The sequence below is a fragment of the Patagioenas fasciata genome, unplaced genomic scaffold (assembly GCF_037038585.1).
Source record: "Patagioenas fasciata isolate bPatFas1 unplaced genomic scaffold, bPatFas1.hap1 Unplaced_7, whole genome shotgun sequence".
NCBI classification, from domain to species: domain Eukaryota; kingdom Metazoa; phylum Chordata; class Aves; order Columbiformes; family Columbidae; genus Patagioenas; species Patagioenas fasciata.
This window is the reverse complement of record NW_027288789.1, coordinates 810,508-881,131: the sequence shown is the minus strand read 5'-3', so window position 1 is coordinate 881,131 and position 70,624 is coordinate 810,508.

Below are 70,624 nucleotides of genomic sequence, written 5' to 3'. Positions count from 1 at the left end.
TTGTAGCCTGCACTTGCCGCATGGCCTTTTGGTATAGAGTATATAAGGCTTGGAAAAACGTGGTCTCGGGGACATTGATATTCAGTGTTGTTTAAGAGTTCATTAAAGAGTACGGATGGTAAATTCACATTGAATTAGACTCCTTACTCTCGCCCGGCCCGCCCGTTCGATCAAAGAGCTTATGCCGGCGTCTGGATTCGTCGAATTTGCTACCGCCACATCTCTTCTTTCCTCTCTCCTTTTCTCAAACTCTCCTGCTTCCTGGCTTTCCTCTTTCAATTCCTCCATTTCATTCCTGCAGCCCCTCACTAGTTTTTCCTCTTGCCTCCCTTGGGCCTGCTCCCTTGGCTTTCTCTCTCTCTTCCATATCCTTCTTCCCGACTTGTCTCTTGGAGACTTTTGGCCACTTTGGACCCAAGTCTGGGCATGTTTTGGAAACTTTTCAGAGGCCTCGCTGGTGACACGGGGGACAGCAGGCAGTGACAGGCCCGGGGCTGACAGGCTCCCCCTCCCCTAGCGGGCGCTCCGCTGCCACACCCAGCTGACATAGAACCTTTGTCACAATGCCCGCTACCGTGGGGCGGATGCGGGCACTCTGCAGGTGACAGGGACCCAGCAGGACTTGCTGTCATCTCAGGAATTGCTCAGTTCCCCAAAGAAGTTGAATTCTGCAAATTGCTGCTTTGCTTTTGAAATGATGTCATCAGGTGGGTGTTTTGGTGTAATACACTGAAAACCAAAGCAGAAATGCTGAAATATTCCCATGATATGCATGGTCTCTGCACCAAACCACCATGACTCAGCCTAAGTACATCTGCCGCTTGTTCTTTTGTACTGCCAGCTGATTGTGAAAGTACAGTACAAAAACCATCTTTATGGTAAGATCTTTGTGGTTTAGACTTAGTCTAAGTGTCTCAAGCAGCCGGGGCTTTTGTTTGGGCCTAATCCATAAGGTCTGATGGCTTTCCTCCTCATCTCAAGATGAATGTGGTAGAAAATATAAATCAGGGAAACCTCGTTTGGCCTAGCCTTGCCTTGCCTTTCCTTGCCTTATTTCCTTCTCATCCTGTTCTCTGTCCCAGCCTCTCTCACTAAGCCCTCGTCTGGCTGCATGTCTCTTCTTTCCTCTCTCCTTTTCTCAAACTCTCCTGCTTCCTGGCTTTCCTCTTTCAATTCCTCCATTTCAGTCCTGCAGCCCCGCACTACTTTTTTCTCTTGCCTCCCTTTGCCCTGCTCCGTTGGCTTTCTCCCTCTCTTCCATATCCTTCTTCCCGACTTGTCTCTTGGAGACTTTTGGCCACTTTGGAGCCAAGTCTGGGCATGTTTTGGAAACTTTTCAGAGGTCTCGCTGGTGACACGGGGGACAGCAGGCAGTGACAGGCCCGGGGCTGACAGGCTCCCCCTCCCCTAGCGGGCGCTCGGCTGCCACACCCAGCTGACATAGAATCTTTGTCACAATGCCCGCTACCGTGGTGAGGATGCGGGCACTCTGTAGGTGACAGGGACCCAGCAGGACTTGCTGTCAGCTCAGCAATTGCTCACTTCCCCAAAGAAGTTGAATTTTGCAAATTGCTGCTTTGCTCTTGAAATGATGTCATCAGGTGGGTGTTTTGGTGTAATACACTGAAAACCAGAGCAGAAATGCTGAAATATTCCCATGATATGCATGGTCTCTGCACCAAACCACCATGACTCAGCCTAAGTACATCTACCGCTTGTTCTTTTGTACTGCCAGCTGATTGTGAAAGTACAGTATAAAAACCATCTTTATGGTAAGATCTTTGTGGTTTAGACTTAGTCTAAGTGTCTCAAGTAGCCGGGGCTCTTGTTTGGGCCTAATCCATAAGGTCTGATGGCTTTCCTCCTCATCTCAAGATGAATGTGCTAGAAAATATAAATCAGGGAAACCTCGTTTGGCCTAGCCTTGCCTTGCCTTGCCTTGCCTTATTTCCTTCTCATCCTGTTCTCTGTCCCAGCCTCTCTCACTAAGCCCTCGTCTGGCTGCATGTCTCTTCTTTCCTCTCTCCTTTTCTCAAACTCTCCTGCTTCCTGGCTTTCCTCTTTCAATTCCTCCATTTCAGTCCTGCAGCCCCTCACTAGTTTTTCCTCTTGCCTCCCTTTGGCCTGCTCCCTTGGCTTTCTCCCTCTCTTCCATATCCTTCTTCCCGACTTGTCTCTTGGAGACTTTTGGCCACTTTGGAGCCAAGTCTGGGCATGTTTTGGAAACTTTTCAGAGGTCTCGCTGGTGACACGGGGGACAGCAGGCAGTGACAGGCCCGGGGCTGACAGGCTCCCCCTCCCCTAGCGGGCGCTCGGCTGCAACACCCAGCTGACATAGAATCTTTGTCACAATGCCCGCTGCTGTGGTGAGGATGCGGGCACTCTGTAGGTGACAGGGACCCAGCAGGACTTGCTGTCAGCTAAGCGATTGCTCAGTTCCCCAAAGAAGTTGAATTTTGCAAATTGCTGCTTTGCTCTTGAAATGATGTCATCAGGTGGGTGTTTTGGTGTAATACACTGAAAACCAGAGCAGAAATGCTGAAATATTCCCATGATATGCATGGTCTCTGCACCAAACCACCATGACTCAGCCTAAGTACATCTACCGCTTGTTCTTTTGTACTGCCAGCTGATTGTGAAAGTACAGTATAAAAACCATCTTTATGGTAAGATCTTTGTGGTTTAGACTTAGTCTAAGTGTCTCAAGTAGCCGGGGCTCTTGTTTGGGCCTAATCCATAAGGTCTGATGGCTTTCCTCCTCATCTCAAGATGAATGTGCTAGAAAATATAAATCAGGGAAACCTCGTTTGGCCTAGCCTTGCCTTGCCTTGCCTTGCCTTATTTCTTTCTCATCCTGTTCTCTGTCCCAGCCTCTCTCACTAAGCCCTCGTCTGGCTGCATGTCTCTTCTTTCCTCTCTCCTTTTCTCAAACTCTCCTGCTTCCTGGCTTTCCTCTTTCAATTCCTCCATTTCAGTCCTGCAGCCCCTCACTAGTTTTTCCTCTTGCCTCCCTTTGGCCTGCTCCCTTGGCTTTCTCCCTCTCTTCCATATCCTTTATCCCGACTTGTCTCTTGGAGACTTTTGGCCACTTTGGACCCAAGTCTGGGCATGTTTTGGAAACTTTTCAGAGGCCTCGCTGGTGACACGGGGGACAGCAGGCAGTGACAGGCCCGGGGCTGACAGGCCCCCCCTCCCCTAGCGGGCGCTCCGCTGCCACACCCAGCTGACATAGAACTTTTGTCACAATGCCCGCTACCGTGGGGAGGATGCGGGCACTCTGCAGGTGACAGGGACCCAGCAGGACTTGCTGTCAGCTCAGGAATTGCTCAGTTCCCCAAAGAAGTTGAATTCTGCAAATTGCTGCTTTGCTTTTGAAATGATGTCATCAGGTGGGTGTTTTGGTGTAATACACTGAAAACCAAAGCAGAAATGCTGAAATATTCCCATGATATGCATGGTCTCTGCACCAAACCACCATGACTCAGCCTAAGTACATCTGCCGCTTGTTCTTTTGTACTGCCAGCTGATTGTGAAAGTACAGTACAAAAACCATCTTTATGGTAAGATCTTTGTGGTTTAGACTTAGTCCAAGTGTCTCAAGCAGCCGGGGCTTTTGTTTGGGCCTAATCCATAAGGTCTGATGGCTTTCCTCCTCATCTCAAGATGAATGTGGTAGAAAATATAAATCAGGGAAACCTCGTTTGGCCTAGACTTGCCTTGCCTTTCCTTGCCTTATTTCCTTCTCATCCTGTTCTCTGTCCCAGCCTCTCTCACTAAGCCCTCGTCTGGCTGCATGTCTCTTCTTTCCTCTCTCCTTTTCTCAAACTCTCCTGCTTCCTGGCTTTCCTCTTTCAATTCATCCATTTCAGTCCTGCAGCCCCGCACTACTTTTTTCTCTTGCCTCCCTTTGGCCTGCTCCGTTGGCTTTCTCCCTCTCTTCCATATCCTTCTTCCCGACTTGTCTCTTGGAGACTTTTGGCCACTTTGGAGCCAAGTCTGGGCATGTTTTGGAAACTTTTCAGAGGTCTCGCTGGTGACACGGGGGACAGCAGGCAGTGACAGGCCCGGGGCTGACAGGCTCCCCCTCCCCTAGCGGGCGCTCGGCTGCCACACCCAGCTGACATAGAATCTTTGTCACAATGCCCGCTGCTGTGGTGAGGATGCGGGCACTCTGTAGGTGACAGGGACCCAGCAGGACTTGCTGTCAGCTCAGCAATTGCTCAGTTCCCCAAAGAAGTTGAATTTTGCAAATTGCTGCTTTGCTCTTGAAATGATGTCATCAGGTGGGTGTTTTGGTGTAATACACTGAAAACCAGAGCAGAAATGCTGAAATATTCCCATGATATGCATGGTCTCTGCACCAAACCACCATGACTCAGCCTAAGTACATCTACCGCTTGTTCTTTTGTACTGCCAGCTGATTGTGAAAGTACAGTATAAAAACCATCTTTATGGTAAGATCTTTGTGGTTTAGACTTAGTCTAAGTGTCTCAAGTAGCCGGGGCTCTTGTTTGGGCCTAATCCATAAGGTCTGATGGCTTTCCTCCTCATCTCAAGATGAATGTGCTAGAAAATATAAATCAGGGAAACCTCGTTTGGCCTAGCCTTGCCTTGCCTTGCCTTGCCTTATTTCCTTCTCATCCTGTTCTCTGTCCCAGCCTCTCTCACTAAGCCCTCGTCTGGCTGCATGTCTCTTCTTTCCTCTCTCCTTTTCTCAAACTCTCCTGCTTCCTGGCTTTCCTCTTTCAATTCCTCCATTTCAGTCCTGCAGCCCCTCACTAGTTTTTCCTCTTGCCTCCCTTGGGCCTGCTCCCTTGGCTTTCTCCCTCTCTTCCATATCCTTCTTCCCGACTTGTCTCTTGGAGACTTTTGGCCACTTTGGACCCAAGTCTGGGCATGTTTTGGAAACTTTTCAGAGGCCTCGCTGGTGACACGGGGGACAGCAGGCAGTGACAGGCCCGGGGCTGACAGGCTCCCCCTCCCCTAGCGGGCGCTCGGCTGCCACACCCAGCTGACATAGAACCTTTCTCACAATGCCCGCTACTGTGGTGAGGATGCGGGCACTCTGCAGGTGACAGGGACCCAGCAGGACTTGCTGTCAGCTCAGCAATTGCTCACTTCCCCAAAGAAGTTGAATTTTGCAAATTGCTGCTTTGCTCTTGAAATGATGTCATCAGGTGGGTGTTTTGGTGTAATACACTGAAAACCAAAGCAGAAATGCTGAAATATTCCCATGATATGCATGGTCTCTGCACCAAACCACCATGACTCAGCCTAAGTACATCTGCCGCTTGTTCTTTTGTACTGCCAGCTGATTGTGAAAGTACAGTACAAAAACCATCTTTATGGTAAGATCTTTGTGGTTTAGACTTAGTCTAAGTGTCTCAAGCAGCCGGGGCTTTTGTTTGGGCCTAATCCATAACGTCTGATGGCTTTCCTCCTCATCTCAAGATGAATGTGGTAGAAAATATAAATCAGGGAAACCTCGTTTGGCCTAGCCTTGCCTTGCCTTTCCTTGCCTTATTTCCTTCTCATCCTGTTCTCTGTCCCAGCCTCTCTCACTAAGCCCTCGTCTGGCTGCATGTCTCTTCTTTCCTCTCTCCTTTTCTCAAACTCTCCTGCTTCCTGGCTTTCCTCTTTCAATTCATCCATTTCAGTCCTGCAGCCCCGCACTACTTTTTTCTCTTGCCTCCCTATGGCCTGCTCCGTTGGCTTTCTCCCTCTCTTCCATATCCTTCTTCCCGACTTGTCTCTTGGAGACTTTTGGCCACTTTGGACCCAAGTCTGGGCATGTTTTGGAAACTTTTCAGAGGCCTCGCTGGTGACACGGGGGACAGCAGGCAGTGACAGGCCCGGGGCTGACAGGCTCCCCCTCCCCTAGCGGGCGCTCGGCTGCCACACCCAGCTGACATAGAATCTTTGTCACAATGCCCGCTGCTGTGGTGAGGATGCGGGCACTCTGTAGGTGACAGGGACCCAGCAGGACTTGCTGTCAGCTCAGCAATTGCTCAGTTCCCCAAAGAAGTTGAAATTTGCAAATTGCTGCTTTGCTCTTGAAATGATGTCATCAGGTGGGTGTTTTGGTGTAATACACTGAAAACCAGAGCAGAAATGCTGAAATATTCCCATGATATGCATGGTCTCTGCACTAAACCACCATGACTCAGCCTAAGTACATCTACCGCTTGTTCTTTTGTACTGCCAGCTGATTGTGAAAGTACAGTATAAAAACCATCTTTATGGTAAGATCTTTGTGGTTTAGACTTAGTCTAAGTGTCTCAAGTAGCCGGGGCTCTTGTTTGGGCCTAATCCATAAGGTCTGATGGCTTTCCTCCTCATCTCAAGATGAATGTGCTAGAAAATATAAATCAGGGAAACCTCGTTTGGCCTAGCCTTGCCTTGCCTTGCCTTGCCTTATTTCCTTCTCATCCTGTTCTCTGTCCCAGCCTCTCTCACTAAGCCCTCGTCTGGCTGCATGTCTCTTCTTTCCTCTCTCCTTTTCTCAAACTCTCCTGCTTCCTGGCTTTCCTCTTTCAATTCCTCCATTTCAGTCCTGCAGCCCCTCACTAGTTTTTCCTCTTGCCTCCCTTTGGCCTGCTCCCTTGGCTTTCTCCCTCTCTTCCATACCCTTCTTCCCGACTTGTCTCTTGGAGACTTTTGGCCACTTTGGACCCAAGTCTGGGCATGTTTTGGAAACTTTTCAGAGGCCTCGCTGGTGACACGGGGGACAGCAGGCAGTGACAGGCCCGGGGCTGACAGGCTCCCCCTCCCCTAGCGGGCGCTCGGCTGCCACACCCAGCTGACATAGAACCTTTGTCACAATGCCCACTACTGTGGTGAGGATGCGGGCACTCTGCAGGTGACAGGGACCCAGCAGGACTTGCTGTCAGCTCAGCAATTGCTCAGTTCCCCAAAGAAGTTGAATTTTGCAAATTGCTGCTTTGCTCTTGAAATGATGTCATCAGGTGGGTGTTTTAGTGTAATACACTGAAAACCAGAGCAGAAATGCTGAAATATTCCCACGATATGCATGGTCTCTGCACCAAACCACCATGACTCAGCCTAAGTACATCTGCCGCTTGTTCTTTTGTACTGCCAGCTGATTGTGAAAGTACAGTATAAAAACCATCTTTATGGTAAGATCTTTGTGGTTTAGACTTAGTCTAAGCGTCTCAAGTAGCCGGGGCTTTGGTTTGGGCCTAATCCATATGGTCTGATGACTTTCCTCTCATCTCAAGATGAATGTGGTAGAAAATACAAATCAAAGAAACGTCCTCTGGCCTAGCCTTGCCTTGCCTTGCCTTATTTCCTTCTCATCCTGTTCTCTGTCCCAGCCTCTCTCACTAAGCCCTCGTCTGGCTGCATGTCTCTTCTTTCCTCTCTCCTTTTCTCAAACTCTCCTGCTTCCTGGCTTTCCTCTTTCAATTCCTCCATTTCATTCCTGCAGCCCGGCACTAGTTTTTCCTCTTGTCTCCCTTTGGCCTGCTCCCTTGGCTTTCTCCCTCTCTTCCATATCCTTCTTCCCGACTTGTTTCTTGGAGACTTTTGGCCACTTTGGACCCAAGTCTGGGCAAGTTTTGGAAACTTTTGAGAGGCCTCGCTGGTGACAGGGGGGACAGCAGGCAGTGACAGGCCCGGGGCTGACAGGCTCCCCCTCCCGTAGCGGGCGCTCCGCTGCCACACCCAGCTGACATAGAACCTTTGTCACAATGCCCGCTACCGTGGTGAGGATGCGGGCACTCTGCAGGTGACAGGGACCCAGCAGGACTTGCTGTCAGCTCAGCAATTGCTCAGTTCCCCAAAGAAGCTGAATTCTGCAAATTGCTGCTTTTGCTCTTGAAATGATGTCATCAGGTGGGTGTTTTGGTGTAATACACTGAAAACCAGAGCAGAAATGCTGAAATATTCCCATGATAAGCATGGTCTCTGCACCAAACCACCATGACTCAGCCTAAGTACATCTGCCGCTTGTTCTTTTGTACTGCCAGCTGATTGTGGAAGTACAGTATAAAAACCATCTTTATGGAGAGATCTTTCTGGTTTAGGCTTAGTCTAAGTGTCTCAAGTAGCCGGGGCTTTTGTTTGGGCCTAATCCATAACGTCTGATGGCTTTCCTCTCATCTCAAGATGAATGTGGTAGAAAATATAAATCAAAGAAACGTCCTTTGGCCTAGCCTTGCCTTGCCTTGCCTTATTTCCTTCTCATCCTGTTCTCTGTCCCAGCCTCTCTCACTAAGCCCTCGTCTGGCTGCATGTCTCTTCTTTCCTCTCTCCTTTTCTCAAACTCTCCTGCTTCCTGGCTTTCCTCTTTCAATTCCTCCATTTCAGTCCTGCAGCCCCACACTACTTTTTTCTCTTGCCTCCCTTTGGCCTGCTCCCTTGGCTTTCTCCCTCTCTTCCATATCCTTCTTCCCGACTTGTCTCTTGGAGACTTTTGGCCACTTTGGACCCAAGTCTGGGCATGTTTTGGAAACTTTTCAGAGGCCTCGCTGGTGACACGGGGGACAGCAGGCAGTGACAGGCCCGGGGCTGACAGGCTCCCCCTCCCGTAGCGGGCGCTCCGCTGCCACACCCAGCTGACATAGAACCTTTGTCACAATGCCCGCTACTGTGGTGAGGATGCGGGCACTCTGCAGGTGACAGGGACCCAGCAGGACTTGCTGTCAGCTCAGCAATTGCTCAGTTCCCCAAAGAAGCTGAATTCTGCAAATTGCTGCTTTTGCTCTTGAAATGATGTCATCAGGTGGGTGTTTTGGTGTAATACACTGAAAACCAGAGCAGAAATGCTGAAATATTCCCATGATATGCATGGTCTCTGCACCAAACCACCATGACTCAGCCTAAGTACATCTACCGCTTGTTCTTCTGTACTGCCAGCTGATTGTGAAAGTACAGTATAAAAACCATCTTTATGGTAAGATCTTTGTGGTTTAGACTTAGTCTAAGTGTCTCAAGTAGCCGGGGCTTTTGTTTGGGCCTAATCCATAAGGTCTGATGGCTTTCCTCCTCATCTCAAGATGAATGTGGTAGAAAATATAAATCAAAGAAACGTCCTTTGGCCTAGCCTTGCCTTGCCTTGCCTTATTTCCTTCTCATCCTGTTCTCTGTCCCAGCCTCTCTCACTAAGCCCTCGTCTGGCTGCATGTCTCTTCTTTCCTCTCTCCTTTTCTCAAACTCTCCTGCTTCCTGGCTTTCGTCTTTCAATTCCTCCATTTCAGTCCTGCAGCCCGGCACTACTTTTTTCTCTTGCCTCCCTTTGGCCTGCTCCCTTGGCTTTCTTCCTCTCTTCCATATCCTTCTTCCCGACTTGTCTCTTGGAGACTTTTGGCCACTTTGGACCCAAGTCTGGGCATGTTTTGGAAACTTTTCAGAGGCCTCGCTGGTGACACGGGGGACAGCAGGCAGTGACAGGCCCGGGGCTGACAGGCTCCCCCTCCCCTAGCGGGTGCTCGGCTGCCACACCCAGCAGACGTAGAACCTTTGTCACAATGCCCGCTACTGTGGTGAGGATGCGGGCACTCTGTAGGTGACAGGGACCCAGCAGGACTTGCTGTCAGCTCAGCAATTGCTCAGTTCCCCAAAGAAGTTGAATTTTGCAAATTGCTGCTTTGCTCTTGAAATGATGTCATCAGGTGGGTGTTTTGGTGTAATAAACTGAAAACCAGAGCAGAAATGCTGAAATATTCCCATGATATGCATGGTCTCTGCACCAAACCACCATGACTCAGCCTAAGTACATCTACCGCTTGTTCTTTTGTACTGCCAGCTGATTGTGAAATTACAGTATAAAAACCATCTTTATGGTAAGATCTTTGTGGTTTAGACTTAGTCTAAGTGTCTCAAGTAGCCGGGGCTTTTGTTTGGGCCTAATCCATAAGGTCTGATGGCTTTCCTCCTCATCTCAAGATGAATGTGGTAGAAAATACAAATCAAAGAAACGTCCTTTGGCCTAGCCTTGCCTTGCCTTGCCTTATTTCCTTCTCATCCTGTTCTCTGTCCCAGCCTCTCTCACTAAGCCCTCGTCTGGCTGCATGTCTCTTCTTTCCTCTCTCCTTTTCTCAAACTCTCCTGCTTCCTGGCTTTCGTCTTTCAATTCCTCCATTTCAGTCCTGCAGCCCGGCACTACTTTTTTCTCTTGCCTCCCTTTGGCCTGCTCCCTTGGCTTTCTTCCTCTCTTCCATATCCTTCTTCCCGACTTGTCTCTTGGAGACTTTTGGCCACTTTGGACCCAAGTCTAGGCATGTTTTGGAAACTTTTCAGAGGCCTCGCTGCTGACAGGGGGGACAGCAGGCAGTGACAGGCCCGGGGCTGACAGGCTCCCCCTCCCGTAGCGGGCGCTCCGCTGCCACACCCAGCTGACATAGAACCTTTGTCACAATGCCCGCTACCGTGGTGAGGATGCGGGCACTCTGCAGGTGACAGGGACCCAGCAGGACTTGCTGTCAGCTCAGCAATTGCTCAGTTCCCCAAAGAAGCTGAATTCTGCAAATTGCTGCTTTTGCTCTTGAAATGATGTCATCAGGTGGGTGTTTTGGTGTAATACACTGAAAACCAGAGCAGAAATGCTGAAATATTCCCATGATAAGCATGGTCTCTGCACCAAACCACCATGACTCAGCCTAAGTACATCTGCCGCTTGTTCTTTTGTACTGCCAGCTGATTGTGAAAGTACAGTACAAAAACCATCTTTATGGTAAGATCTTTGTGGTTTAGACTTAGTCTAAGTGTCTCAAGCAGCCGGGGCTTTTGTTTGGCCCTAATCCATAACGTCTGATGGCTTTCCTCCTCATCTCAAGATGAATGTGGTAGAAAATATAAATCAGGGAAACCTCGTTTGGCCTAGCCTTGCCTTGCCTTTCCTTGCCTTATTTCCTTCTCATCCTGTTCTCTGTCCCAGCCTCTCTCACTAAGCCCTCGTCTGGCTGCATGTCTCTTCTTTCCTCTCTCCTTTTCTCAAACTCTCCTGCTTCCTGGCTTTCCTCTTTCAATTCATCCATTTCAGTCCTGCAGCCCCGCACTACTTTTTTCTCTTGCCTCCCTATGGCCTGCTCCGTTGGCTTTCTCCCTCTCTTCCATATCCTTCTTCCCGACTTGTCTCTTGGAGACTTTTGGCCACTTTGGACCCAAGTCTGGGCATGTTTTGGAAACTTTTCAGAGGCCTCGCTGGTGACACGGGGGACAGCAGGCAGTGACAGGCCCGGGGCTGACAGGCTCCCCCTCCCCTAGCGGGCGCTCGGCTGCCACACCCAGCTGACATAGAATCTTTGTCACAATGCCCGCTGCTGTGGTGAGGATGCGGGCACTCTGTAGGTGACAGGGACCCAGCAGGACTTGCTGTCAGCTCAGCAATTGCTCAGTTCCCCAAAGAAGTTGAAATTTGCAAATTGCTGCTTTGCTCTTGAAATGATGTCATCAGGTGGGTGTTTTGGTGTAATACACTGAAAACCAGAGCAGAAATGCTGAAATATTCCCATGATATGCATGGTCTCTGCACTAAACCACCATGACTCAGCCTAAGTACATCTACCGCTTGTTCTTTTGTACTGCCAGCTGATTGTGAAAGTACAGTATAAAAACCATCTTTATGGTAAGATCTTTGTGGTTTAGACTTAGTCTAAGTGTCTCAAGTAGCCGGGGCTCTTGTTTGGGCCTAATCCATAAGGTCTGATGGCTTTCCTCCTCATCTCAAGATGAATGTGCTAGAAAATATAAATCAGGGAAACCTCGTTTGGCCTAGCCTTGCCTTGCCTTGCCTTGCCTTATTTCCTTCTCATCCTGTTCTCTGTCCCAGCCTCTCTCACTAAGCCCTCGTCTGGCTGCATGTCTCTTCTTTCCTCTCTCCTTTTCTCAAACTCTCCTGCTTCCTGGCTTTCCTCTTTCAATTCCTCCATTTCAGTCCTGCAGCCCCTCACTAGTTTTTCCTCTTGCCTCCCTTTGGCCTGCTCCCTTGGCTTTCTCCCTCTCTTCCATACCCTTCTTCCCGACTTGTCTCTTGGAGACTTTTGGCCACTTTGGACCCAAGTCTGGGCATGTTTTGGAAACTTTTCAGAGGCCTCGCTGGTGACACGGGGGACAGCAGGCAGTGACAGGCCCGGGGCTGACAGGCTCCCCCTCCCCTAGCGGGCGCTCGGCTGCCACACCCAGCTGACATAGAACCTTTGTCACAATGCCCACTACTGTGGTGAGGATGCGGGCACTCTGCAGGTGACAGGGACCCAGCAGGACTTGCTGTCAGCTCAGCAATTGCTCAGTTCCCCAAAGAAGTTGAATTTTGCAAATTGCTGCTTTGCTCTTGAAATGATGTCATCAGGTGGGTGTTTTAGTGTAATACACTGAAAACCAGAGCAGAAATGCTGAAATATTCCCACGATATGCATGGTCTCTGCACCAAACCACCATGACTCAGCCTAAGTACATCTGCCGCTTGTTCTTTTGTACTGCCAGCTGATTGTGAAAGTACAGTATAAAAACCATCTTTATGGTAAGATCTTTGTGGTTTAGACTTAGTCTAAGCGTCTCAAGTAGCCGGGGCTTTGGTTTGGGCCTAATCCATATGGTCTGATGACTTTCCTCTCATCTCAAGATGAATGTGGTAGAAAATACAAATCAAAGAAACGTCCTCTGGCCTAGCCTTGCCTTGCCTTGCCTTATTTCCTTCTCATCCTGTTCTCTGTCCCAGCCTCTCTCACTAAGCCCTCGTCTGGCTGCATGTCTCTTCTTTCCTCTCTCCTTTTCTCAAACTCTCCTGCTTCCTGGCTTTCCTCTTTCAATTCCTCCATTTCATTCCTGCAGCCCGGCACTAGTTTTTCCTCTTGTCTCCCTTTGGCCTGCTCCCTTGGCTTTCTCCCTCTCTTCCATATCCTTCTTCCCGACTTGTTTCTTGGAGACTTTTGGCCACTTTGGACCCAAGTCTGGGCAAGTTTTGGAAACTTTTGAGAGGCCTCGCTGGTGACAGGGGGGACAGCAGGCAGTGACAGGCCCGGGGCTGACAGGCTCCCCCTCCCGTAGCGGGCGCTCCGCTGCCACACCCAGCTGACATAGAACCTTTGTCACAATGCCCGCTACCGTGGTGAGGATGCGGGCACTCTGCAGGTGACAGGGACCCAGCAGGACTTGCTGTCAGCTCAGCAATTGCTCAGTTCCCCAAAGAAGCTGAATTCTGCAAATTGCTGCTTTTGCTCTTGAAATGATGTCATCAGGTGGGTGTTTTGGTGTAATACACTGAAAACCAGAGCAGAAATGCTGAAATATTCCCATGATAAGCATGGTCTCTGCACCAAACCACCATGACTCAGCCTAAGTACATCTGCCGCTTGTTCTTTTGTACTGCCAGCTGATTGTGGAAGTACAGTATAAAAACCATCTTTATGGAGAGATCTTTCTGGTTTAGGCTTAGTCTAAGTGTCTCAAGTAGCCGGGGCTTTTGTTTGGGCCTAATCCATAACGTCTGATGGCTTTCCTCTCATCTCAAGATGAATGTGGTAGAAAATATAAATCAAAGAAACGTCCTTTGGCCTAGCCTTGCCTTGCCTTGCCTTATTTCCTTCTCATCCTGTTCTCTGTCCCAGCCTCTCTCACTAAGCCCTCGTCTGGCTGCATGTCTCTTCTTTCCTCTCTCCTTTTCTCAAACTCTCCTGCTTCCTGGCTTTCCTCTTTCAATTCCTCCATTTCAGTCCTGCAGCCCCACACTACTTTTTTCTCTTGCCTCCCTTTGGCCTGCTCCCTTGGCTTTCTCCCTCTCTTCCATATCCTTCTTCCCGACTTGTCTCTTGGAGACTTTTGGCCACTTTGGACCCAAGTCTGGGCATGTTTTGGAAACTTTTCAGAGGCCTCGCTGGTGACACGGGGGACAGCAGGCAGTGACAGGCCCGGGGCTGACAGGCTCCCCCTCCCGTAGCGGGCGCTCCGCTGCCACACCCAGCTGACATAGAACCTTTGTCACAATGCCCGCTACTGTGGTGAGGATGCGGGCACTCTGCAGGTGACAGGGACCCAGCAGGACTTGCTGTCAGCTCAGCAATTGCTCAGTTCCCCAAAGAAGCTGAATTCTGCAAATTGCTGCTTTTGCTCTTGAAATGATGTCATCAGGTGGGTGTTTTGGTGTAATACACTGAAAACCAGAGCAGAAATGCTGAAATATTCCCATGATATGCATGGTCTCTGCACCAAACCACCATGACTCAGCCTAAGTACATCTACCGCTTGTTCTTCTGTACTGCCAGCTGATTGTGAAAGTACAGTATAAAAACCATCTTTATGGTAAGATCTTTGTGGTTTAGACTTAGTCTAAGTGTCTCAAGTAGCCGGGGCTTTTGTTTGGGCCTAATCCATAAGGTCTGATGGCTTTCCTCCTCATCTCAAGATGAATGTGGTAGAAAATATAAATCAAAGAAACGTCCTTTGGCCTAGCCTTGCCTTGCCTTGCCTTATTTCCTTCTCATCCTGTTCTCTGTCCCAGCCTCTCTCACTAAGCCCTCGTCTGGCTGCATGTCTCTTCTTTCCTCTCTCCTTTTCTCAAACTCTCCTGCTTCCTGGCTTTCGTCTTTCAATTCCTCCATTTCAGTCCTGCAGCCCGGCACTACTTTTTTCTCTTGCCTCCCTTTGGCCTGCTCCCTTGGCTTTCTTCCTCTCTTCCATATCCTTCTTCCCGACTTGTCTCTTGGAGACTTTTGGCCACTTTGGACCCAAGTCTGGGCATGTTTTGGAAACTTTTCAGAGGCCTCGCTGGTGACACGGGGGACAGCAGGCAGTGACAGGCCCGGGGCTGACAGGCTCCCCCTCCCCTAGCGGGTGCTCGGCTGCCACACCCAGCAGACGTAGAACCTTTGTCACAATGCCCGCTACTGTGGTGAGGATGCGGGCACTCTGTAGGTGACAGGGACCCAGCAGGACTTGCTGTCAGCTCAGCAATTGCTCAGTTCCCCAAAGAAGTTGAATTTTGCAAATTGCTGCTTTGCTCTTGAAATGATGTCATCAGGTGGGTGTTTTGGTGTAATAAACTGAAAACCAGAGCAGAAATGCTGAAATATTCCCATGATATGCATGGTCTCTGCACCAAACCACCATGACTCAGCCTAAGTACATCTACCGCTTGTTCTTTTGTACTGCCAGCTGATTGTGAAATTACAGTATAAAAACCATCTTTATGGTAAGATCTTTGTGGTTTAGACTTAGTCTAAGTGTCTCAAGTAGCCGGGGCTTTTGTTTGGGCCTAATCCATAAGGTCTGATGGCTTTCCTCCTCATCTCAAGATGAATGTGGTAGAAAATACAAATCAAAGAAACGTCCTTTGGCCTAGCCTTGCCTTGCCTTGCCTTATTTCCTTCTCATCCTGTTCTCTGTCCCAGCCTCTCTCACTAAGCCCTCGTCTGGCTGCATGTCTCTTCTTTCCTCTCTCCTTTTCTCAAACTCTCCTGCTTCCTGGCTTTCGTCTTTCAATTCCTCCATTTCAGTCCTGCAGCCCGGCACTACTTTTTTCTCTTGCCTCCCTTTGGCCTGCTCCCTTGGCTTTCTTCCTCTCTTCCATATCCTTCTTCCCGACTTGTCTCTTGGAGACTTTTGGCCACTTTGGACCCAAGTCTAGGCATGTTTTGGAAACTTTTCAGAGGCCTCGCTGCTGACAGGGGGGACAGCAGGCAGTGACAGGCCCGGGGCTGACAGGCTCCCCCTCCCGTAGCGGGCGCTCCGCTGCCACACCCAGCTGACATAGAACCTTTGTCACAATGCCCGCTACCGTGGTGAGGATGCGGGCACTCTGCAGGTGACAGGGACCCAGCAGGACTTGCTGTCAGCTCAGCAATTGCTCAGTTCCCCAAAGAAGCTGAATTCTGCAAATTGCTGCTTTTGCTCTTGAAATGATGTCATCAGGTGGGTGTTTTGGTGTAATACACTGAAAACCAGAGCAGAAATGCTGAAATATTCCCATGATAAGCATGGTCTCTGCACCAAACCACCATGACTCAGCCTAAGTACATCTGCCGCTTGTTCTTTTGTACTGCCAGCTGATTGTGGAAGTACAGTATAAAAACCATCTTTCTGGAGAGATATTTGTGGTTTAGGCTTAGTCTAAGTGTCTCAAGTAGCCGGGGCTTTTGTTTGGGCCTAATCCATAACGTCTGATGGCTTTCCTCTCATCTCAAGATGAATGTGGTAGAAAATATAAATCAAAGAAACGTCCTTTGGCCTAGCCTTGCCTTGCCTTGCCTTATTTCCTTCTCATCCTGTTCTCTGTCCCAGCCTCTCTCACTAAGCCCTCGTCTGGCTGCATGTCTCTTCTTTCCTCTCTCCTTTTCTCAAACTCTCCTGCTTCCTGGCTTTCGTCTTTCAATTCCTCCATTTCAGTCCTGCAGCCCGGCACTACTTTTTTCTCTTGCCTCCCTTTGGCCTGCTCCCTTGGCTTTCTCCCTCTCTTCCATATCCTTCTTCCCGACTTGTCTCTTGGAGACTTTTGGCCACTTTGGACCCAAGTCTGGGCATGTTTTGGAAACTTTTCAGAGGCCTCGCTGGTGACAGGGGGGACAGCAGGCAGTGACAGGCCCGGGGCTGACAGGCTCCCCCTCCCCTATCGGGCGCTCGGCTGCCACACCCAGCTGACATAGAACCTTTGTCACAATGCCCGCTACCGTGGTGAGGATGCGGGCACTCTGCAGGTGACAGGGACCCAGCAGGACTTGCTGTCAGCTCAGCAATTGCTCAGTTCCCCAAAGAAGCTGAATTTTGCAAATTGCTGCTTTGCTCTTGAAATGATGTCATCAGGTGGGTGTTTTGGTGTAATACACTGAAAACCAGAGCAGAAATGCTGAAATATTCCCATGATATAGATGGTCTCTGCACCAAACCACCATGACTCAGCCTAAGTACATCTACCGCTTGTTCTTTTGTACTGGCAGCTGATTGTGAAAGTACAGTATAAAAACCATCTTTATGGTAAGATCTTTGTGGTGTAGACTTAGTCTAAGTGTCTCAAGTAGCCGGGGCTTTTGTTTGGGCCTAATCCATAAGGTCTGATGGCTTTCCTCCTCATCTCAAGATGAATGTGGTAGAAAACATAAATCAGGGAAACCTCGTTTGGCCTAGCCTTGCCTTGCCTTGCCTTGCCTTGCCTTATTTCTTTCGCATCCTGTTCTCTGTCCCAGCCTCTCTCACTAACCCCTCGTCTGGCTGCATGTCTCTTCTTTCCTCTCTCCTTTTCTCAAACTCTCCTGCTTCCTGGCTTTCCTCTTTCAATTCCTCCATTTCAGTCCTGCAGCCCCGCACTACTTTTTTCTCTTGCCTCCCTTTGGCCTGCTCCCTTGGCTTTCTCCCTCTCTTCCATATCCTTCTTCCCGACTTGTCTCTTGGAGACTTTTGGCCACTTTGGACCCAAGTCTGGGCATGTTTTGGAAACTTTTCAGAGGCCTCGCTGGTGACAGGGGGGACAGCAGGCAGTGACAGGCCCGGGGCTGACAGGCTCCCCCTCCCCTATCGGGCGCTCGGCTGCCACACCCAGCTGACATAGAACCTTTGTCACAATACCCGCTACTGTGGTGAGGATGCGGGCACTCTGCAGGTGACAGGGACCCAGCAGGACTTGCTGTCAGCTCAGCAATTGCTCAGTTCCCCAAAGAAGTTGAATTTTGCAAATTGCTGCTTTGCTCTTGAAATGATGTCATCAGGTGGGTGTTTTGGTGTAATACACTGAAAACCAGAGCAGAAATGCTGAAATATTCCCATGATATGCATGGTCTCTGCACCAAACCACCATGACTCAGCCTAAGTACATCTGCCGCTTGTTCTTTTGTACTGCCAGCTGATTGTGGAAGTACAGTATAAAAACCATCTTTATGGTAAGATCTTTGTGGTTTAGACTTAGTCTAAGTGTCTCAAGTAGCCGGGGCTTTTGTTTGGGCCTAATCCATAAGGTCTGATGGCTTTCCTCCTCATCTCAAGATGAATGTGGTAGAAAATATAAATCAGGGAAACCTCGTTTGGCCTAGCCTTGCCTTGCCTTGCCTTATTTCCTTCTCATCCTGTTCTCTGTCCCAGCCTCTCTCACTAAGCCCTCGTCTGGCTGCATGTCTCTTCTTTCCTCTCTCCTTTTCTCAAACTCTCCTGCTTCCTGGCTTTCGTCTTTCAATTCCTCCATTTCATTCCTGCAGCCCCTCACTAGTTTTTCCTCTTGCCTCCCTTGGGCCTGCTCCCTTGGCTTTCTCCCTATCTTCGATATCCTTCTTCCCGACTTGTCTCTTGGAGACTTTTGGCCACTTTGGAGCCAAGTCTGGGCATGTTTTGGAAACTTTTCAGAGGCCTCGCTGGTGACAGGGGGGACAGCAGGCAGTGACAGGCCCGGGGCCACCAGGCTCCCCCTCCCCTAGCGGGCGCTCGGCTGCCACACCCAGCTGACATAGAACCTTTGTCACAATGCCCGCTACTGTGGTGAGGATGCGGGCACTCTGCAGGTGACAGGGACCCAGCAGGACTTGCTGTCAGCTCAGCAATTGCTCAGATCCCCAAAGAAGTTGAATTTTGCAAATTGCTGCTTTGCTCTTGAAATGATGTCATCAGGTGGGTGTTTTGGTGTAATACACTGAAAACCAGAGCAGAAATGCTGAAATATTCCCATGATATGCATGGTCTCTGCACCAAACCACCATGACTCAGCCTAAGTACATCTGCCGCTTTTTCTTTTGTACTGCCAGCTGATTGTGAAAGTACAGTATAAAAACCATCTTTATGGTAAGATCTTTGTGGTTTAGACTTACTCTAAGTGTCTCAAGTAGCCGGGGCTTTTGTTTGGGCCTAATCCATAAGGTCTGATGGCTTTCCTCCTCATCTCAAGATGAATGTGGTAGAAAATATAAATGAGGGAAAACTCGTTTGGCCTAGCCTTGCCTTGCCTTTCCTTGCCTTGCCTTATTTCCTTCTCATCTTGTTCTCTGTCCCAGCCTCTCTCACTAACCCCTCGTCTGGCTGCATGTCTCTTCTTTCCTCTCTCCTTTTCTCAAACTCTCCTGCTTCCTGGCTTTCCTCTTTCAATTCCTCCATTTCAGTCCTGCAGCCCCGCACTACTTTTTTCTCTTGCCTCCCTTTGGCCTGCTCCCTTGGCTTTCTCCCTCTCTTCCATATCCTTCTTCCCGACTTGTCTCTTAGAGACTTTTGGCCACTTTGGACCCAAGCCTGGGCACGTTTTGGAAACTTTTCAGAGGCCTCGCTGGTGACAGGGGGGACAGCAGGCTGTGACAGGCCCGGGGCCACCAGGCTCCCCCTCCCCTAGCGGGCGCTCGGCTGCCACACCCAGCTGACATAGAACCTTTGTCACAATGCCCGCTACTGTGGTGAGAATGCGGGCACTCTGCAGGTGACAGGGACCCAGCAGGACTTGCTGTCAGCTCAGCAATTGCTCAGTTCCCCAAAGAAGTTGAATTTTGCAAATTGCTGCTTTGCTCTTGAAATGATGTCATCAGGTGGGTGTTTTGGTGTAATACACTGAAAACCAGAGCAGAAATGCTGAAATATTCCCATGATATGCATGGTCTCTGCACCAAACCACCATGACTCAGCCTAAGTACATCTGCCGCTTGTTCTTTTGTACTGCCAGCTGATTGTGAAAGTACAGTATAAAAACCATCTTTATTGAGAGATCTTTCTGGTTTAGACTTAGTCTAAGTGTCTCAAGTAGCCGGGGCTTTTGTTTGGGCCTAATCCATAAGGTCTGATGGCTTTCCTCCTCATCTCAAGATGAATGTGGTAGAAAATATAAATCAGGGAAACCTCGTTTGGCCTAGCCTTGCCTTGCCTTGCCTTGCCTTATATCCTTGTCATCCTGTTCTCTGTCCCACCCTCTCTCACTAACCCCTCGTCTGGCTGCATGTCTCTTCTTTCCTCTCTCCTGTTCTCAAACTCTCCTGCTCTCTGGCTTTCCTCTTTCAATTCCTCCATTTCAGTCCTGCAGCCCCGCACTACTTTTTTCTCTTGCCTCCCTTTGGCCTGCTCCCTTGGCTTTCTCCCTCTCTTCCATATCCTTCTTCCCGACTTGTCTCTTGGAGACTTTTGGCCACTTTGGACCCAAGTCTGGGCATGTTTTGGAAACTTTTCAGAGGCCTTGCTGGTGACAGGGGGGACAGCAGGCAGTGACAGGCCCGGGGCTGACAGGCTCCCCCTCCCCTAGCGGGCGCTCCGCTGCCACACCCAGCTGACATAGAACCTTTGTCACAATGCCCGCTACTGTGGTGAGGATGCGGGCACTCTGCAGGTGACAGGGACCCAGCAGGACTTGCTGTCAGCTCAGCAATTGCTTAGTTCCCCAAAGAAGTTGAATTTTGCAAATTGCTGCTTTGCTCTTCAAATGATGTCATCAGGTGGGTGTTTTGGTGTAATACACTGAAAACCAGAGCAGAAATGCTGAAATATTCCCATGATATGCATGGTCTCTGCACCAAACCACCATGTCTCAGCCTAAGTATGTCTGCCGCTTGTTCTTTTGTACTGCCAGCTGATTGTGGAAGTACAGTATAAAAACCATCTTTATGGAGAGATCTTTCTGGTTTAGGCTTAGTCTAAGTGTCTCAAGTAGCCGGGGCTTTTGTTTGGCCCTAATCCATATGGTCTGATGGCTTTCCTCTCATCTCAAGATGAATGTGGTAGAAAATATAAATCAAAGAAACGTCCTTTGGCCTTGCCTTGCCTTGCCTTGCCTTATTTCCTTCTCATCCTGTTCTCTGTCCCAGCCTCTCTCACTAAGCCCTCGTCTGGCTGCATGTCTCTTCTTTCCTCTCTCCTTTTCTCAAACTCTCCTGCTTCCTGGCTTTCGTCTTTCAATTCCTCCATTTCAGTCCTGCAGCCCGGCACTACTTTTTTCTCTTGCCTCCCTTTGGCCTACTCCCTTGGCTTTCTCCCTCTCTTCCATATCCTTCTTCCCGACTTGTCTCTTGGAGACTTTTGGCCACTTTGGAGCCAAGTCTGGGCATGTTTTGGAAACTTTTCAGAGGCCTCGCTGGTGACAGGGGGGACAGCAGGCAGTGACAGGCCCGGGGCTGACAGGCTCCCCCTCGCCTAGCGGGCGCTCGGCTCCCACACCCAGCTGACATAGAACCTTTGTCACAATGCCCGCTACCGTGGTGAGGATGCGGGCACTCTGCAGGTGACAGGGACCCAGCAGGACTTGCTGTCAGCTCAGCAATTGCTCAGTTCCCCAAAGAAGCTGAATTCTGCAAATTGCTGCTTTTGCTCTTGAAATGATGTCATCAGGTGGGTGTTTTGGTGTAATACACTGAAAATCAGAGCAGAAATGCTGAAATATTCCCATGATATGCATGGTCTCTGCACCAAACCACCATGACTCAGCCTAAGTACATCTGCCGCTTGTTCTTTTGTACTGCCAGCTGATTGTGAAAGTACAGTATAAAAACCATCTTTATGGTAAGATCTTTGTGGTTTAGACTTAGTCTAAGTGTCTCAAGTAGCCGGGGCTTTTGTTTGGGCCTAATCCATAAGGTCTGATGGCTTTCCTCCTCATCTCAAGATGAATGTGGTAGAAAATATAAATCAGGGAAACCTCGTTTGGCCTAGCCTTGCCTTGCCTTGCCTTGCCTTATTTCCTTGTCATCCTGTTCTCTGTCCCAGCCTCTCTCACTAAGCCCTCGTCTGGCTGCATGTCTCTTCTTTCCTCTCTCCTGTTCTCAAACTCTCCTGCTCTCTGGCTTTCCTCTTTCAATTCCTCCATTTCAGTCCTGCAGCCCCGCACTACTTTTTTCTCTTGCCTCCCTTTGGCCTACTCCCTTGGCTTTCTCCCTCTCTTCCATATCCTTCTTCCCGACTTGTCTCTTGGAGACTTTTGGCCAATTTGGACCCAAGTCTGGGCATGTTTTGGAAACTTTTCAGAGGCCTCGCTGGTGACAGGGGGGACAGCAGGCAGTGACAGGCCCGGGGTTGACAGGCTCCCCCTCCCCTAGCGGGCGCTCGGCTGCCACACCCAGCTGACATAGAACCTTTGTCACAATGCCCGCTACTGTGGTGAGGATGCGGGCACTCTGTAGGTGACAGGGACCCAGCAGGACTTGCTGTCAGTTCAGCAATTGCTCAGTTCCCCAAAGAAGTTGAATTTTGCAAATTGCTGCTTTGCTCTTGAAATGATGTCATCAGGTGGGTGTTTTGGTGTAATACACTGAAAACCAGAGCAGAAATGCTGAAATATTCCCATGATATGCATGGTCTCTGCACCAAACCACCATGACTCAGCCTAAGTACATCTGCCGCTTGTTCTTTTGTACTGCCAGCTGATTGTGAAAGTACAGTATAAAAACCATCTTTATGGTAAGATCTTTGTAGTTTAGACTTAGTCTAAGTTTCTCAAGTAGCCGGGGCTTTTGTTTGGGCCTAATCCATAAGGTCTGATGGCTTTCCTCCTCATCTCAAGATGAATGTGGTAGAAAATATAAATCAGGGAAACCTCGTTTGGCCTAGCCTTGCCTTGCCTTGCCTTGCCTTATTTCCTTCTCATCCTGTTCTCTGTCCCAGCCTCTCTCACTAAGCCCTCGTCTGGCTGCATGTCTCTTCTTTCCTCTCTCCTTTTCTCAAACTCTCCTGCTTCCTGGCTTTCGTCTTTCAATTCCTCCATTTCAGTCCTGCAGCCCGGCACTAGTTTTTCCTCTTGCCTCCCTTGGGCCTGCTCTCTTGGCTTTCTCCCTCTGTTCCATATCCTTCTTCCCGACTTGACTCTTGGAGACTTTTGGCCACTTTGGACCCAAGTCTGGGCAGGTTTTGGAAACTTTTCAGAGGCCTTGCTGGTGACACGGGGGACAGCAGGCAGTGACAGGCCCGGGGCTGACAGGCTCCCCCTCCCCTAGCAGGCGCTCCGCTGCCACACCCAGCTGACATAGAACCTTTGTCACAATGCCCGCTACCGTGGTGAGGATGCGGGCACTCTGCAGGTGACAGGGACCCAGCAGGACTTGCTGTCAGCTCAGCAATTGCTCAGTTCCCCAAAGAAGCTGAATTCTGCAAATTGCTGCTTTTGCTCTTGAAATGATGTCATCAGGTGGGTGTTTTGGTGTAATACACTGAAAACCAGAGCAGAAATGCTGAAATATTCCCATGATAAGCATGGTCTCTGCACCAAACCACCATGTCTCAGCCTAAGTATGTCTGCCGCTTGTTCTTTTGTACTGCCAGCTGATTGTGGAAGTACAGTATAAAAACCATCTTTATGGAGAGATCTTTCTGGTTTAGGCTTAGTCTAAGTGTCTCAAGTAGCCGGGGCTTTTGTTTGGCCCTAATCCATATGGTCTGATGGCTTTCCTCTCATCTCAAGATGAATGTGGTAGAAAATATAAATCAAAGAAACGTCCTTTGGCCTAGCCTTGCCTTGCCTTGCCTTATTTCCTTCTCATCCTGTTCTCTGTCCCAGCCTCTCTCACTAAGCCCTCGTCTGGCTGCATGTCTCTTCTTTCCTCTCTCCTTTTCTCAAACTCTCCTGCTTCCTGGCTTTCCTCTTTCAATTCCTCCATTTCAGTCCTGCAGCCCGGCACTACTTTTTTCTCTTGCCTCCCTTGGGCCTGCTCCCTTGGCTTTCTCCCTCTCTTCCATATCCTTCTTCCCGACTTGTCTCTTGGAGACTTTTGGCCACTTTGGATCCAAGTCTGGGCATGTTTTGGAAACTTTTCAGAGGCCTCGCTGGTGACAGGGGGGACAGCAGGCAGTGACAGGCCCGGGGCCACCAGGCTCCCCCTCCCCTAGCGGGCGCTCGGCTGCCACACCCAGCTGACATAGAACCTTTGTCACAATGCCCGCTACTGTGGTGAGGATGCGGGCACTCTGCAGGTGACAGGGACCCAGCAGGACTTGCTGTCAGCTCAGCAATTGCTCAGTTCCCCAAAGAAGTTGAATTTTGCAAATTGCTGCTTTGCTCTTCAAATGATGTCATCAGGTGGGTGTTTTGGTGTAATACACTGAAAACCAGAGCAGAAATGCTGAAATATTCCCATGATATGCATGGTCTCTGCACCAAACCACCATGTCTCAGCCTAAGTATGTCTGCCGCTTGTTCTTTTGTACTGCCAGCTGATTGTGGAAGTACAGTATAAAAACCATCTTTATGGAGAGATCTTTCTGGTTTAGGCTTAGTCTAAGTGTCTCAAGTAGCCGGGGCTTTTGTTTGGCCCTAATCCATATGGTCTGATGGCTTTCCTCTCATCTCAAGATGAATGTGGTAGAAAATATAAATCAAAGAAACGTCCTTTGGCCTAGCCTTGCCTTGCCTTGCCTTATTTCCTTCTCATCCTGTTCTCTGTCCCAGCCTCTCTCACTAAGCCCTCGTCTGTCTGCATGTCTCTTCTTTCCTCTCTCCTTTTCTCAAACTCTCCTGCTTCCTGGCTTTCGTCTTTCAATTCCTCCATTTCAGTCCTGCAGCCCGGCACTACTTTTTTCTCTTGCCTCCCTTTGGCCTACTCCCTTGGCTTTCTCCCTCTCTTCCATATCCTTCTTCCCGACTTGTCTCTTGGAGACTTTTGGCCACTTTGGACCCAAGTCTGGGCATGTTTTGGAAACTTTTCAGAGGCCTCGCTGGTGACAGGGGGGACAGCAGGCAGTGACAGGCCCGGGGCTGACAGGCTCCCCCTCGCCTAGCGGGCGCTCGGCTCCCACACCCAGCTGACATAGAACCTTTGTCACAATGCCCGCTACCGTGGTGAGGATGCGGGCACTCTGCAGGTGACAGGGACCCAGCAGGACTTGCTGTCAGCTCAGCAATTGCTCAGTTCCCCAAAGAAGCTGAATTCTGCAAATTGCTGCTTTTGCTCTTGAAATGATGTCATCAGGTGGGTGTTTTGGTGTAATACACTGAAAACCAGAGCAGAAATGCTGAAATATTCCCATGATAAGCATGGTCTCTGCACCAAACCACCATGTCTCAGCCTAAGTATGTCTGCCGCTTGTTCTTTTGTACTGCCAGCTGATTGTGGAAGTACAGTATAAAAACCATCTTTATGGAGAGATCTTTCTGGTTTAGGCTTAGTCTAAGTGTCTCAAGTAGCCGGGGCTTTTGTTTGGCCCTAATCCATATGGTCTGATGGCTTTCCTCTCATCTCAAGATTAATGTGGTAGAAAATATAAATCAAAGAAACGTCCTTTGGCCTAGCCTTGCCTTGCCTTGCCTTATTTCCTTCTCATCCTGTTCTCTGTCCCAGCCTCTCTCACTAAGCCCTCGTCTGGCTGCATGTCTCTTCTTTCCTCTCTCCTTTTCTCAAACTCTCCTGCTTCCTGGCTTTCCTCTTTCAATTCCTCCATTTCAGTCCTGCAGCCCGGCACTACTTTTTTCTCTTGCCTCCCTTGGGCCTGCTCCCTTGGCTTTCTCCCTCTCTTCCATATCCTTCTTCCCGACTTGTCTCTTGGAGACTTTTGGCCACTTTGGATCCAAGTCTGGGCATGTTTTGGAAACTTTTCAGAGGCCTCGCTGGTGACAGGGGGGACAGCAGGCAGTGACAGGCCCGGGGCCACCAGGCTCCCCCTCCCCTAGCGGGCGCTCGGCTGCCACACCCAGCTGACATAGAACCTTTGTCACAATGCCCGCTACTGTGGTGAGGATGCGGGCACTCTGCAGGTGACAGGGACCCAGCAGGACTTGCTGTCAGCTCAGCAATTGCTCAGTTCCCCAAAGAAGTTGAATTTTGCAAATTGCTGCTTTGCTCTTCAAATGATGTCATCAGGTGGGTGTTTTGGTGTAATACACTGAAAACCAGAGCAGAAATGCTGAAATATTCCCATGATATGCATGGTCTCTGCACCAAACCACCATGTCTCAGCCTAAGTATGTCTGCCGCTTGTTCTTTTGTACTGCCAGCTGATTGTGGAAGTACAGTATAAAAACCATCTTTATGGAGAGATCTTTCTGGTTTAGGCTTAGTCTAAGTGTCTCAAGTAGCCGGGGCTTTTGTTTGGCCCTAATCCATATGGTCTGATGGCTTTCCTCTCATCTCAAGATGAATGTGGTAGAAAATATAAATCAAAGAAACGTCCTTTGGCCTAGCCTTGCCTTGCCTTGCCTTATTTCCTTCTCATCCTGTTCTCTGTCCCAGCCTCTCTCACTAAGCCCTCGTCTGTCTGCATGTCTCTTCTTTCCTCTCTCCTTTTCTCAAACTCTCCTGCTTCCTGGCTTTCGTCTTTCAATTCCTCCATTTCAGTCCTGCAGCCCGGCACTACTTTTTTCTCTTGCCTCCCTTTGGCCTACTCCCTTGGCTTTCTCCCTCTCTTCCATATCCTTCTTCCCGACTTGTCTCTTGGAGACTTTTGGCCACTTTGGAGCCAAGTCTGGGCATGTTTTGGAAACTTTTCAGAGGCCTCGCTGGTGACAGGGGGGACAGCAGGCAGTGACAGGCCCGGGGCTGACAGGCTCCCCCTCGCCTAGCGGGCGCTCGGCTCCCACACCCAGCTGACATAGAACCTTTGTCACAATGCCCGCTACCGTGGTGAGGATGCGGGCACTCTGCAGGTGACAGGGACCCAGCAGGACTTGCTGTCAGCTCAGCAATTGCTCAGTTCCCCAAAGAAGCTGAATTCTGCAAATTGCTGCTTTTGCTCTTGAAATGATGTCATCAGGTGGGTGTTTTGGTGTAATACACTGAAAACCAGAGCAGAAATGCTGAAATATTCCCATGATATGCATGGTCTCTGCACCAAACCACCATGACTCAGCCTAAGTACATCTGCCGCTTGTTCTTTTGTACTGCCAGCTGATTGTGAAAGTACAGTATAAAAACCATCTTTATGGTAAGATCTTTGTGGTTTAGACTTAGTCTAAGTGTCTCAAGTAGCCGGGGCTTTTGTTTGGGCCTAATCCATAAGGTCTGATGGCTTTCCTCCTCATCTCAAGATGAATGTGGTAGAAAATATAAATCAGGGAAACCTCGTTTGGCCTAGCCTTGCCTTGCCTTGCCTTGCCTTATTTCCTTCTCATCCTGTTCTCTGTCCCAGCCTCTCTCACTAAGCCCTCGTCTGGCTGCATGTCTCTTCTTTCCTCTCTCCTTTTCTCAAACTCTCCTGCTTCCTGGCTTTCGTCTTTCAATTCCTCCATTTCAGTCCTGCAGCCCGGCACTAGTTTTTCCTCTTGCCTCCCTTGGGCCTGCTCTCTTGGCTTTCTCCCTCTGTTCCATATCCTTCTTCCCGACTTGACTCTTGGAGACTTTTGGCCACTTTGGACCCAAGTCTCGGCAGGTTTTGGAAACTTTTCAGAGGCCTCGATGGTGACACGGGGGACAGCAGGCAGTGACAGGCCCGGGGCTGACAGGCTCCCCCTCCCCTAGCGGGCGCTCCGCTGCCACACCCAGCTGACATAGAACCTTTGTCACAATGCCCACTACCGTGGTGAGGATGCGGGCACTCTGCAGGTGACAGGGACCCAGCAGGACTTGCTGTCAGCTCAGCAATTGCTCAGTTCCCCAAAGAAGCTGAATTCTGCAAATTGCTGCTTTTGCTCTTGAAATGATGTCATCAGGTGGGTGTTTTGGTGTAATACACTGAAAACCAGAGCAGAAATGCTGAAATATTCCCATGATAAGCATGGTCTCTGCACCAAACCACCATGTCTCAGCCTAAGTATGTCTGCCGCTTGTTCTTTTGTACTGCCAGCTGATTGTGGAAGTACAGTATAAAAACCATCTTTATGGAGAGATCTTTCTGGTTTAGGCTTAGTCTAAGTGTCTCAAGTAGCCGGGGCTTTTGTTTGGCCCTAATCCATATGGTCTGATGGCTTTCCTCTCATCTCAAGATGAATGTGGTAGAAAATATAAATCAAAGAAACGTCCTTTGGCCTAGCCTTGCCTTGCCTTGCCTTATTTCCTTCTCATCCTGTTCTCTGTCCCAGCCTCTCTCACTAAGCCCTCGTCTGGCTGCATGTCTCTTCTTTCCTCTCTCCTTTTCTCAAACTCTCCTGCTTCCTGGCTTTCCTCTTTCAATTCCTCCATTTCAGTCCTGCAGCCCGGCACTACTTTTTTCTCTTGCCTCCCTTGGGCCTGCTCCCTTGGCTTTCTCCCTCTGTTCCATATCCTTCTTCCCGACTTGACTCTTGGAGACTTTTGGCCACTTTGGATCCAAGTCTGGGCATGTTTTGGAAACTTTTCAGAGGCCTCGCTGGTGACAGGGGGGACAGCAGGCAGTGACAGGCCCGGGGCCACCAGGCTCCCCCTCCCCTAGCGGGCGCTCGGCTGCCACACCCAGCTGACATAGAACCTTTGTCACAATGCTCGCTACTGTGGTGAGGATGCGGGCACTCTGCAGGTGACAGGGACCCTGCAGGACTTGCTGTCAGCTCAGCAATTGCTCAGTTCCCCAAAGAAGTTGAATTTTGCAAATTGCTGCTTTGCTCTTGAAATGATGTCATCAGGTGGGTGTTTTGGTGTAATACACTGAAAACCAGAGCAGAAATGCTGAAATATTCCCATGATATGCATGGTCTCTGCACCAAGCCACCATGACTCAGCCTAAGTACATCTGCCGCTTGTTCTTTTGTACTGCCAGCTGATTGTGAAAGTACAGTATAAAAACCATCTTTATGGTAAGATCTTTGTGGTTTAGACTTCGTCTAAGTGTCTCAAGTAGCCGGGGCTTTTGTTTGGGCATAATCCATAAGGTCTGATGGCTTTCCTCCTCATCTCAAGATGAATGTGGTAGAAAATATAAATCAGGGAAACCTCGTTTGGCCTAGCCTTGCCTTGCCTTGCCTTGCCTTATTTCCTTCTCATCCTGTTCTCTGTCCCAGCCTCTCTCACTAAGCCCTCGTCTGGCTGCATGTCTCTTCTTTCCTCTCTCCTTTTCTCAAACTCTCCTGCTTCCTGGCTTTCGTCTTTCAATTCCTCCATTTCATTCCTGCAGCCCCTCACTAGTTTTTCCTCTTGCCTCCCTTGGGCCTGCTCCCTTGGCTTTCTCCCTCTCTTCCATATCCTTCTTCCCGACTTGTCTCTTGGAGACTTTTGGCCACTTTGGACCCAAGTCTGGGGATGTTTTGGAAACTTTTCAGAGGCCTCGCTGGTGACACGGGGGACAGCAGGCAGTGACAGGCCCGGGGCTGACAGGCCCCCCCTCCCCTAGCGGGCGCTCCGCTGCCACACCCAGCTGACATAGAACTTTTGTCACAATGCCCGCTACCGTGGTGAGGATGCGGGCACTCTGCAGGTGACAGGGACCCAGCAGGACTTGCTGTCAGCTCAGCAATTGCTCAGTTCCCCAAAGAAGCTGAATTCTGCAAATTGCTGCTTTTGCTCTTGAAATGATGTCATCAGGTGGGTGTTTTGGTGTAATACACTGAAAACCAGAGCAGAAATGCTGAAATATTCCCATGATAAGCATGGTCTCTGCACCAAACCACCATGTCTCAGCCTAAGTATGTCTGCCGCTTGTTCTTTTGTACTGCCAGCTGATTGTGGAAGTACAGTATAAAAACCATCTTTATGGAGAGATCTTTCTGGTTTAGGCTTAGTCTAAGTGTCTCAAGTAGCCGGGGCTTTTGTTTGGGCCTAATCCATAATGTCTGATGGCTTTCCTCTCATCTCAAGATGAATATGGTAGAAAATATAAATCAAAGAAACGTCCTTTGGCCTAGCCTTGCCTTGCCTTGCCTTATTTCCTTCTCATCCTGTTCTCTCTCCCAGCCTCTCTCACTAAGCCCTCATCTGGCTGCATGTCTCTTCTTTCCTCTCTCCTTTTCTCAAACTCTCCTGCTTCCTGTCTTTCGTCTTTCAATTCCTCCATTTCAGTCCTGCAGCCCGGCACTACTTTTTTCTCTTGCCTCCCTTTGGCCTGCTCCCTTGGCTTTCTCCCTCTCTTCCATATCCTTCTTCCCGACTTGTCTCTTGGAGACTTTTGGCCACTTTGGAGCCAAGCCTGGGCATGTTTTGGAAACTTTTCAGAGGCCTCGCTGGTGACAGGGGGGACAGCAGGCAGTGACAGGCCCGGGGCCACCAGGCTCCCCCTCCCCTAGCGGGCGCTCGGCTGCCACACCCAGCTGACATAGAACCTTTGTCACAATGCCCGCTACTGCGGTGAGGATGCGGGCACTCTGCAGGTGACAGGGACCCAGCAGGACTTGCTGTCAGCTCAGCAATTGCTCAGTTCCCCAAAGAAGTTGAATTTTGCAAATTGCTGCTTTGCTCTTGAAATGATGTCATCAGGTGGGTGTTTTGGTGTAATACACTGAAAACCAGAGCAGAAATGCTGAAATATTCCCATGATATGCATGGTCTCTGCACCAAACCACCATGACTCAGCCTAAGTACATCTGCCGCTTGTTCTTTTGTACTGCCAGCTGATTGTGAAAGTACAGTATAAAAACCATCTTTATGGTAAGATCTTTGTGGTTTAGACTTAGTCTAAGTGTCTCAAGTAGCCGGGGCTTTTGTTTGGGCCTAATCCATAAGGTCTGATGGCTTTCCTCCTCATCTCAAGATGAATGTGGTAGAAAATATAAATCAGGGAAACCTCGTTTGGCCTAGCCTTGCCTTGCCTTGCCTTGCCTTATTTCCTTCTCATCCTGTTCTCTGTCCCAGCCTCTCTCACTAAGCCCTCGTCTGGCTGCATGTCTCTTCTTTCCTCTCTCCTTTTCTCAAACTCTCCTGCTTCCTGGCTTTCCTCTTTCAATTCCTCCATTTCAGTCCTGCAGCCCCGCACTAGTTTTTCCTCTTGCCTCCCTTGGGCCTGCTCCCTTGGCTTTCTCCCTCTCTTCCATATCCTTCTTCACGACTTGCCTCTTGGAGACTTTTGGCCACTTTGGACCCAAGTCTGGGCATGTTTTGGAAACTTTTCAGAGGCCTCGCTGGTGACAGGGGGGACAGCAGGCAGTGACAGGCCCGGGGCTGACAGGCTCCCCCTCCCCTAGCGGGCGCTCGGCTGCCACACCCAGCTGACATAGAACCTTTGTCACAATGCCCGCTACCGTGGTGAGGATGCGGGCACTCTGCAGGTGACAGGGACCCAGCAGGACTTGCTGTCAGCTCAGCAATTGCTCAGTTCCCCAAAGAAGTTGAATTTTGCAAATTGCTGCTTTGCTCTTGAAATGATGTCATCAGGTGGGTGTTTTGGTGTAATACACTGAAAATCAGAGCAGAAATGCTGAAATATTCCCATGATATGCATGGTCTCTGCACCAAGCCACCATGACTCAGCCTAAGTACATCTGCCGCTTGTTCTTTTGTACTGCCAGCTGATTGTGAAAGTACAGTATAAAAACCATCTTTATGGTAAGATCTTTGTGGTTTAGACTTAGTCTAAGTGTCTCAAGTAGCCGGGGCTTTTGTTTGGGCCTAATCCATATGGTCTGATGGCTTTCCTCCTCGTCTCAAGATGAATGTGGTAGAAAATATAAATCAGGGAAACCTCGTTTGGCCTAGCCTTGCCTTGCCTTGCCTTGCCTTATTTCCTTCTCATCCTGTTCTCTGTCCCAGCCTCTCTCACTAAGCCCTCGTCTGGCTGCATGTCTCTTCTTTCCTCTCTCCTTTTCTCAAACTCTCCTGCTTCCTGGCTTTCCTCTTTCAATTCCTCCATTTCAGTCCTGCAGCCCCTCACTAGTTTTTCCTCTTGCCTCCCTTGGGCCTGCTCCCTTGGCTTTCTCCCTCTCTTCCATATCCTTCTTCCCGACTTGTCTCTTGGAGACTTTTGGCCACTTTGGACCCAAGTCTGGGGATGTTTTGGAAACTTTTCAGAGGCCTCGCTGGTGACAGGGGGGACAGCAGGCAGTGACAGGCCCGGGGTTGACAGGCTCCCCCTCCCCTAGCGGGCGCTCGGCTGCCACACCCAGCTGACATAGAACCTTTGTCACAATGCCCGCTACCGTGGTGAGGATGCGGGCACTCTGCAGGTGACAGGGACCCAGCAGGACTTGCTGTCAGCTCAGCAATTGCTCAGTTCCCCAAAGAAGCTGAATTCTGCAAATTGCTGCTTTTGCTCTTGAAATGATGTCATCAGGTGGGTGTTTTGGTGTAATACACTGAAAACCAGAGCAGAAATGCTGAAATATTCCCATGATATGCATGGTCTCTGCACCAAACCACCATGTCTCAGCCTAAGTATGTCTGCCGCTTGTTCTTTTGTACTGCCAGCTGATTGTGGAAGTACAGTATAAAAACCATCTTTATGGAGAGATCTTTCTGGTTTAGGCTTAGTCTAAGTGTCTCAAGTAGCCGGGGCTTTTGTTTGGGCCTAATCCATAATGTCTGATGGCTTTCCTCTCATCTCAAGATGAATATGGTAGAAAATATAAATCAAAGAAACGTCCTTTGGCCTAGCCTTGCCTTGCCTTGCCTTATTTCCTTCTCATCCTGTTCTCTCTCCCAGCCTCTCTCACTAAGCCCTCATCTGGCTGCATGTCTCTTCTTTCCTCTCTCCTTTTCTCAAACTCTCCTGCTTCCTGTCTTTCGTCTTTCAATTCCTCCATTTCAGTCCTGCAGCCCGGCACTACTTTTTTCTCTTGCCTCCCTTTGGCCTGCTCCCTTGGCTTTCTCCCTCTCTTCCATATCCTTCTTCCCGACTTGTCTCTTGGAGACTTTTGGCCACTTTGGAGCCAAGCCTGGGCATGTTTTGGAAACTTTTCAGAGGCCTCGCTGGTGACAGGGGGGACAGCAGGCAGTGACAGGCCCGGGGCCACCAGGCTCCCCCTCCCCTAGCGGGCGCTCGGCTGCCACACCCAGCTGACATAGAACCTTTGTCACAATGCCCGCTACTGCGGTGAGGATGCGGGCACTCTGCAGGTGACAGGGACCCAGCAGGACTTGCTGTCAGCTCAGCAATTGCTCAGTTCCCCAAAGAAGTTGAATTTTGCAAATTGCTGCTTTGCTCTTGAAATGATGTCATCAGGTGGGTGTTTTGGTGTAATACACTGAAAACCAGAGCAGAAATGCTGAAATATTCCCATGATATGCATGGTCTCTGCACCAAACCACCATGACTCAGCCTAAGTACATCTGCCGCTTGTTCTTTTGTACTGCCAGCTGATTGTGAAAGTACAGTATAAAAACCATCTTTATGGTAAGATCTTTGTGGTTTAGACTTAGTCTAAGTGTCTCAAGTAGCCGGGGCTTTTGTTTGGGCCTAATCCATAAGGTCTGATGGCTTTCCTCCTCATCTCAAGATGAATGTGGTAGAAAATATAAATCAGGGAAACCTCGTTTGGCCTAGCCTTGCCTTGCCTTGCCTTGCCTTATTTCCTTCTCATCCTGTTCTCTGTCCCAGCCTCTCTCACTAAGCCCTCGTCTGGCTGCATGTCTCTTCTTTCCTCTCTCCTTTTCTCAAACTCTCCTGCTTCCTGGCTTTCGTCTTTCAATTCCTCCATTTCATTCCTGCAGCCCCTCACTAGTTTTTCCTCTTGCCTCCCTTGGGCCTGCTCCCTTGGCTTTCTCCCTCTCTTCCATATCCTTCTTCCCGACTTGTCTCTTGGAGACTTTTGGCCACTTTGGACCCAAGTCTGGGCATGTTTTGGAAACTTTTCAGAGGCCTCGCTGGTGACACGGGGGACAGCAGGCAGTGACAGGCCCGGGGCTGACAGGCTCCCCCTCCCGTAGCGGGCGCTCGGCTGCCACACCCAGCTGACATAGAACCTTTGTCACAATGCCCGCTACCGTGGTGAGGATGCGGGCACTCTGCAGGTGACAGGGACCCAGCAGGACTTGCTGTCAGCTCAGCAATTGCTCAGTTCCCCAAAGAAGCTGAATTCTGCAAATTGCTGCTTTTGCTCTTGAAATGATGTCATCAGGTGGGTGTTTTGGTGTAATACACTGAAAACCAGAGCAGAAATGCTGAAATATTCCCATGATAAGCATGGTCTCTGCACCAAACCACCATGTCTCAGCCTAAGTATGTCTGCCGCTTGTTCTTTTGTACTGCCAGCTGATTGTGGAAGTACAGTATAAAAACCATCTTTATGGAGAGATCTTTCTGGTTTAGGCTTAGTCTAAGTGTCTCAAGTAGCCGGGGCTTTTGTTTGGCCCTAATCCATATGGTCTGATGGCTTTCCTCTCATCTCAAGATGAATGTGGTAGAAAATATAAATCAAAGAAACGTCCTTTGGCCTAGCCTTGCCTTGCCTTGCCTTATTTCCTTCTCATCCTGTTCTCTGTCCCAGCCTCTCTCACTAAGCCCTCATCTGGCTGCATGTCTCTTCTTTCCTCTCTCCTTTTCTCAAACTCTCCTGCTTCCTGTCTTTCGTCTTTCAATTCCTCCATTTCAGTCCTGCAGCCCGGCACTACTTTTTTCTCTTGCCTCCCTTTGGCCTGCTCCCTTGGCTTTCTCCCTCTCTTCCATATCCTTCTTCCCGACTTGCCTCTTGGAGACTTTTGGCCACTTTGGACCCAAGCCTGGGCATGTTTTGGAAACTTTTCAGAGGCCTCGCTGGTGACAGGGGGGACAGCAGGCAGTGACAGGCCCGGGGCCACCAGGCTCCCCCTCCCCTAGCGGGCGCTCGGCTGCCACACCCAGCTGACATAGAACCTTTGTCACAATGCCCGCTACTGTGGTGAGGATGCGGGCACTCTGCAGGTGACAGGGACCCAGCAGGACTTGCTGTCAGCTCAGCAATTGCTCAGTTCCCCAAAGAAGTTGAATTTTGCAAATTGCTGCTTTGCTCTTGAAATGATGTCATCAGGTGGGTGTTTTGGTGTAATACACTGAAAACCAGAGCAGAAATGCTGAAATATTCCCATGATATGCATGGTCTCTGCACCAAACCACCATGACTCAGCCTAAGTACATCTGCCGCTTGTTCTTTTGTACTGCCAGCTGATTGTGAAAGTACAGTATAAAAACCATCTTTATGGTAAGATCTTTGTGGTTTAGACTTAGTCTAAGTGTCTCAAGTAGCCGGGGCTTTTGTTTGGGCCTAATCCATAAGGTCTGATGGCTTTCCTCCTCATCTCAAGATGAATGTGGTAGAAAATATAAATCAGGGAAACCTCGTTTGGCCTAGCCTTGCCTTGCCTTGCCTTGCCTTATTTCCTTCTCATCCTGTTCTCTGTCCCAGCCTCTCTCACTAAGCCCTCGTCTGGCTGCATGTCTCTTCTTTCCTCTCTCCTTTTCTCAAACTCTCCTGCTTCCTGGCTTTCGTCTTTCAATTCCTCCATTTCATTCCTGCAGCCCCTCACTAGTTTTTCCTCTTGCCTCCCTTGGGCCTGCTCCCTTGGCTTTCTCCCTCTCTTCCATATCCTTCTTCCCGACTTGTCTCTTGGAGACTTTTGGCCACTTTGGACCCAAGTCTGGGCATGTTTTGGAAACTTTTCAGAGGCCTCGCTGGTGACACGGGGGACAGCAGGCAGTGACAGGCCCGGGGCTGACAGGCTCCCCCTCCCGTAGCGGGCGCTCGGCTGCCACACCCAGCTGACATAGAACCTTTGTCACAATGCCCGCTACCGTGGTGAGGATGCGGGCACTCTGCAGGTGACAGGGACCCAGCAGGACTTGCTGTCAGCTCAGCAATTGCTCAGTTCCCCAAAGAAGCTGAATTCTGCAAATTGCTGCTTTTGCTCTTGAAATGATGTCATCAGGTGGGTGTTTTGGTGTAATACACTGAAAACCAGAGCAGAAATGCTGAAATATTCCCATGATAAGCATGGTCTCTGCACCAAACCACCATGTCTCAGCCTAAGTATGTCTGCCGCTTGTTCTTTTGTACTGCCAGCTGATTGTGGAAGTACAGTATAAAAACCATCTTTATGGAGAGATCTTTCTGGTTTAGGCTTAGTCTAAGTGTCTCAAGTAGCCGGGGCTTTTGTTTGGCCCTAATCCATATGGTCTGATGGCTTTCCTCTCATCTCAAGATGAATGTGGTAGAAAATATAAATCAAAGAAACGTCCTTTGGCCTAGCCTTGCCTTGCCTTGCCTTATTTCCTTCTCATCCTGTTCTCTGTCCCAGCCTCTCTCACTAAGCCCTCATCTGGCTGCATGTCTCTTCTTTCCTCTCTCCTTTTCTCAAACTCTCCTGCTTCCTGTCTTTCGTCTTTCAATTCCTCCATTTCAGTCCTGCAGCCCGGCACTACTTTTTTCTCTTGCCTCCCTTTGGCCTGCTCCCTTGGCTTTCTCCCTCTCTTCCATATCCTTCTTCCCGACTTGCCTCTTGGAGACTTTTGGCCACTTTGGACCCAAGCCTGGGCATGTTTTGGAAACTTTTCAGAGGCCTCGCTGGTGACAGGGGGGACAGCAGGCAGTGACAGGCCCGGGGCCACCAGGCTCCCCCTCCCCTAGCGGGCGCTCGGCTGCCACACCCAGCTACATAGAACCTTTGTCACAATGCCTGCTACTGTGGTGAGGATGCGGGCACTCTGCAGGTGACAGGGACCCAGCAGGACTTGCTGTCAGCTCAGCAATTGCTCAGTTCCCCAAAGAAGTTGAATTTTGCAAATTGCTGCTTTGCTCTTGAAATGATGTCATCAGGTGGGTGTTTTGGTGTAATACACTGAAAACCAGAGCAGAAATGCTGAAATATTCCCATGATATGCATGGTCTCTGCACCAAACCACCATGACTCAGCCTAAGTACATCTGCCGCTTGTTCTTTTGTACTGCCAGCTGATTGTGAAAGTACAGTATAAAAACCATCTTTATGGTAAGATCTTTGTGGTTTAGACTTAGTCTAAGTGTCTCAAGTAGCCGGGGCTTTTGTTTGGGCCTAATCCATAAGGTCTGATGGCTTTCCTCCTCATTTCAAGATGAATGTGGTAGAAAATATAAATCAGGGAAACCTCGTTTGGCCTAGCCTTGCCTTGCCTTGCCTTGCCTTATTTCCTTCTCATCCTGTTCTCTGTCCCAGCCTCTCTCACTAAGCCCTCGTCTGGCTGCATGTCTCTTCTTTCCTCTCTCCTTTTATCAAACTCTCCTGCTTCCTGGCTTTCCTCTTTCAATTCCTCCATTTCATTCCTGCAGCCCCTCACTAGTTTTTCCTCTTGCCTCCCTTGGGCCTGCTCCCTTGGCTTTCTCCCTCTCTTCCATATCCTTCTTCCCGACTTGTCTCTTGGAGACTTTTGGCCACTTTGGACCCAAGTCTGGGCATGTTTTGGAAACTTTTCAGAGGCCTCGCTTGTGACAGGGGGGACAGCAGGCAGTGACAGGCCCGGGGCTGACAGGCTCCCCCTCCCCTAGCGGGCGCTCGGCTGCCACACCCAGCTGACGTAGAACCTTTGTCACAATGCCCGCTACCGTGGTGAGGATGCGGGCACTCTGCAGGTGACAGGGACCCAGCAGGACTTGCTGTCAGCTCAGCAATTGCTCAGTTCCCCAAAGAAGCTGAATTCTGCAAATTGCTGCTTTTGCTCTTGAAATGATGTCATCAGGTGGGTGTTTTGGTGTAATACACTGAAAACCAGAGCAGAAATGCTGAAATATTCCCATGATAAGCATGGTCTCTGCACCAAACCACCATGTCTCAGCCTAAGTATGTCTGCCGCTTGTTCTTTTGTACTGCCAGCTGATTGTGGAAGTACAGTATAAAAACCATCTTTATGGAGAGATCTTTCTGGTTTAGGCTTAGTCTAAGTGTCTCAAGTAGCCGGGGCTTTTGTTTGGCCCTAATCCATATGGTCTGATGGCTTTCCTCTCATCTCAAGATGAATGTGGTAGAAAATATAAATCAAAGAAACGTCCTTTGGCCTAGCCTTGCCTTGCCTTGCCTTATTTCCTTCTCATCCTGTTCTCTGTCCCAGCCTCTCTCACTAAGCCCTCGTCTGGCTGCATGTCTCTTCTTTCCTCTCTCCTTTTATCAAACTCTCCTGCTTCCTGGCTTTCCTCTTTCAATTCCTCCATTTCAGTCCTGCAGCCCGGCACTACTTTTTTCTCTTGCCTCCCTTTGGCCTGCTCCCTTGGCTTTCTCCCTCTCTTCCATATCCTTCTTCCCGACTTGTCTCTTGGAGACTTTTGGCCACTTTGGACCCAAGTCTGGGCATGTTTTGGAAACTTTTCAGAGGCCTCGCTGGTGACACGGGGGACAGCAGGCAGTGACAGGCCCGGGGCTGACAGGCTCCCCCTCCCCTAGCGGGCGCTCGGCTCCCACACCCAGCTGACATAGAACCTTTGTCACAATGCCCGCTACTGTGGTGAGGATGCGGGCACTCTGTAGGTGACAGGGACCCAGCAGGACTTGCTGTCAGCTCAGCAATTGCTCAGTTCCCCAAAGAAGCTGAATTCTGCAACTTGCTGCTTTTGCTCTTGAAATGATGTCATCAGGTGGGTGTTTTGGTGTAATACACTGAAAACCAGAGCAGAAATGCTGAAATATTCCCATGATATGCATGGTCTCTGCACCAAACCACCATGTCTCAGCCTAAGTATGTCTGCCGCTTGTTCTTTTGTACTGCCAGCTGATTGTGGAAGTACAGTATAAAAACCATCTTTATGGAGAGATCTTTCTGGTTTAGGCTTAGTCTAAGTGTCTCAAGTAGCCGGGGCTTTTGTTTGGGCCTAATCAATAATGTCTGATGGCTTTCCTCTCATCTCAAGATGAATATGGTAGAAAATATAAATCAAAGAAACGTCCTTTGGCCTAGCCTTGCCTTGCCTTGCCTTATTTCCTTCTCATCCTGTTCTCTGTCCCAGCCTCTCTCACTAAGCCCTCGTCTGGCTGCATGTCTCTTCTTTCCTCTCTCCTTTTCTCAAACTCTCCTGCTTCCTGTCTTTCGTCTTTCAATTCCTCCATTTCAGTCCTGCAGCCCCGCACTACTTTTTTCTCTTGCCTCCCTTTGGCCTGCTCCCTTGGCTTTCTCCCTCTCTTCCATATCCTTCTTCCCGACTTGTCTCTTGGAGACTTTTGACCACTTTGGAGCCAAGTCTGGGCATGTTTTGGAAACTTTTCAGAGGCCTCGCTGGTGACACGGGGGACAGCAGGCAGTGACAGGCCCGGGGCTGACAGGCTCCCCCTCCCCTAGCGGGCGCTCGGCTGCCACACCCAGCTGACATAGAACCTTTGTCACAATGCCCGCTACTGTGGTGAGGATGCGGGCACTCTGCAGGTGACAGGGACCCAGCAGGACTTGCTGTCAGCTCAGCAATTGCTCAGTTCCCCAAAGAAGTTGAATTTTGCAAATTGCTGCTTTGCTCTTGAAATGATGTCATCAGGTGGGTGTTTTGGTGTAATACACTGAAAACCAGAGCAGAAATGCTGAAATATTCCCATGATAAGCATGGTCTCTGCACCAAACCACCATGTCTCAGCCTAAGTATGTCTGCCGCTTGTTCTTTTGTACTGCCAGCTGATTGTGAAAGTACAGTATAAAAACCATCTTTATGGTAAGATCTTTGTGGTTTAGACTTAGTCTAAGTGTCTCAAGTAGCCGGGGCTTTTGTTTGGGCCTAATCCGTATGGTCTGATGGCTTTCCTCTCATCTCAAGATGAATGTGGTAGAAAATATAAATCAAAGAAACGTCCTTTGGCCTAGCCTTGCCTTGCCTTGCCTTATTTCCTTCTCATCCTGTTCTCTGTCCCAGCCTCTCTCACTAAGCCCTCGTCTGGCTGCATGTCTCTTCTTTCCTCTCTCCTTTTCTCAAACTCTCCTGCTTCCTGGCTTTCCTCTTTCAATTCCTCCATTTCAGTCCTGCAGCCCGGCACTACTTTTTTCTCTTGCCTCCCTTGGGCCTGCTCCCTTGGCTTTCTCCCTATCTTCGATATCCTTCTTCCCGACTTGTCTCTTGGAGACTTTTGGCCACTTTGGACCCAAGTCTGGGCATATTTTGGAAACTTTTCAGAGGCCTCGCTGGTGACAGGGGGGACAGCAGGCAGTGACAGGCCCTGGGCCACCAGGCTCCCCCTCCCCTAGCGGGCGCTCGGCTGCCACACCCAGCTGACATAGAACCTTTGTCACAATGCCCGCTACTGTGGTGAGGATGCGGGCACTCTGTAGGTGACAGGGACCCAGCAGGACTTGCTGTCAGCTCAGCAATTGCTCAGTTCCCCAAAGAAGTTGAATTTTGCAAATTGCTGCTTTGCTCTTGAAATGATGTCATCAGCTGGGTGTTTTGGTGTAATACACTGAAAACCAGAGCAGAAATGCTGAAATATTCCCATGATATGCATGATCTCTGCACCAAACCACCATGACTCAGCCTAAGTACATCTGCCGCTTGTTCTTTTGTACTGCCAGCTGATTGTGAAAGTACAGTATAAAAACCATCTTTATGGTAAGATCTTTGTGGTTTAGACTTAGTCTAAGTGTCTCAAGTAGCCGGGGCTTTTGTTTGGGCCTAATCCATAAGGTCTGATGGCTTTCCTCTCATCTCAAGATGAATGTGGTAGAAAATATAAATCAGGGAAACCTCGTTTGGTTTAGCCTTGCCTTGCCTTGCCTTGCCTTATTTCCTTCTCATCCTGTTCTCTGTCCCAGCCTCTCTCACTAAGCCCTCGTCTGGCTGCATGTCTCTTCTTTCCTCTCTCCTTTTCTCAAACTCTCCTGCTTCCTGGCTTTCGTCTTTCAATTCCTCCATTTCAGTCCTGCAGCCCGGCACTACTTTTTCCTCTTGCCTCCCTTTGGCCTGCTCCCTTGGCTTTCTCCCTCTCTTCCATATCCTTCTTCCCGACTTGTCTCTTGGAGACTTTTGGCCACTTGGGAGCCAAGTCTGGGCATGTTTTGGAAACTTTTCAGAGGCCTCGCTGGTGACAGGGGGGACAGCAGGCAGTGACAGGCCCGGGGCTGACAGGCTCCCCCTCCCCTAGCGGGCGCTCGGCTGCCACACCCAGCTGACATAGAACCTTTGTCACAATGCCCGCTACTGTGGTGAGGATGCGGGCACTCTGCAGGTGACAGGGACCCAGCAGGACTTGCTGTCAGCTCAGCAATTGCTCAGTTCCCCAAAGAAGTTGAATTTTGCAAATTGCTGCTTTGCTCTTGAAATGATGTCATCAGGTGGGTGTTTTGGTGTAATACACTGAAAACCAGAGCAGAAATGCTGAAATATTCCCATGATATGCATGGTCTCTGCACCAAACCACCATGACTCAGCCTAAGTACATCTGCCGCTTGTTCTTTTGTACTACCAGCTGATTGTGAAAGTACAGTATAAAAACCATCTTTATGGTAAGATCTTTGTGGTTTAGACTTAGTCTAAGTGTCTCAAGTAGCCGGGGCTTTTGTTTGGGCCTAATCCATATGGTCTGATGGCTTTCCTCTCATCTCAAGATGAATGTGGTAGAAAATATAAATCAAAGAAACGTCCTCTGGCCTAGCCTTGCCTTGCCTTGCCTTATTTCCTTCTCATCCTGTTCTCTGTCCCAGCCTCTCTCACTAAGCCCTCGTCTGGCTGCATGTCTCTTCTTTCCTCTCTCCTTTTCTCAAACTCTCCTGCTTCCTGGCTTTCGTCTTTCAATTCCTCCATTTCAGTCCTGCAGCCCGGCACTACTTTTTTCTCTTGCCTCCCTTTGGCCTGCTCCCTTGGCTTTCTCCCTCTCTTCCATATCCTTCTTCCCGACTTGTCTCTTGGAGACTTTTGGCCACTTTGGAGCCAAGTCTGGGCATGTTTTGGAAACTTTTCAGAGGCCTCGCTGGTGACAGGGGGGACAGCAGGCAGTGACAGGCCCGGGGCTGACAGGCTCCCCCTCCCCTAGCGGGCGCTCGGCTGCCACACCCAGCTGACATAGAACCTTTGTCACAATGCCTGCTACTGTGGTGAGGATCCGGGCACTCTGCAGGTGACAGGGACCCAGCAGGACTTGCTGTCAGCTCAGCAATTGCTCAGTTCTCCAAAGAAGTTGAATTTTGCAAATTGCTGCTTTGCTCTTGAAATGATGTCATCAGGTGGGTGTTTTGGTGTAATACACTGAAAACCAGAGCAGAAATGCTGAAATATTCCCATGATATGCATGGTCTCTGCACCAAACCACCATGACTCAGCCTAAGTACATCTGCCGCTTGTTCTTTTGTACTGCCAGCTGATTGTGAAAGTACAGTATAAAAAAAAACTTTATGGTAAGATCTTTGTGGTTTAGACTTAGTCTAAGTGTCTCAAGTAGCCGGGGCTTTTGTTTGGGCCTAATCCATAAGGTCTGATGGCTTTTCTCCTCATCTCAAGATGAATGTGGTAGAAAATATAAATCAGGGAAACCTCGTTTGGCCTAGCCTTGCCTTGCCTTGCCTTGCCTTATTTCCTTCTCATCCTGTTCTCTGTCCCAGCCTCTCTCACTAATCCCTCGTCTGGCTGCATGTCTCTTCTTTCCTCTCTCCTTTTCTCAAACTCTCCTGCTTCCTGGCTTTCCTCTTTCAATTCCTCCATTTCATTCCTGCAGCCCCTCACTAGTTTTTCCTCTTGCCTCCCTTGGGCCTGCTCCCTTGGCTTTCTCCCTCTCTTCCATATCCTTCTTCCCGACTTGCCTCTTGGAGACTTTTGGCCACTTTGGAGCCAAGTCTGGGCATGTTTTGGAAACTTTTCAGAGGCCTCGCTGGTGACAGGGGCGACAGCAGGCAGTGACAGGCCCGGGGCTGACAGGCTCCCCCTCCCCTAGCGGGCGCTCGGCTGCCACACCCAGCTGACGTAGAACCTTTGTCACAATGCCCGCTACTGTGGTGAGGATGCGGGCACTCTGCAGGTGACAGGGACCCAGCAGGACTTGCTGTCAGCTCAGCAATTGCTCAGTTCCCCAAAGAAGTTGAATTTTGCAAATTGCTCCTTTGCTCTTGAAATGATGTCATCAGGTGGGTGTTTTGGTGTAATACACTGAAAACCAGAGCAGAAATGCTGAAATATTCCCATGATATGCATGGTCTCTGCACCAAACCACCATGACTCAGCCTAAGTACATCTGCCGCTTGTTCTTTTGTACTGCCAGCTGATTATGAAAGTACAGTATAAAAAACATCTTTATGGTAAGATCTTTGTGGTTTAGACTTAGTCTAAGTGTCTCAAGTAGCCGGGGCTTTTGTTTGGGCCTAATCCATAAGGTCTGATGGCTTTCCTCCTCATCTCAAGATGAATGTGGTAGAAAATATAAATCAGGGAAACCTCGTTTGGCCTAGCCTTGCCTTGCCTTGCCTTATTTCCTTCTCATCCTGTTCTCTGTCCCAGCCTCTCTCACTAAGCCCTCGTCTGGCTGCATGTCTCTTCTTTCCTCTCTCCTTTTCTCAAACTCTCCTGCTTCCTGGCTTTCCTCTTTCAATTCCTCCATTTCAGTCCTGCAGCCCGGCACTACTTTTTTCTCTTGCCTCCCTTTGGCCTGCTCCCTTGGCTTTCTCCCTCTCTTCCATATCCTTCTTCCCGACTTGTCTCTTGGAGACTTTTGGCCACTTTGGACCCAAGTCTGGGCATGTTTTGGAAACTTTTCAGAGGCCTCGCTGGTGACAGGGGGGACAGCAGGCAGTGACAGGCCCGGGGCTGACAGGCTCCCCCTCCCCTAGCGGGCGCTCCGCTGCCACACCCAGCTGACATAGAACCTTTGTCACAATGCCCGCTGCCGTGGTGAGGATGCGGGCACTCTGCAGGTGACAGGGACCCAGCAGGACTTGCTGTCAGCTCAGCAATTGCTCAGTTCCCCAAAGAAGCTGAATTCTGCAAATTGCTGCTTTTGCTCTTGAAATGATGTCATCAGGTGGGTGTTTTGGTGTAATACACTGAAAACCAGAGCAGAAATGCTGAAATATTCCCATGATATGCATGGTCTCTGCACCAAACCACCATGTCTCAGCCTAAGTATGTCTGCCGCTTGTTCTTTTGTACTGGCAGCTGATTGTGGAAGTACAGTATAAAAACCATCTTTATGGAGAGATCTTTCTGGTTTAGGCTTAGTCTAAGTGTCTCAAGTAGCCGGGGCTTTTGTTTGGCCCTAATCCATATGGTCTGATGGCTTTCCTCTCATCTCAAGATGAATGTGGTAGAAAATATAAATCAAAGAAACGTCCTTTGGCCTAGCCTTGCCTTGCCTTGCCTTATTTCCTTCTCATCCTGTTCTCTGTCCCAGCCTCTCTCACTAAGCCCTCGTCTGGCTGCATGTCTCTTCTTTCCTCTCTCCTTTTCTCAAACTCTCCTGCTTCCTGGCTTTCGTCTTTCAATTCCTCCATTTCAGTCCTGCAGCCCGGCACTACTTTTTCCTCTTGCCTCCGTTTGGCCTGCTCCCTTGGCTTTCTCCCTCTGTTCCATATCCTTCTTCCCGACTTGTCTCTTGGAGACTTTTGGCCACTTTGGAGCCAAGTCTGGGCATGTTTTGGAAACTTTTCAGAGGCCTCGCTGGTGACAGGGGGGACAGCAGGCAGTGACAGGCCCGGGGCTGACAGGCTCCCCCTCCCCTAGCGGGCGCTCGGCTGCCACACCCAGCTGACATAGAACCTTTGTCACAATGCCCGCTACTGTGGTGAGGATGCGGGCACTCTGCAGGTGACAGGGACCCAGCAGGACTTGCTGTCAGCTCAGCAATTGCTCAGTTCCCCAAAGAAGCTGAATTCTGCAAATTGCTGCTTTTGCTCTTGAAATGATGTCATCAGGTGGGTGTTTTGGTGTAATACACTGAAAACCAGAGCAGAAATGCTGAAATATTCCCATGATAAGCATGGTCTCTGCACCAAACCACCATGTCTCAGCCTAAGTATGTCTGCCGCTTGTTCTTTTGTACTGCCAGCTGATTGTGGAAGTACAGTATAAAAACCATCTTTATGGAGAGATCTTTCTGGTTTAGGCTTAGTCTAAGTGTCTCAAGTAGCCGGGGCTTTTGTTTGGCCCTAATCCATGTGGTCTGATGGCTTTCCTCTCATCTCAAGATGAATGTGGTAGAAAATATAAATCAAAGAAACGTCCTTTGGCCTAGCCTTGCCTTGCCTTGCCTTATTTCCTTCTCATCCTGTTCTCTGTCCCAGCCTCTCTCACTAAGCCCTCGTCTGGCTGCATGTCTCTTCTTTCCTCTCTCCTTTTCTCAAACTCTCCTGCTTCCTGTCTTTCGTCTTTCAATTCCTCCATTTCAGTCCTGCAGCCCGGCACTACTTTTTCCTCTTGCCTCCCTTTGGCCTGCTCCCTTGGCTTTCTCCCTCTCTTCCATATCCTTCTTCCCGACTTGTCTCTTGGAGACTTTTGGCCACTTTGGAGCCAAGTCTGGGCATGTTTTGGAAACTTTTCAGAGGCCTCGCTGGTGACAGGGGGGACAGCAGGCAGTGACAGGCCCGGGGCTGACAGGCTCCCCCTCCCCTAGCGGGCGCTCCGCTGCCACACCCAGCTGACATAGAACCTTTGTCACAATGCCCGCTACTGTGGTGAGGATGCGGGCACTCTGCAGGTGACAGGGACCCAGCAGGACTTGCTGTCAGCTCAGCAATTGCTCAGTTCCCCAAAGAAGCTGAATTCTGCAAATTGCTGCTTTGCTCTTGAAATGATGTCATCAGGTGGGTGTTTTGGTGTAATACACTGAAAACCAGAGCAGAAATGCTGAAATATTCCCATGATACGCATGGTCTCTGCACCAAACCACCATGTCTCAACCTAAGTATGTCTGCCGCTTGTTCTTTTGTACTGCCAGCTGATTGTGAAAGTACAGTATAAAAACCATCTTTATGGTAAGATCTTTGTGGTTTAGACTTAGTCTAAGTGTCTCAAGTAGCCGGGGCTTTTGTTTGGGCCTAATCCATATGGTCTGATGGCTTTCCTCTCATCTCAAGATGAATGTGGTAGAAAATATAAATCAAAGAAACGTCCTTTGGCCTAGCCTTGCCTTGCCTTGCCTTATTTCCTTCTCATCCTGTTCTCTGTCCCAGCCTCTCTCACTAAGCCCTCGTCTGGCTGCATGTCTCTTCTTTCCTCTCTCCTTTTCTCAAACTCTCCTGCTTCCTGGCTTTCGTCTTTCAATTCCTCCATTTCATTCCTGCAGCCCCTCACTAGTTTTTCCTCTTGCCTCCCTTGGGCCTGCTCCCTTGGCTTTCTCCCTCTCTTTCATATCCTTCTTCCCGACTTGCCTCTTGGAGACTTTTGGCCACTTTGGACCCAAGTCTGGGCATGTTTTGGAAACTTTTCAGAGGCCTCGCTGGTGACACGGGGGACAGCAGGCAGTGACAGGCCCGGGGCTGACAGGCTCCCCCTCCCCTAGCGGGCGCTCGGCTGCCACACCCAGCTGACATAGAACCTTTGTCACAATGCCCGCTACCGTGGTGAGGATGCGGGCACTCTGCAGGTGACAGGGACCCAGCAGGACTTGCTGTCAGCTCAGCAATTGCTCAGTTCCCCAAAGAAGCTGAATTCTGCAAATTGCTGCTTTTGCTCTTGAAATGATGTCATCAGGTGGGTGTTTTGGTGTAATACACTGAAAACCAGAGCAGAAATGCTGAAATATTCCCATGATATGCATGGTCTCTGCACCAAACCACCATGTCTCAGGCTAAGTATGTCTGCCGCTTGTTCTTTTGTACTGCCAGCTGATTGTGGAAGTACAGTATAAAAACCATCTTTATGGAGAGATCTTTCTGGTTTAGGCTTAGTCTAAGTGTCTCAAGTAGCCGGGGCTTTTGTTTGGCCCTAATCCATATGGTCTGATGGCTTTCCTCTCATCTCAAGATGAATGTGGTAGAAAATATAAATCAAAGAAACGTCCTTTGGCCTAGCCTTGCCTTGCCTTGCCTTATTTCCTTCTCATCCTGTTCTCTGTCCCAGCCTCTCTCACTAAGCCCTCGTCTGGCTGCATGTCTCTTCTTTCCTCTCTCCTTTTCTCAAACTCTCCTGCTTCCTGGCTTTCGTCTTTCAATTCCTCCATTTCAGTCCTGCAGCCCGGCACTACTTTTTTCTCTTGCCTCCCTTTGGCCTGCTCCCTTGGCTTTCTCCCTCTCTTCCATATCCTTCTTCCCGACTTGTCTCTTGGAGACTTTTGGCCACTTTGGACCCAAGTCTGGGCATGTTTTGGAAACTTTTCAGAGGCCTCGCTGGTGACACGGGGGACAGCAGGCAGTGACAGGCCCGGGGCTGACAGGCTCCCCCTCCCCCAGCGGGCGCTCGGCTCCCACACCCAGCTGACATAGAACCTTTGTCACAATGCCCGCTACTGTGGTGAGGATGCGGGCACTCTGTAGGTGACAGGGACCCAGCAGGACTTGCTGTCAGCTCAGCAATTGCTCAGTTCCCCAAAGAAGTTGAATTTTGCAAATTGCTGCTTTGCTCTTGAAATGATGTCATCAGGTGGGTGTTTTGGTGTAATACACTGAAAATCAGAGCAGAAATGCTGAAATATTCCCATGATATGCATGGTCTCTGCACCAAGCCACCATGACTCAGCCTAAGTACATCTGCCGCTTGTTCTTTTGTACTGCCAGCTGATTATGAAAGTACAGTATAAAAACCATCTTTATGGTAAGATCTTTGTGGTTTAGACTTAGTCTAAGTGTCTCAAGTAGCCGGGGCTTTTGTTTGGGCCTAATCCATAAGGTCTGATGGCTTTCCTCCTCATCTCAAGATGAATGTGGTAGAAAATATAAATCAGGGAAACCTCGTTTGGCCTAGCCTTGCCTTGCCTTGCCTTATTTCCTTCTCATCCTGTTCTCTGTCCCAGCCTCTCTCACTAAGCCCTCGTCTGGCTGCATGTCTCTTCTTTCCTCTCTCCTTTTCTCAAACTCTCCTGCTTCCTGGCTTTCGTCTTTCAATTCCTCCATTTCAGTCCTGCAGCCCGGCACTACTTTTTTCTCTTGCCTCCCTTGGGCCTGCTCTCTTGGCTTTCTCCCTCTGTTCCATATCATTCTTCCCGACTTGACTCTTGGAGACTTTTGGCCACTTTGGACCCAAGTCTGGGCATGTTTTGGAAACTTTTCAGAGGCCTCGCTGGTGACACGGGGGACAGCAGGCAGTGACAGGCCCGGGGCTGACAGGCTCCCCCTCCCCTAGCGGGCGCTCCGCTGCCACACCCAGCTGACATAGAACCTTTGTCACAATGCCCGCTGCCGTGGTGAGGATGCGGGCACTCTGCAGGTGACAGGGACCCAGCAGGACTTGCTGTCAGCTCAGCAATTGCTCAGTTCCCCAAAGAAGCTGAATTCTGCAAATTGCTGCTTTTGCTCTTGAAATGATGTCATCAGGTGGGTGTTTTGGTGTAATACACTGAAAACCAGAGCAGAAATGCTGAAATATTCCCATGATATGCATGGTCTCTGCACCAAACCACCATGTCTCAGCCTAAGTATGTCTGCCGCTTGTTCTTTTGTACTGGCAGCTGATTGTGGAAGTACAGTATAAAAACCATCTTTATGGAGAGATCTTTCTGGTTTAGGCTTAGTCTAAGTGTCTCAAGTAGCCGGGGCTTTTGTTTGGCCCTAATCCATATGGTCTGATGGCTTTCCTCTCATCTCAAGATGAATGTGGTAGAAAATATAAATCAAAGAAACGTCCTTTGGCCTAGCCTTGCCTTGCCTTGCCTTATTTCCTTCTCATCCTGTTCTCTGTCCCAGCCTCTCTCACTAAGCCCTCGTCTGGCTGCATGTCTCTTCTTTCCTCTCTCCTTTTCTCAAACTCTCCTGCTTCCTGGCTTTCGTCTTTCAATTCCTCCATTTCAGTCCTGCAGCCCGGCACTACTTTTTCCTCTTGCCTCCGTTTGGCCTGCTCCCTTGGCTTTCTCCCTCTGTTCCATATCCTTCTTCCCGACTTGTCTCTTGGAGACTTTTGGCCACTTTGGAGCCAAGTCTGGGCATGTTTTGGAAACTTTTCAGAGGCCTCGCTGGTGACAGGGGGGACAGCAGGCAGTGACAGGCCCGGGGCTGACAGGCTCCCCCTCCCCTAGCGGGCGCTCGGCTGCCACACCCAGCTGACATAGAACCTTTGTCACAATGCCCGCTACTGTGGTGAGGATGCGGGCACTCTGCAGGTGACAGGGACCCAGCAGGACTTGCTGTCAGCTCAGCAATTGCTCAGTTCCCCAAAGAAGCTGAATTCTGCAAATTGCTGCTTTTGCTCTTGAAATGATGTCATCAGGTGGGTGTTTTGGTGTAATACACTGAAAACCAGAGCAGAAATGCTGAAATATTCCCATGATAAGCATGGTCTCTGCACCAAACCACCATGTCTCAGCCTAAGTATGTCTGCCGCTTGTTCTTTTGTACTGCCAGCTGATTGTGGAAGTACAGTATAAAAACCATCTTTATGGAGAGATCTTTCTGGTTTAGGCTTAGTCTAAGTGTCTCAAGTAGCCGGGGCTTTTGTTTGGCCCTAATCCATGTGGTCTGATGGCTTTCCTCTCATCTCAAGATGAATGTGGTAGAAAATATAAATCAAAGAAACGTCCTTTGGCCTAGCCTTGCCTTGCCTTGCCTTATTTCCTTCTCATCCTGTTCTCTGTCCCAGCCTCTCTCACTAAGCCCTCGTCTGGCTGCATGTCTCTTCTTTCCTCTCTCCTTTTCTCAAACTCTCCTGCTTCCTGTCTTTCGTCTTTCAATTCCTCCATTTCAGTCCTGCAGCCCGGCACTACTTTTTCCTCTTGCCTCCCTTTGGCCTGCTCCCTTGGCTTTCTCCCTCTCTTCCATATCCTTCTTCCCGACTTGTCTCTTGGAGACTTTTGGCCACTTTGGAGCCAAGTCTGGGCATGTTTTGGAAACTTTTCAGAGGCCTCGCTGGTGACAGGGGGGACAGCAGGCAGTGACAGGCCCGGGGCTGACAGGCTCCCCCTCCCCTAGCGGGCGCTCCGCTGCCACACCCAGCTGACATAGAACCTTTGTCACAATGCCCGCTACTGTGGTGAGGATGCGGGCACTCTGCAGGTGACAGGGACCCAGCAGGACTTGCTGTCAGCTCAGCAATTGCTCAGTTCCCCAAAGAAGCTGAATTCTGCAAATTGCTGCTTTGCTCTTGAAATGATGTCATCAGGTGGGTGTTTTGGTGTAATACACTGAAAACCAGAGCAGAAATGCTGAAATATTCCCATGATACGCATGGTCTCTGCACCAAACCACCATGTCTCAACCTAAGTATGTCTGCCGCTTGTTCTTTTGTACTGCCAGCTGATTGTGAAAGTACAGTATAAAAACCATCTTTATGGTAAGATCTTTGTGGTTTAGACTTAGTCTAAGTGTCTCAAGTAGCCGGGGCTTTTGTTTGGGCCTAATCCATATGGTCTGATGGCTTTCCTCTCATCTCAAGATGAATGTGGTAGAAAATATAAATCAAAGAAACGTCCTTTGGCCTAGCCTTGCCTTGCCTTGCCTTATTTCCTTCTCATCCTGTTCTCTGTCCCAGCCTCTCTCACTAAGCCCTCGTCTGGCTGCATGTCTCTTCTTTCCTCTCTCCTTTTCTCAAACTCTCCTGCTTCCTGGCTTTCGTCTTTCAATTCCTCCATTTCATTCCTGCAGCCCCTCACTAGTTTTTCCTCTTGCCTCCCTTGGGCCTGCTCCCTTGGCTTTCTCCCTCTCTTTCATATCCTTCTTCCCGACTTGCCTCTTGGAGACTTTTGGCCACTTTGGACCCAAGTCTGGGCATGTTTTGGAAACTTTTCAGAGGCCTCGCTGGTGACACGGGGGACAGCAGGCAGTGACAGGCCCGGGGCTGACAGGCTCCCCCTCCCCTAGCGGGCGCTCGGCTGCCACACCCAGCTGACATAGAACCTTTGTCACAATGCCCGCTACCGTGGTGAGGATGCGGGCACTCTGCAGGTGACAGGGACCCAGCAGGACTTGCTGTCAGCTCAGCAATTGCTCAGTTCCCCAAAGAAGCTGAATTCTGCAAATTGCTGCTTTTGCTCTTGAAATGATGTCATCAGGTGGGTGTTTTGGTGTAATACACTGAAAACCAGAGCAGAAATGCTGAAATATTCCCATGATATGCATGGTCTCTGCACCAAACCACCATGTCTCAGGCTAAGTATGTCTGCCGCTTGTTCTTTTGTACTGCCAGCTGATTGTGGAAGTACAGTATAAAAACCATCTTTATGGAGAGATCTTTCTGGTTTAGGCTTAGTCTAAGTGTCTCAAGTAGCCGGGGCTTTTGTTTGGCCCTAATCCATATGGTCTGATGGCTTTCCTCTCATCTCAAGATGAATGTGGTAGAAAATATAAATCAAAGAAACGTCCTTTGGCCTAGCCTTGCCTTGCCTTGCCTTATTTCCTTCTCATCCTGTTCTCTGTCCCAGCCTCTCTCACTAAGCCCTCGTCTGGCTGCATGTCTCTTCTTTCCTCTCTCCTTTTCTCAAACTCTCCTGCTTCCTGGCTTTCGTCTTTCAATTCCTCCATTTCAGTCCTGCAGCCCGGCACTACTTTTTTCTCTTGCCTCCCTTTGGCCTGCTCCCTTGGCTTTCTCCCTCTCTTCCATATCCTTCTTCCCGACTTGTCTCTTGGAGACTTTTGGCCACTTTGGACCCAAGTCTGGGCATGTTTTGGAAACTTTTCAGAGGCCTCGCTGGTGACACGGGGGACAGCAGGCAGTGACAGGCCCGGGGCTGACAGGCTCCCCCTCCCCCAGCGGGCGCTCGGCTCCCACACCCAGCTGACATAGAACCTTTGTCACAATGCCCGCTACTGTGGTGAGGATGCGGGCACTCTGTAGGTGACAGGGACCCAGCAGGACTTGCTGTCAGCTCAGCAATTGCTCAGTTCCCCAAAGAAGTTGAATTTTGCAAATTGCTGCTTTGCTCTTGAAATGATGTCATCAGGTGGGTGTTTTGGTGTAATACACTGAAAACCAGAGCAGAAATGCTGAAATATTCCCATGATATGCATGGTCTCTGCACCAAACCACCATGACTCAGCCTAAGTACATCTGCCGCTTGTTCTTTTGTACTGCCAGTTGATTGTGAAAGTACAGTATAAAAACCATCTTTATGGTAAGTTCTTTGTGGTTTAGACTTAGTCTAAGTGTCTCAAGTAGCCGGGGCTTTTGTTTGGGCCTAATCCATAAGGTCTGATGGCTTTCCTCCTCATCTCAAGATGAATGTGGTAGAAAATATAAATCAGGGAAACCTCGTTTGGCCTAGCCTTGCCTTGCCTTGCCTTGCCTTATTTCCTTCTCATCCTGTTCTCTGTCCCAGCCTCTCTCATTAAGCCCTCGTCTGGCTGCATGTCTCTTCTTTCCTCTCTCCTTTTCTCAAACTCTCCTGCTTCCTGGCTTTCGTCTTTCAATTCCTCCATTTCAGTCCTGCAGCCCGGCACTACTTTTTTCTCTTGCCTCCCTTTGGCCTGCTCCCTTGGCTTTCTCCCTCTCTTCCATATCCTTCTTCCCGACTTGTCTCTTGGAGACTTTTGGCCACTTTGGACCCAAGTCTGGGCATGTTTTGGAAACTTTTCAGAGGCCTCGCTGGTGACAGGGGGGACAGCAGGCAGTGACAGGCCCGGGGCTGACAGGCTCCCCCTCCCCTAGCGGGCGCTCCGCTGCCACACCCAGCTGACATAGAACCTTTGTCACAATGCCCGCTACTGTGGTGAGGATGCGGGCACTCTGCAGGTGACAGGGACCCAGCAGGACTTGCTGTCAGCTCAGCAATTGCTCAGTTCCCCAAAGAAGCTGAATTCTGCAAATTGCTGCTTTGCTCTTGAAATTATGTCATCAGGTGGGTGTTTTGGTGTAATACACTGAAAACCAGAGCAGAAATGCTGAAATATTCCCATGATACGCATGGTCTCTGCACCAAACCACCATGTCTCAACCTAAGTATGTCTGCCGCTTGTTCTTTTGTACTGCCAGCTGATTGTGAAAGTACAGTATAAAAACCATCTTTATGGTAAGATCTTTGTGGTTTAGACTTAGTCTAAGTGTCTCAAGTAGCCGGGGCTTTTGTTTGGGCCTAATCCATATGGTCTGATGGCTTTCCTCTCATCTCAAGATGAATGTGGTAGAAAATATAAATCAAAGAAACGTCCTTTGGCCTAGCCTTGCCTTGCCTTGCCTTATTTCCTTCTCATCCTGTTCTCTGTCCCAGCCTCTCTCACTAAGCCCTCGTCTGGCTGCATGTCTCTTCTTTCCTCTCTCCTTTTCTCAAACTCTCCTGCTTCCTGGCTTTCGTCTTTCAATTCCTCCATTTCATTCCTGCAGCCCCTCACTAGTTTTTCCTCTTGCCTCCCTTGGGCCTGCTCCCTTGGCTTTCTCCCTCTCTTTCATATCCTTCTTCCCGACTTGCCTCTTGGAGACTTTTGGCCACTTTGGACCCAAGTCTGGGCATGTTTTGGAAACTTTTCAGAGGCCTCGCTGGTGACACGGGGGACAGCAGGCAGTGACAGGCCCGGGGCTGACAGGCTCCCCCTCCCCTAGCGGGCGCTCGGCTGCCACACCCAGCTGACATAGAACCTTTGTCACAATGCCCGCTACCGTGGTGAGGATGCGGGCACTCTGCAGGTGACAGGGACCCAGCAGGACTTGCTGTCAGCTCAGCAATTGCTCAGTTCCCCAAAGAAGCTGAATTCTGCAAATTGCTGCTTTTGCTCTTGAAATGATGTCATCAGGTGGGTGTTTTGGTGTAATACACTGAAAACCAGAGCAGAAATGCTGAAATATTCCCATGATATGCATGGTCTCTGCACCAAACCACCATGTCTCAGGCTAAGTATGTCTGCCGCTTGTTCTTTTGTACTGCCAGCTGATTGTGGAAGTACAGTATAAAAACCATCTTTATGGAGAGATCTTTCTGGTTTAGGCTTAGTCTAAGTGTCTCAAGTAGCCGGGGCTTTTGTTTGGCCCTAATCCATATGGTCTGATGGCTTTCCTCTCATCTCAAGATGAATGTGGTAGAAAATATAAATCAAAGAAACGTCCTTTGGCCTAGCCTTGCCTTGCCTTGCCTTATTTCCTTCTCATCCTGTTCTCTGTCCCAGCCTCTCTCACTAAGCCCTCGTCTGGCTGCATGTCTCTTCTTTCCTCTCTCCTTTTCTCAAACTCTCCTGCTTCCTGGCTTTCGTCTTTCAATTCCTCCATTTCAGTCCTGCAGCCCGGCACTACTTTTTTCTCTTGCCTCCCTTTGGCCTGCTCCCTTGGCTTTCTCCCTCTCTTCCATATCCTTCTTCCCGACTTGTCTCTTGGAGACTTTTGGCCACTTTGGACCCAAGTCTGGGCATGTTTTGGAAACTTTTCAGAGGCCTCGCTGGTGACACGGGGGACAGCAGGCAGTGACAGGCCCGGGGCTGACAGGCTCCCCCTCCCCCAGCGGGCGCTCGGCTCCCACACCCAGCTGACATAGAACCTTTGTCACAATGCCCGCTACTGTGGTGAGGATGCGGGCACTCTGTAGGTGACAGGGACCCAGCAGGACTTGCTGTCAGCTCAGCAATTGCTCAGTTCCCCAAAGAAGTTGAATTTTGCAAATTGCTGCTTTGCTCTTGAAATGATGTCATCAGGTGGGTGTTTTGGTGTAATACACTGAAAACCAGAGCAGAAATGCTGAAATATTCCCATGATATGCATGGTCTCTGCACCAAACCACCATGACTCAGCCTAAGTACATCTGCCGCTTGTTCTTTTGTACTGCCAGTTGATTGTGAAAGTACAGTATAAAAACCATCTTTATGGTAAGATCTTTGTGGTTTAGACTTAGTCTAAGTGTCTCAAGTAGCCGGGGCTTTTGTTTGGGCCTAATCCATAAGGTCTGATGGCTTTCCTCCTCATCTCAAGATGAATGTGGTAGAAAATATAAATCAGGGAAACCTCGTTTGGCCTAGCCTTGCCTTGCCTTGCCTTGCCTTATTTCCTTCTCATCCTGTTCTCTGTCCCAGCCTCTCTCACTAAGCCCTCGTCTGGCTGCATGTCTCTTCTTTCCTCTCTCCTTTTCTCAAACTCTCCTGCTTCCTGGCTTTCGTCTTTCAATTCCTCCATTTCAGTCCTGCAGCCCGGCACTACTTTTTTCTCTTGCCTCCCTTTGGCCTGCTCCCTTGGCTTTCTCCCTCTCTTCCATATCCTTCTTCCCGACTTGTCTCTTGGAGACTTTTGGCCACTTTGGACCCAAGTCTGGGCATGTTTTGGAAACTTTTCAGAGGCCTCGCTGGTGACACGGGGGACAGCAGGCAGTGACAGGCCCGGGGCTGACAGGCTCCCCCTCCCCTAGCGGGCGCTCGGCTGCCACACCCAGCTGACATAGAACCTTTGTCACAATGCCCGCTACTGTGGTGAGGATGCGGGCACTCTGCAGGTGACAGGGACCCAGCAGGACTTGCTGTCAGCTCAGCAATTGCTCAGTTCCCCAAAGAAGTTGAATTTTGCAAATTGCTGCTTTGCTCTTGAAATGATGTCATCAGGTGGGTGTTTTGGTGTAATACACTGAAAACCAGAGCAGAAATGCTGAAATATTCCCATGATATGCATGGTCTCTGCACCAAACCACCATGACTCAGCGTAAGTACATCTGCCGCTTGTTCTTTTGTACTGGCAGCTGATTGTGGAAGTACAGTATAAAAACCATCTTTATGTAGAGATCTTTCTGGTTTAGGCTTAGTCTAAGTGTCTCAAGTAGCCGGGGCTTTTTTTTTTGCCTAATCCATATGGTCTGATGGCTTTCCTCTCATCTCAAGATGAATGTGGTAAAAAATATAAATCAAAGAAACGTCCTTTGGCCTAGCCTTGCCTTGCCTTGCCTTATTTCCTTCTCATCCTGTTCTCTGTCCCAGCCTCTCTCACTAAGCCCTCGTCTGGCTGCATGTCTCTTCTTTCCTCTCTCCTTTTCTCAAACTCTCCTGCTTCCTGTCTTTCGTCTTTCAATTCCTCCATTTCAGTCCTGCAGCCCGGCACTACTTTTTCCTCTTGCCTCCGTTTGGCCTGCTCCCTTGGCTTTCTCCCTCTGTTCCATATCCTTCTTCCCGACTTGTCTCTTGGAGACTTTTGGCCACTTTGGAGCCAAGTCTGGGCATGTTTTGGAAACTTTTCAGAGGCCTCGCTGGTGACACAGGGGACAGCAGGCAGTGACAGGCCCGGGGCTGACAGGCTCCCCCTCCCCTAGCGGGCGCTCGGCTGCCACACCCAGCTGACATAGAACCTTTGTCACAATGCCCGCTACTGTGGTGAGGATGCGGGCACTCTGCAGGTGACAGGGACCCAGCAGGACTTGCTGTCAGCTCAGCAATTGCTCAGTTCCCCAAAGAAGTTGAATTTTGCAAATTGCTGCTTTGCTCTTGAAATGATGTCATCAGGTGGGTGTTTTGGTGTAATACACTGAAAACCAGAGCAGAAATGCTGAAATATTCCCATGATAAGCATGGTCTCTGCACCAAACCACCATGTCTCAGCCTAAGTATGTCTGCCGCTTGTTCTTTTGTACTGCCAGCTGATTGTGGAAGTACAGTATAAAAACCATCTTTATGGAGAGATCTTTCTGGTTTAGGCTTAGTCTAAGCGTCTCAATTAGCCGGGGATTTGTTTGGGCCTAATCCATAACGTCTGATGGCTTTCCTCTCATCTCAAGATGAATGTGGTAGAAAATATAAATCAAAGAAACGTCCTTTGGCCTAGCCTTGCCTTGCCTTGCCTTATTTCCTTCTCATCCTGTTCTCTGTCCCAGCCTCTCTCACTAAGCCCTCGTCTGGCTGCATGTCTCTTCTTTCCTCTCTCCTTTTCTCAAACTCTCCTGCTTCCTGGCTTTCGTCTTTCAATTCCTCCATTTCATTCCTGCAGCCCCTCACTAGTTTTTCCTCTTGCCTCCCTTGGGCCTGCTCCCTTGGCTTTCTCCCTCTCTTCCATATCCTTCTTCCCGACTTGACTCTTGGAGACTTTTGGCCACTTTGGACCCAAGTCTGGGCATGTTTTGGAAACTTTTCAGAGGCCTCGCTGGTGACACGGGGGACAGCAGGCAGTGACAGGCCCAGGGCTGACAGGCTCCCCCTCCCCTAGCGGGCGCTCGGCTGCCACACCCAGCTGACATAGAACCTTTGTCACAATGCCCGCTACCGTGGTGAGGATGCGGGCACTCTGCAGGTGACAGGGACCCAGCAGGACTTGCTGTCAGCTCAGCAATTGCTCAGTTCCCCAAAGAAGCTGAATTCTGCAAATTGCTGCTTTTGCTCTTGAAATGATGTCATCAGGTGGGTGTTTTGGTGTAATACACTGAAAACCAGAGCAGAAATGCTGAAATATTCCCATGATATGCATGGTCTCTGCACCAAACCACCATGCCTCAGCCTAAGTATGTCTGCCGCTTGTTCTTTTGTACTGCCAGCTGATTGTGGAAGTACAGTATAAAAACCATCTCTATGGAGAGATCTTTCTGGTTTAGGCTTAGTCTAAGTGTCTCAAGTAGCCGGGGCTTTTGTTTGGGCCTAATCCATATGGTCTGATGGCTTTCCTCTCATCTCAAGATGAATGTGGTAGAAAATATAAATCAAAGAAACGTCCTTTGGCCTAGCCTTGCCTTGCCTTGCCTTATTTCCTTCTCATCCTGTTCTCTGTCCCAGCCTCTCTCACTAAGCCCTCATCTGGCTGCATGTCTCTTCTTTCCTCTCTCCTTTTCTCAAACTCTCCTGCTTCCTGGCTTTCCTCTTTCAATTCCTCCATTTCAGTCCTGCAGCCCGGCACTACTTTTTCCTCTTGCCTCCCTTTGGCCTGCTCCCTTGGCTTTCTCCCTCTCTTCCATATCCTTCTTCGCGACTTGTCTCTTGGAGACTTTTGGCCACTTGTGAGCCAAGTCTGGGCATGTTTTGGAAACTTTTCAGAGGCCTCGCTGGTGAACAGGGGGGACAGCAGGCAGTGACAGGCCCGGGGCTGACAGGCTCCCCCTCCCCTAGCGGGCGCTCGGCTGCCACACCCAGCTGACATAGAACCTTTGTCACAATGCCCGCTACCGTGGTGAGGATGCGGGCACTCTGCAGGTGACAGGGACCCAGCAGGACTTGCTGTCAGCTCAGCAATTGCTCAGTTCCCCAAAGAAGCTGAATTCTGCAAATTGCTGCTTTTGCTCTTGAAATGATGTCATCAGGTGGGTGTTTTGGTGTAATACACTGAAAACCAGAGCAGAAATGCTGAAATATTCCCATGATATGCATGGTCTCTGCACCAAACCACCATGTCTCAGCCTAAGTATGTCTGCCGCTTGTTCTTTTGTACTGCCAGCTGATTGTGGAAGTACAGTATAAAAACCATCTCTATGGAGAGATCTTTCTGGTTTAGGCTTAGTCTAAGTGTCTCAAGTAGCCGGGGCTTTTGTTTGGGCCTAATCCATATGGTCTGATGGCTTTCCTCTCATCTCAAGATGAATGTGGTAGAAAATATAAATCAAAGAAACGTCCTTTGGCCTAGCCTTGCCTTGCCTTGCCTTATTTCCTTCTCATCCTGTTCTCTGTCCCAGCCTCTCTCACTAAGCCCTCATCTGGCTGCATGTCTCTTCTTTCCTCTCTCCTTTTCTCAAACTCTCCTGCTTCCTGGCTTTCCTCTTTCAATTCCTCCATTTCAGTCCTGCAGCCCGGCACTACTTTTTCCTCTTGCCTCCCTTTGGCCTGCTCCCTTGGCTTTCTCCCTCTCTTCCATATCCTTCTTCGCGACTTGTCTCTTGGAGACTTTTGGCCACTTGTGAGCCAAGTCTGGGCATGTTTTGGAAACTTTTCAGAGGCCTCGCTGGTGAACAGGGGGGACAGCAGGCAGTGACAGGCCCGGGGCTGACAGGCTCCCCCTCCCCTAGCGGGCGCTCGGCTGCCACACCCAGCTGACATAGAACCTTTGTCACAATGCCCGCTACCGTGGTGAGGATGCGGGCACTCTGCAGGTGACAGGGACCCAGCAGGACTTGCTGTCAGCTCAGCAATTGCTCAGTTCCCCAAAGAAGCTGAATTCTGCAAATTGCTGCTTTTGCTCTTGAAATGATGTCATCAGGTGGGTGTTTTGGTGTAATACACTGAAAACCAGAGCAGAAATGCTGAAATATTCCCATGATATGCATGGTCTCTGCACCAAACCACCATGTCTCAGCCTAAGTATGTCTGCCGCTTGTTCTTTTGTACTGCCAGCTGATTGTGGAAGTACAGTATAAAAACCATCTTTATGGTAAGATCTTTGTGGTTTAGACTTAGTCTAAGTGTCTCAAGTAGCCGGGGCTTTTGTTTGGGCCTAATCCATAAGGTCTGATGGCTTTCCTCCTCATCTCAAGATGAATGTGGTAGAAAATATAAATCAGGGAAACCTCGTTTGGCCTAGCCTTGCCTTGCCTTGCCTTGCCTTATTTCCTTCTCATCCTGTTCTCTGTCCCAGCCTCTCTCACTAAGCCCTCGTCTGGCTGCATGTCTCTTCTTTCCTCTCTCCTTTTCTCAAACTCTCCTGCTTCCTGGCTTTCGTCTTTCAATTCCTCCATTTCAGTCCTGCAGCCCGGCACTACTTTTTTCTCTTGCCTCCCTTTGGCCTGCTCCCTTGGCTTTCTCCCTCTCTTCCATATCCTTCTTCCCGACTTGTCTCTTGGAGACTTTTGGCCACTTTGGACCCAAGTCTGGGCATGTTTTGGAAACTTTTCAGAGGCCTCGCTGGTGACACGGGGGACAGCAGGCAGTGACAGGCCCGGGGCTGACAGGCTCCCCCTCCCCTAGCGGGCGCTCGGCTGCCACACCCAGCTGACATAGAACCTTTGTCACAATGCCCGCTACTGTGGTGAGGATGCGGGCACTCTGCAGGTGACAGGGACCCAGCAGGACTTGCTGTCAGCTCAGCAATTGCTCAGTTCCCCAAAGAAGTTGAATTTTGCAAATTGCTGCTTTGCTCTTGAAATGATGTCATCAGGTGGGTGTTTTGGTGTAATACACTGAAAACCAGAGCAGAAATGCTGAAATATTCCCATGATATGCATGGTCTCTGCACCAAACCACCATGACTCAGCGTAAGTACATCTGCCGCTTGTTCTTTTGTACTGGCAGCTGATTGTGGAAGTACAGTATAAAAACCATCTTTATGGAGAGATCTTTCTGGTTTAGGCTTAGTCTAAGTGTCTCAAGTAGCCGGGGCTTTTTTTTTTGCCTAATCCATATGGTCTGATGGCTTTCCTCTCATCTCAAGATGAATGTGGTAAAAAATATAAATCAAAGAAACGTCCTTTGGCCTAGCCTTGCCTTGCCTTGCCTTATTTCCTTCTCATCCTGTTCTCTGTCCCAGCCTCTCTCACTAAGCCCTCGTCTGGCTGCATGTCTCTTCTTTCCTCTCTCCTTTTCTCAAACTCTCCTGCTTCCTGGCTTTCGTCTTTCAATTCCTCCATTTCATTCCTGCAGCCCCTCACTAGTTTTTCCTCTTGCCTCCCTTGGGCCTGCTCCCTTGGCTTTCTCCCTCTCTTCCATATCCTTCTTCCCGACTTGACTCTTGGAGACTTTTGGCCACTTTGGACCCAAGTCTGGGCATGTTTTGGAAACTTTTCAGAGGCCTCGCTGGTGACACGGGGGACAGCAGGCAGTGACAGGCCCAGGGCTGACAGGCTCCCCCTCCCCTAGCGGGCGCTCGGCTGCCACACCCAGCTGACATAGAACCTTTGTCACAATGCCCGCTACCGTGGTGAGGATGCGGGCACTCTGCAGGTGACAGGGACCCAGCAGGACTTGCTGTCAGCTCAGCAATTGCTCAGTTCCCCAAAGAAGCTGAATTCTGCAAATTGCTGCTTTTGCTCTTGAAATGATGTCATCAGGTGGGTGTTTTGGTGTAATACACTGAAAACCAGAGCAGAAATGCTGAAATATTCCCATGATATGCATGGTCTCTGCACCAAACCACCATGCCTCAGCCTAAGTATGTCTGCCGCTTGTTCTTTTGTACTGCCAGCTGATTGTGGAAGTACAGTATAAAAACCATCTCTATGGAGAGATCTTTCTGGTTTAGGCTTAGTCTAAGTGTCTCAAGTAGCCGGGGCTTTTGTTTGGGCCTAATCCATATGGTCTGATGGCTTTCCTCTCATCTCAAGATGAATGTGGTAGAAAATATAAATCAAAGAAACGTCCTTTGGCCTAGCCTTGCCTTGCCTTGCCTTATTTCCTTCTCATCCTGTTCTCTGTCCCAGCCTCTCTCACTAAGCCCTCATCTGGCTGCATGTCTCTTCTTTCCTCTCTCCTTTTCTCAAACTCTCCTGCTTCCTGGCTTTCCTCTTTCAATTCCTCCATTTCAGTCCTGCAGCCCGGCACTACTTTTTCCTCTTGCCTCCCTTTGGCCTGCTCCCTTGGCTTTCTCCCTCTCTTCCATATCCTTCTTCGCGACTTGTCTCTTGGAGACTTTTGGCCACTTGTGAGCCAAGTCTGGGCATGTTTTGGAAACTTTTCAGAGGCCTCGCTGGTGAACAGGGGGGACAGCAGGCAGTGACAGGCCCGGGGCTGACAGGCTCCCCCTCCCCTAGCGGGCGCTCGGCTGCCACACCCAGCTGACATAGAACCTTTGTCACAATGCCCGCTACCGTGGTGAGGATGCGGGCACTCTGCAGGTGACAGGGACCCAGCAGGACTTGCTGTCAGCTCAGCAATTGCTCAGTTCCCCAAAGAAGCTGAATTCTGCAAATTGCTGCTTTTGCTCTTGAAATGATGTCATCAGGTGGGTGTTTTGGTGTAATACACTGAAAACCAGAGCAGAAATGCTGAAATATTCCCATGATATGCATGGTCTCTGCACCAAACCACCATGTCTCAGCCTAAGTATGTCTGCCGCTTGTTCTTTTGTACTGCCAGCTGATTGTGGAAGTACAGTATAAAAACCATCTTTATGGAGAGATCTTTCTGGTTTAGGCTTAGTCTAAGTGTCTCAAGTAGCCGGGGCTTTTGTTTGGGCCTAATCCATAACGTCTGATGGCTTTCCTCTCATCTCAAGATGAATGTGGTAGAAATTATAAATCAAAGAAACGTCCTTTGGCCTAGCCTTGCCTTGCCTTGCCTTATTTCCTTCTCATCCTGTTCTCTGTCCCAGCCTCTCTCACTAAGCCCTCATCTGGCTGCATGTCTCTTCTTTCCTCTCTCCTTTTCTCAAACTCTCCTGCTTCCTGGCTTTCCTCTTTCAATTCCTCCATTTCAGTCCTGCAGCCCGGCACTAGTTTTTCCTCTTGCCTCCCTTTGGCCTGCTCCCTTGGCTTTCTCCCTCTCTTCCATATCCTTCTTCGCGACTTGTCTCTTGGAGACTTTTGGCCACTTGGGAGCCAAGTCTGGGCATGTTTTGGAAACTTTTCAGAGGCCTCGCTGGTGACAGGGGGGACAGCAGGCAGTGACAGGCCCGGGGCTGACAGGCTCCCCCTCCCCTAGCGGGCGCTCGGCTGCCACACCCAGCTGACATAGAACCTTTGTCACAATGCCCGCTACTGTGGTGAGGATGCGGGCACTCTGCAGGTGACAGGGACCCAGCAGGACTTGCTGTCAGCTCAGCAATTGCTCAGTTCCCCAAAGAAGCTGAATTCTGCAAATTGCTGCTTTTGCTCTTGAAATGATGTCATCAGGTGGGTGTTTTGGTGTAATACACTGAAAACCAGAGCAGAAATGCTGAAATATTCCCATGATAAGCATGGTCTCTGCACCAAACCATCATGTCTCAGCCTAAGTATGTCTGCCGCTTGTTCTTTTGTACTGCCAGCTGATTGTGGAAGTACAGTATAAAAACCATCTCTATGGAGAGATCTTTCTGGTTTAGGCTTAGTCTAAGTGTCTCAAGTAGCCGGGGCTTTTGTTTGGGCCTAATCCATATGGTCTGATGGCTTTCCTCTCATCTCAAGATGAATGTGGTAGAAAATATAAATCAAAGAAACGTCCTTTGGCCTAGCCTTGCCTTGCCTTGCCTTATTTCCTTCTCATCCTGTTCTCTGTCCCAGCCTCTCTCACTAAGCCCTCATCTGGCTGCATGTCTCTTCTTTCCTCTCTCCTTTTCTCAAACTCTCCTGCTTCCTGGCTTTCCTCTTTCAATTCCTCCATTTCAGTCCTGCAGCCCGGCACTACTTTTTCCTCTTGCCTCCCTTTGGCCTGCTCCCTTGGCTTTCTCCCTCTCTTCCATATCCTTCTTCGCGACTTGTCTCTTGGAGACTTTTGGCCACTTGTGAGCCAAGTCTGGGCATGTTTTGGAAACTTTTCAGAGGCCTCGCTGGTGAACAGGGGAGACAGCAGGCAGTGACAGGCCCGGGGCTGACAGGCTCCCCCTCCCCTAGCGGGCGCTCGGCTGCCACACCCAGCTGACATAGAACCTTTGTCACAATGCCCGCTACCGTGGTGAGGATGCGGGCACTCTGCAGGTGACAGGGACCCAGCAGGACTTGCTGTCAGCTCAGCAATTGCTCAGTTCCCCAAAGAAGCTGAATTCTGCAAATTGCTGCTTTTGCTCTTGAAATGATGTCATCAGGTGGGTGTTTTGGTGTAATACACTGAAAACCAGAGCAGAAATGCTGAAATATTCCCATGATATGCATGGTCTCTGCACCAAACCACCATGTCTCAGCCTAAGTATGTCTGCCGCTTGTTCTTTTGTACTGCCAGCTGATTGTGGAAGTACAGTATAAAAACCATCTTTATGGAGAGATCTTTCTGGTTTAGGCTTAGTCTAAGTGTCTCAAGTAGCCGGGGCTTTTGTTTGGGCCTAATCCATAACGTCTGATGGCTTTCCTCTCATCTCAAGATGAATGTGGTAGAAATTATAAATCAAAGAAACGTCCTTTGGCCTAGCCTTGCCTTGCCTTGCCTTATTTCCTTCTCATCCTGTTCTCTGTCCCAGCCTCTCTCACTAAGCCCTCATCTGGCTGCATGTCTCTTCTTTCCTCTCTCCTTTTCTCAAACTCTCCTGCTTCCTGGCTTTCCTCTTTCAATTCCTCCATTTCAGTCCTGCAGCCCGGCACTAGTTTTTCCTCTTGCCTCCCTTTGGCCTGCTCCCTTGGCTTTCTCCCTCTCTTCCATATCCTTCTTCGCGACTTGTCTCTTGGAGACTTTTGGCCACTTGGGAGCCAAGTCTGGGCATGTTTTGGAAACTTTTCAGAGGCCTCGCTGGTGACAGGGGGGACAGCAGGCAGTGACAGGCCCGGGGCTGACAGGCTCCCCCTCCCCTAGCGGGCGCTCGGCTGCCACACCCAGCTGACATAGAACCTTTGTCACAATGCCCGCTACTGTGGTGAGGATGCGGGCACTCTGCAGGTGACAGGGACCCAGCAGGACTTGCTGTCAGCTCAGCAATTGCTCAGTTCCCCAAAGAAGCTGAATTCTGCAAATTGCTGCTTTTGCTCTTGAAATGATGTCATCAGGTGGGTGTTTTGGTGTAATACACTGAAAACCAGAGCAGAAATGCTGAAATATTCCCATGATAAGCATGGTCTCTGCACCAAACCATCATGTCTCAGCCTAAGTATGTCTGCCGCTTGTTCTTTTGTACTGCCAGCTGATTGTGGAAGTACAGTATAAAAACCATCTTTATGGAGAGATCTTTCTGGTTTAGGCTTAGTCTAAGTGTCTCAAGTAGCCGGGGCTTTTGTTTGGGCCTAATCCATATGGTCTGATGGCTTTCCTCTCATCTCAAGATGAATGTGGTAGAAAATATAAATCAAAGAAACGTCCTTTGGCCTAGCCTTGCCTTGCCTTGCCTTATTTCCTTCTCATCCTGTTCTCTGTCCCAGCCTCTCTCACTAAGCCCTCGTCTGGCTGCATGTCTCTTCTTTCCTCTCTCCTTTTCTCAAACTCTCCTGCTTCCTGTCTTTCGTCTTTCAATTCCTCCATTTCAGTCCTGCAGCCCGGCACTACTTTTTTCTCTTGCCTCCCTTTGGCCTGCTCCCTTGGCTTTCTCCCTCTCTTCCATATCCTTCTTCCCGACTTGTCTCTTGGAGACTTTTGGCCACTTTGGAGCCAAGTCTGGGCACGTTTTGGAAACTTTTCAGAGGCCTCGCTGGTGACAGGGGGGACAGCAGGCAGTGACAGGCCCGGGGCTGACAGGCTCCCCCTCCCCTAGCGGGCGCTCGGCTGCCACACCCAGCTGACATAGAACCTTTGTCACAATGCCCGCTACTGTGGTGAGGATGCGGGCACTCTGCAGGTGACAGGGACCCAGCAGGACTTGCTGTCAGCTCAGCAATTGCTCAGTTCCCCAAAGAAGTTGAATTTTGCAAATTGCTGCTTTGCTCTTGAAATGATGTCATCAGGTGGGTGTTTTGGTGTAATACACTGAAAACCAGAGCAGAAATGCTGAAATATTCCCATGATATGCATGGTCTCTGCACCAAACCACCATGTCTCAGCCTAAGTATGTCTGCCGCTTGTTCTTTTGTACTGCCAGCTGATTGTGAAAGTACAGTATAAAAAACATCTTTATGGTAAGATCTTTGTGGTTTAGACTTAGTCTAAGTGTCTCAAGTAGCCGGGGCTTTTGTTTGGGCCTAATCCATAAGGTCTGATGGCTTTCCTCCTCATCTCAAGATGAATGTGGTAGAAAATATAAATCAGGGAAACCTCGTTTGGCCTAGCCTTGCCTTGCCTTGCCTTGCCTTATTTCCTTCTCATCCTGTTCTCTGTCCCAGCCTCTCTCACTAACCCCTCGTCTGGCTGCATGTCTCTTCTTTCCTCTCTCCTTTTCTCAAACTCTCCTGCTTCCTGTCTTTCGTCTTTCAATTCCTCCATTTCAGTCCTGCAGCCCGGCACTACTTTTTCCTCTTGCCTCCCTTGGGCCTGCTCCCTTGGCTTTCTCCCTCTCTTCCATATCCTTCTTCCCGACTTGACTCTTGGAGACTTTTGGCCACTTTGGACCCAAGTCTGGGCATGTTTTGGAAACTTTTCAGAGGCCTCGCTGGTGACACGGGGGACAGCAGGCAGTGACAGGCCCGGGGCTGACAGGCTCCCCCTCCCCTAGCGGGCGCTCGGCTGCCACACCCAGCTGACATAGAACCTTTGTCACAATGCCCGCTACCGTGGTGAGGATGCGGGCACTCTGCAGGTGACAGGGACCCAGCAGGACTTGCTGTCAGCTCAGCAATTGCTCAGTTCCCCAAAGAAGCTGAATTCTGCAAATTGCTGCTTTTGCTCTTGAAATGATGTCATCAGGTGGGTGTTTTGGTGTAATACACTGAAAACCAGAGCAGAAATGCTGAAATATTCCCATGATAAGCATGGTCTCTGCACCAAACCACCATGTCTCAGCCTAAGTATGTCTGCCGCTTGTTCTTTTGTACTGCCAGCTGATTGTGGAAGTACAGTATAAAAACCATCTTTATGGAGAGATCTTTCTGGTTTAGGCTTAGTCTAAGTGTCTCAAGTAGCCGGGGCTTTTGTTTGGGCCTAATCCATAACGTCTGATGGCTTTCCTCTCATCTCAAGATGAATGTGGTAGAAAATATAAATCAAAGAAACGTCCTTTGGCCTAGCCTTGCCTTGCCTTGCCTTATTTCCTTCTCATCCTGTTCTCTCTCCCAGCCTCTCTCACTAAGCCCTCGTCTGGCTGCATGTCTCTTCTTTCCTCTCTCCTTTTCTCAAACTCTCCTGCTTCCTGGCTTTCGTCTTTCAATTCCTCCATTTCAGTCCTGCAGCCCGGCACTACTTTTTTCTCTTGCCTCCCTTTGCCTGCTCCCTTGGCTTTCTCCCTCTCTTCCATATCCTTCTTCCCGACTTGTCTCTTGGAGACTTTTGGCCACTTTGGAGCCAAGTCTGGGCACGTTTTGGAAACTTTTCAGAGGCCTCGCTGGTGACAGGGGGGACAGCAGGCAGTGACAGGCCCGGGGCTGACAGGCTCCCCCTCCCCTAGCGGGCGCTCGCCTGCCACACCCAGCTGACATAGAACCTTTGTCACAATGCCCGCTACTGTGGTGAGGATGCGGGCACTCTGCAGGTGACAGGGACCCAGCAGGACTTGCTGTCAGCTCAGCAATTGCTCAGTTCCCCAAAGAAGTTGAATTTTGCAAATTGCTGCTTTGCTCTTGAAATGATGTCATCAGGTGGGTGTTTTGGTGTAATACACTGAAAACCAGAGCAGAAATGCTGAAATATTCCCATGATATGCATGGTCTCTGCAGCAAACCACCATGACTCAGCCTAAGTACATCTGCCGCTTGTTCTTTTGTACTGCCAGCTGATTGTGAAAGTACAGTATAAAAAACATCTTTATGGTAAGATCTTTGTGGTTTAGACTTAGTCTAAGTGTCTCAAGTAGCCGGGGCTTTTGTTTGGGCCTAATCCATAAGGTCTGATGGCTTTCCTCCTCATCTCAAGATGAATGTGGTAGAAAATATAAATCAGGGAAACCTCGTTTGGCCTAGCCTTGCCTTGCCTTGCCTTGCCTTATTTCCTTCTCATCCTGTTCTCTGTCCCAGCCTCTCTCACTAAGCCCTCATCTGGCTGCATGTCTCTTCTTTCCTCTCTCCTTTTCTCAAACTCTCCTGCTTCCTGGCTTTCGTCTTTCAATTCCTCCATTTCATTCCTGCAGCCCGGCACTAGTTTTTCCTCTTGCCTCCCTTGGGCCTGCTCCCTTGGCTTTCTCCCTCTCTTCCATATCCTTCTTCCCGACTTGACTCTTGGAGACTTTTGGCCACTTTGGAGCCAAGTCTGGGCATGTTTTGGAAACTTTTCAGAGGCCTCGCTGGTGACACGGGGGACAGCAGGCAGTGACAGGCCCGGGGCTGACAGGCTCCCCCTCCCCTAGCGGGCGCTCGGCTGCCACACCCAGCTGACGTAGAACCTTTGTCACAATGCCCGCTACCGTGGTGAGGATGCGGGCACTCTGCAGGTGACAGGGACCCAGCAGGACTTGCTGTCAGCTCAGCAATTGCTCAGTTCCCCAAAGAAGCTGAATTCTGCAAATTGCTGCTTTTGCTCTTGAAATGATGTCATCAGGTGGGTGTTTTGGTGTAATACACTGAAAACCAGAGCAGAAATGCTGAAATATTCCCATGATATGCATGGTCTCTGCACCAAACCACCATGTCTCAGCCTAAGTATGTCTGCCGCTTGTTCTTTTGTACTGCCAGCTGATTGTGAAAGTACAGTATAAAAACCATCTTTATGGAGAGATCTTTCTGGTTTAGGCTTAGTCTAAGTGTCTCAAGTAGCCGGGGCTTTTGTTTGGGCCTAATCCATAACGTCTGATGGCTTTCCTCCTCATCTCAAGATGAATGTGGTAGAAAATATAAATCAAAGAAAAGTCCTTTGGCCTAGCCTTGCCTTGCCTTGCCTTATTTCCTTCTCATCCTGTTCTCTGTCCCAGCCTCTCTCACTAAGCCCTCGTCTAGCTGCATGTCTCTTCTTTCCTCTCTCCTTTTCTCAAACTCTCCTGCTTCCTGGCTTTCGTCTTTCAATTCCTCCATTTCAGTCCTGCAGCCCGGCACTACTTTTTCCTCTTGCCTCCCTTTGGCCTGCTCCCTTGGCTTTCTCCCTCTCTTCCATATTCTTCTTCCCGACTTGTCTCTTGGAGACTTTTGGCCACTTTGGACCCAAGTCTGGGCACGTTTTGGAAACTTTTCAGAGGCCTCGCTGGTGACAGGGGGGACAGCAGGCAGTGACAGGCCCGGGGCTGACAGGCTCCCCCTCCCCTAGCGGGCGCTCGGCTGCCACACCCAGCTGACATAGAAGCTTTGTCACAATGCCCGCTACTGTGGTGAGGATGCGGGCACTCTGCAGGTGACAGGGACCCAGCAGGACTTGCTGTCAGCTCAGCAATTGCTCAGTTCCCCAAAGAAGCTGAATTCTGCAAATTGCTGCTTTTGCTCTTGAAATGATGTCATCAGGTGGGTGTTTTGGTGTAATACACTGAAAACCAGAGCAGAAATGCTGAAATATTCCCATGATAAGCATGGTCTCTGCACCAAACCACCATGACTCAGCCTAAGTATGTCTGCCGCTTATTCTTTTGTACTGCCAGCTGATTGTGGAAGTACAGTATAAAAACCATCTTTATGGAGAGATCTTTCTGGTTTAGGCTTAGTCTAAGTGTCTCAAGTAGCCGGGACTTTTGTTTGGGCCTAATCCATAAGGTCTGATGGATTTCCTCCTCATCTCAAGATGAATGTGGTAGAAAATATAAATCAAGGAAACCTCGTTTGGCCTAGCCTTGCCTTGCCTTGCCTTGCCTTATTTCCTTCTCATCCTGTTCTCTGTCCCAGCCTCTCTCACTAAGCCCTCGTCTGGCTGCATGTCTCTTCTTTCCTCTCTCCTTTTCTCAAACTCTCCTGCTTCCTGGCTTTCGTCTTTCAATTCCTCCATTTCAGTCCTGCAGCCCAGCACTACTTTTTTCTCTTGCCTCCCTTTGGCCTGCTCCCTTGGCTTTCTCCCTCTCTTCCATATCCTTCTTCCCGACATGTCTCTTGGAGACTTTTGGCCACTTTGGACCCAAGTCTGGGCATGTTTTGGAAACTTTTCAGAGGCCTCGCTGGTGACACGGGGGACAGCAGGCAGTGACAGGCCCGGGGCTGACAGGCTCCCCCTCCCCTAGCGGGCGCTCGGCTGCCACACCCAGCTGACATAGAACCTTTGTCACAATGCCCGCTACCGTGGTGAGGATGCGGGCACTCTGCAGGTGACAGGGACCCAGCAGGACTTGCTGTCAGCTCAGCAATTGCTCAGTTCCCCAAAGAAGTTGAATTTTGCAAATTGCTGCTTTGCTCTTGAAATGATGTCATCAGGTGGGTGTTTTGGTGTAATACACTGAAAACCAGAGCAGAAATGCTGAAATATTCCCATGATATGCATGGTCTCTGCACCAAACGACCATGACTCAGCCTAAGTACATCTGCCGCTTGTTCTTTTGTACTGCCAGTTGATTGTGAAAGTACTGTATAAAAACCATCTTTATGGAGAGATCTTTCTGGTTTAGGCTTAGTCTAAGTGTCTCAAGTAGCCGGGGCTTTTGTTTGGGCCTAATCCATATGGTCTGATGGCTTTCCTCTCATCTCAAGATGAATGTGGTAGAAAATATAAATCAAAGAAACGTCCTTTGGCCTAGCCTTGCCTTGCCTTGCCTTATTTCCTTCTCATCCTGTTCTCTGTCCCAGCCTCTCTCACTAAGCCCTCGTCTGGCTGCATGTCTCTTCTTTCCTCTCTCCTTTTCTCAAACTCTCCTGCTTCCTGGCTTTCGTCTTTCAATTCCTCCATTTCAGTCCTGCAGCCCGGCACTACTTTTTTCTCTTGCCTCCCTTTGGCCTGCTCCCTTGGCTTTCTCCCTCTCTACCATATCCTTCTTCCCGACATGTCTCTTGGAGACTTTTGGCCACTTTGGAGCCAAGTCTGGGCATGTTTTGGAAACTTTTCAGAGGCCTCGCTGGTGACAGGGGGGACAGCAGGCAGTGACAGGCCCGGGGCTGACAGGCTCCCAATCCCCTAGCGGGCGCTCGGCTGCCACACCCAGCTGACATAGAACCTTTGTCACAATGCCCGCTACTGTGGTGAGGATGCGGGCACTCTGCAGGTGACAGGGACCCAGCAAGACTTGCTGTCAGCTCAGCAATTGCTCAGTTCCCCAAAGAAGTTGAATTTTGCAAATTGCTGCTTTGCTCTTGAAATGATGTCATCAGGTGGGTGTTTTGGTGTAATACACTGAAAACCAGAGCAGAAATGCTGAAATATTCCCATGATATGCATGGTCTCTGCACCAAACCACCATGTCTCAGCCTAAGTATGTCTGCCGCTTGTTCTTTTGTACTGACAGAATATTGTGGAAGTACAGTATAAAAACCATCTTTATGGAGAGATCTTTCTGGTTTAGACTTAGTCTAAGTGTTTCAAGTAGCCGGGGCTTTTGTTTGGGCCTAATCCATAACGTCTGATGGCTTTCCTCCTCATCTCAAGATGAATGTGGTAGAAAATATAAATCAGGGAAACCTCGTTTGGCCTAGCCTTGCCTTGCCTTGCCTTGCCTTATTTCCTTCTCATCCTGTTCTCTGTCCCAGCCTCTCTCACTAAGCCCTCGTCTGGCTGCATGTCTCTTCTTTCCTCTCTCC